Source organism: Erinaceus europaeus, chromosome 1 (assembly GCF_950295315.1).
Source record: "Erinaceus europaeus chromosome 1, mEriEur2.1, whole genome shotgun sequence".
In the NCBI taxonomy this organism is placed as follows: domain Eukaryota; kingdom Metazoa; phylum Chordata; class Mammalia; order Eulipotyphla; family Erinaceidae; genus Erinaceus; species Erinaceus europaeus.
This window is the reverse complement of record NC_080162.1, coordinates 57,549,793-57,621,881: the sequence shown is the minus strand read 5'-3', so window position 1 is coordinate 57,621,881 and position 72,089 is coordinate 57,549,793.

Below are 72,089 nucleotides of genomic sequence, written 5' to 3'. Positions count from 1 at the left end.
AAAATAGAAATTGACATCAATATTTATAAAATTGGAAGAAAGTTAAAATGAACACTTTGATTTCTTTTTGTAGAATTTTTTTCTATATTGATATAGTTAATCACTTTTATTTGCTATTATCATAAAATGAGAGTGATTTTATAACACAGTTTAGGGAATTTTTCTATTACGTGATTTATCTTCTTATGGTACATGAATGACTGATGTGATATATCAGAAGGAAATGAGAAATATCTATGAATGGTTTTTTAAATAATCTGATATAAATAGCCCTTGTAATAGCCAGTAACATAGAAGTCCCTCATTGCATCCTAAGAGCAACCAACCTCCTGACATTTATAATAATGATTTCCTACTTATATATTCTTCAACTGCAGCTTATTTTTCCTGGTTTTGAAGCTTATGTACATAAAAACATAGTATATCTACTCCTTTCCAAGTTTTTTTCAGGTTATTGAATACAGATAATTTATCTTTAACACTTTATAATAGTCCATTGAATGAATGATATAAAATATATTTTCTACTTTTGGTAAAAATGTATGATACTTACAGGTTAAGTGCTATATCATGCTATTATGAATAATTTTAGAAATAACTCTTTAAGAATATGTGGAATTTTTCCCCAACATGACTATCTATGAAAAGAATTGCTAGGGCATAGATGTTTTTTTTCTGTCTGTCAGTCTTCTTTTCCTCATCATTTTTTTTTTTTTAGGAAGTTAATAGATTACAGTACAGTTGTTAGCACATGGGTACAATTTCTCATCTCACCATGATAGGTGTCTGCTAAACACTCTCACCCCCAAATTAAGGCCATTTCCATCATCATGTGCCAGGACCTAACCCCCCCCCAAAAAAAAAAAAAAAAACTACAGGCACCCCCTCTCTCCCTGTCCTCCTTCCCCAGAGTTCTTTGTTTTGGTGTAATACCCAAAACCACTCCCAGGTTTTACTTTCTATTTCCCCCCTCTGTCCTTGTTTCTTAAAGTCTATGGATGTGTAATATCATCCCATATCCATCCTTCTCTTTCTGGCTTATCTCACTTAACATAATTTCTTCAAGCCCCATCCAAGATGAAATGAAGTAGATAATTTCATCATTCTTAATAGCTGAGTAGTATTCCATTGGATATATACCAGGGCTTTCTTAGCCACTCCTGTGTTCTGAACATCTAGATTTCATCCCAGTTTGTGCTATTACAAATTCTGTCACTATTAACATAGTTATACACACATCTCTTTGGATGGGAATGCTTATTTTCTTAAGATATCTCTTAGAGAAGAAAAGCCTAGTTATAGGTTAGTTCTATTTCAAGTTTTCAGCAAGTTCTTCAGGCTGCTCTCTACAGAGGTACATCCCTACCAGCAATGTAAAAATATTCCTCTACCCCTGAAATTTCTCCAGCATTTGTTGTTACTGTCATTTCTGATATCTGATATTCTTACTGGAGTGGACTGGAATGTCATTGTTGTCTTTATTTGCATTTCTCTGATAATCAGTGACTGAACATTTTCTTCATGTCTGTGTGCTCTTTGGATCTCTTCTTTGGTAAATGTTCTGTCCATATCTTCTCCCCATTTTTGTATTTTTTTCCTCTTTTTGCTGAATTTGGTGAGCTCTTTGTATATTTTTGTTATTAACCTTATGTCTGGCTTATGGCATAAAAAGTTCTTTTCCTACTCCATAAGGAGGCTTTCTATTTGGGTGGTGGTTTTTCTTGCTGTATAGAAGATTTTTAGTTTGATAGTCCATTGGCTAATTTTTATTTTTTAACTATATTTTTATTTTACTTATTAATTTTAATGAAAAATAGTTACACAGAGAGAAACAGAGGCCAGAGCACTGCTCAGATCTTTATGGTGGTGCTGGAGATTGAATCTAGGATTTCAGAGCCTCAGGCTTGAAAGTCTGTTTCATAACCATTATGCTGTTTCCCCAACCACCCATTGCTTTGATTTTCTTTTCCTTGTGAAAGAATTTGAGTCACTGAAGACACTTATAAAGCTTAGATGGAAAATAGTTATACTAATTGTTTTATCTAAATATTTGATGCTTTCTAGTTTAACATCTAAATCCTTGAAACACTTGAAGTTTACTTTTGTGCATGGTGAGATGACGCGGTTCAGTTTCATTATTCTGCACATTTCAACTCAATAGTCCCATAATCATTTGTTGAATGGGCTTTCCTTTTCCCATTTGATACTCTGGGCATCCTTGTTAAAATTTACTTGATCATAAGTGTGGAGCCTTATGTCTGGGCTCTTAATTTTATTCCACTAGTAACTGTCTATTTTTGTTCCAATGCCAGGAAGTTTTGATTACATTTGCTCTGTAATGTAATTTGAGGACATGAAGTTCTTCTTCTAGCGTTTGCCCTTCTTCCGTAGCCAGTCAACAGTGTCAAGTTGAGCCTGATGTAAAGTTTCGAGACCTCCTTTGAATCTGGAGAGGTGGCAGTCGTTGACTATGTGGGTCATAGTCTGTCTGTAGCCGCAGGGGCAGTTCAGGTCGTCTCTGACTCCCAGCGATGGAACATAGCTGCGCACCGGCCATGGCCTGTTCGATAGCGATTGAGGAGGGCCCAATCATAACGTGCTAGGTCAAAGCCAGGTTGACACTTGCAGGGGTCTGTGATGAGGTGTTTGTTCTTTACCTCAGCTGACTGCCAACTCTGTTTCCAAGAGTCTGGAACAGAGAAGTTCAGTGTAGGCGTAGGGGACCAGATTGGATGACGAGATGTCAAGTGTTGGACAGGGTGGGCGAAGATATCCACGTATATTGGACATGAAGTACGATATCTCCAGTCTTACTACTTTTCTCAAGATTGTTTTGGCAATTCTAGGTATTTTCTGATTCCAAATAAATCTCCAAAGTCAATGGGTAGAATAATCATTTTGATAATGTTACTGCTTCCTAAAAACATAGGATATCTTTCCATTTTATTTTATTGCTATTCCCTTCTTTCTTTATTAAATATTTATTCATTTATTTATTCCCTTTTGTTGCCCTTGTTTTTTTATTGTTGTAGTTATTATTGTTGTTGATATTGATGTCATCGTTGTTGGATAGGACAGAGAGAAATGGAGAGAGAAGGCAGAGACAGAGAGGGAGAGAAAGATAGACACCTGCAGACCTGCTTCACCACCTATGAAGTGATTCCCTTGCAGTTGGAGAGCCGGGCTCGAACTGGTATTCTTACACCGGTCCTTGCGCTTAGTGCCACGTGTGCTTAACCCACTGCGCTATCGCCCAACTCCCTATACCCTTCTTTCTTTATCTCTCTCATTCCACTATAGCTACTGTGATTAATTTCAACTATAACTTAGATGTTTAAGTGTAGGATGGACTCTATAGTAAATAATTCATTGGTGATGTTCAAGCATATAGCTACTTAGTTAAAAGATAAGGTCCCTTGAATTATTGTTATTCTTTTTTAAGTTCTCCAGCTTTAAATGTGTACCTAAAACATATTATATATGGTCAACCCATATCTGTGACCTTAAGCGAATTATGGTGGCTACACTTCAAGGGATATAGGGGTACAGAACTTTGGTAGTTGAAGTGGTGTGGAATTATACCCCTATTATCTTATAATTTTGTAAATCACTATTAAATCACTAATAAAATGTACAGAGTAAAATAAAATGATGATCGCATGTCCTTATTTATATTTTAAGACAAGAGTCTTCTATTCACAAAGATCTCTTTTACAAAAAAAAAAAAAAAAAGATATCTAGCAAATTCAGAATAGAACAGCATACTGTCTCTGTCTTTTTTTTTTTTTAACCTTTGGGACATGAATCATAAGTGGAACTTAAGAAATAAGGAGAGAAAGAAAAACACATAGTAAAACTTGGACTGGATTTGGTATATTTGTGCCAAAACAATATACCAAAGATGGGGAAGGATGGAGTTTGGGGAAGTGGGCTTTGGGATGCTAGTGCATGATGGTAGAAAATAAACAAAGTTAAGGTTCCCCTGGGTTCTTGCTCCAAGTATCACAAGCAGTAATGAAACTCTGGTTGTACAGAAGAAAATAATACTAATACTAATACTAATACTACTAATAATAATAAGCAGGTCAAAAGCGGCATTAAAACCAGAACTATGTATATAGAACATAGAATCCTAGTCCATTCTTCTTCTTCTAGCGTTTGCCCTTCTTCCGTAGCCAGTCAACAGCGTCAGGTTGAAAGCTGTCAGGAGCTGCTTGTTGCTGGCTTTGAAAGTGACTGGGATCCATGTGGATTCAGTTGGCTAGGAAGGATCGTCAGTTTCCCCAATAAATGGGTACTCACGGGATGCACCACGAGAAGGTCGATCCAATGCATCCCATACTAGTCCATTATTCATTGAATCTGGAGATAGTTCTAGAAGTGGATGATCACACTACAAATGCACTTAATGTCACTGATCTGTGTGCTTAAAATAATTTAGGAGTACTCATAAAAAAAATAGTTTTGTGTTGCGTCTACTTCAGCTTAAAAAAGTAGGGGGGGCAGGGTGGGGAGGATGAATAACTATGGCTAAACTTGACTCCCTTAGCTGAAGATAATTATTCCCAAAGTGTGGTTCCTGAATCAGCATCACCATCTGGAAACTTAGTAGAGTAGAAGTCTAGCTTTTGGGGTGATAACCCAAACGAGCTGAAGGAGGCATTCTGTGGACTGGGCTGTCTGTGTTGAAATACATGTTCAAAATTTGAGATATATTGAATTAGGGAATCAGGCTGTACCTAAATTTAGGTAGTAAGAGTCTAGCATCCAAAAAAATTAATTAATTAAAGTAGACTAGATTCCAAATATATTGCTTTTGATTCCCTTTTGTTCTGAAGATATGGGTGGTTTTCCTAAGCCCAAATGAAGTTAGTGAAAACAACATCCACATGTGCTGGCCTTTATAAAAGAGGGGTTATTAATAGTAACAAAGATAATGATGGCAATAACAACATTTATTAGCACTTAGAGTTGTCACTCTATGTAAGCATGGTGGTCTTAAACAGTTTACATGAATCCTCACAGAAATACCACAGTGTTGACATTTTCATTCTCTCCATTTGCTAGATTAAGGAGAAGAACCTAAGTGAAGTGAAATAACTTTAACCAATTCCAAATGTAATCAAGAATTAAATATCCTAATAGGCTGGTGATAGAGTGTGTGCTCTTTAAAGTTTTTCTGTTCCTTATATATAGGCAAGCCAATTACAGTTTATCCCCAGTTCTATATGTTACAAATATAAAAATACACCAATGATAGTAAGAATAAGGGTCTGTACTTGGGGAAAGATGTGTATTTTATTTGAAATCTTATACATTTATTTCAATTACTTGGATTTTCATCTAATTTTCTTTCTTGAGTTAAAGTTCTGTTCCCTGGTCACATTAGAGACAACCATAGATCACAAGGGTACTCAAATGTACCTGTCATTTCAGGGCATTGTATAATTAATATGACATAGCTTTTATAAATGTTTATTTATAAAATGGAAATTTTGATAAGAATGTAAGATAGGAGGGGTACAATTCCACACAATTTCTGCCCCAAGAACTCCGTATCCAACCCCCTCCCTTGATAGCTTCCCTATTCTTTATCCTTCTATGAGTATGGACCCAAGATCATTGTGGGGTGCAGAAGGTGGAAGATCTTAACTCTTTTTCAGCCACCAGGTTCAAGATGATACCATTATGCCAACCTGACTTCCCTGGGCAGAGGATCCCACCATGTGTCCTGGAGCAGCGCCTACCCTGAGCCCTTCCCCAGTAGGGAAAGAGGGAGACATGCTGGGAGTTTGAATTGCCCTGCTAATGCCCATGTTCAGTGGTGAAGCAATTACAGAATCCAGAACTTCCACCTTCTGTACCCCACAATGATTCTGGGTCCATACTCCCAGAGGGATAAAGAATAGGGAAGCTATCAAGGGAGGGGATTGGATATGAAGCTCTGGGGTTGGGCATTGTGTGGAAATGTACCCCTGTTGCCTATAGTATTGTCAATATTTTCATTTTATGAATACTTTTTTTAAAGATATAAAGCAGAAAAAAATTGTTGACTAATCATGACCCTAAGGACAAGAATATTGCATATGAAGATTTGGGGTCTCATTTTGGAAAAAGCTAGTAGGTTTATTTTAGGTATATTCCAAGGGGCCTATGACTTTACTAGTTTTTACCTGAACCTGACAGCTAATATCCAGGTGGATCCAGGTTATTTATTATCTGGGAAGATGATGTTATAGTTGGAAAAAGGACTAACAAGCTGGATCAGGGAAGAGAGGAGCTCCCAAATATGGGGAAAGTGTATAAATATTGATAACTGTAAACCCCATCGATTTGGTCTGGGGCCTATATTCAGCACAAGAGCCAAAGAACCTATGTAACTTCTGCATCCCTGTAGGTCTGAGGTCACATTCTGTGGTCATAGCTAGGAACATTCCAGGCTGCACTAATTTCTGGACCCATCTTCCTCAGGTAGTAGGTAGAATATGTTGTCCAACCTCCTTTCAGAGAATGGAACATTCCCTATTATTGTTGATCCACATTGAGGGCAAGGTCCTATAGGGGCTCACAAAGGGGTTCATTATGTTGTTCTTGATGGAGATGACCAGTGACAGTGGCGAGAGGGATGTTAGAGATCTAGGTCCATCACTGACATAGTTTTGTTTGTTTGTTTGCTTCTAGGGTTACTGCTGGGGCTCCTTGCCTGCTTTACCACTTGTGACACGACCCCCCTGCTGGTGGGGAGCTGGGGGCTTGAACTGGGATCCTTACACTGGTCCTTCTGCTTCACACCATGTGTGCTTAATTTGCTGCGCTACCACCCCAACCCCCTTGACATAGCTTTTAAGGAGTACTATATGTTAAGAAAAGAAAAACAAGAATCACATACTAGGAAATGTGTGTTAAGAGTTGGATAAAAAAAAAAATAGTTATCATAAAGTTGAGTTGTATGTAGAGCACTGTAAGAACTTTTAGAATGTATATTAACTTAGTATGAGTGTTAGAGAGATAAAGAGACAAGGATATTTTTCAGAGAGTATTGTGAAAGATAAAGAGTAATTTGGCGTGTGAAAAAGTGGGATATTTTACCTCAGTGTTCTGTGTAAGGACACCAGGCCCTGAGAGAGGTTGACATATTAAGTGAGGACAGGAGAACAGAAGCTGAACTAAAAGAATGATCCAACCCCTTCGAGAGAGAGAGAGAGAGAGAGATGGAAGGATGGAAGTTCAGACTCTATGTAAACGCAGATAATAAATTTTCTTTAGACTCTGAAGTCAGAATGTAAAATTCAAACAATCTTCCAGTATCCAAATGAGTTACCATAACTCATGAATGTCAACAAGACTGAGATGAAGAGCGGCTACAATGACTAGTCCTGAGTCACTAATTAGTAAGATTTTATATTGAAAATAAGAATTCTTTTTTTTAATGCACACATATTAGCCACAGTACTTTTTCCCCTGGAAAGCATATGAACAATTTAGATGCCTTTAGAAGATAAGAATTGTCATCAACAAGATGTTATATGCCTGTTTCTGCTTATTTCATAGATTTCCTAGGTTGTGTATTCATGTGAATTTTTCTTTAAATAATTATACTAGTCTATTTATTATTGTTTCCTTTATAATACACCAACCTTTTTTGGTTATTCAAGGAAATATATTCAACTCTATTAGTTTTTTATGATGTTCTAAATTATGATAGCAAAAATAATTTAGTTTTAAGAAAATACACCAATAACTATCTTGAATTGCAAAACATAAAAATGAGAGTTTTAATTGAGCAATTTGAGTTTTTAATTGAAATATTTGTGCACAAAAGCCCATGATGTCACCACTAATGGCTAATTTATTTGTTTGTCTGACTCATAATGAATATGGGAGAATTGTCTTAATAGAGATGAATTACCTTTAATAAGGGCTAAAATCCCTTTAATTCAGCTTAATAGAAACTGCTGGGTTGGCAACTTCTCTGGAAGAAATGCAAGAGTTGTTTCTTTCAGAAGTTCTAGGCCAGATTTCAACACTTTGCATGGAAAACAGAACAGTATTGTTAGCATGCTCCATTTCGTTTGGAACAGTTGTAACTTTTGGTAGTCAGCTCAATAAATGGAATTGACTGCTTTTAACCTGCAATAGTAACATTGCACTAGGATATGCTACTGGCTAAGTTGTCACTTTTTTCTTTTTTATATTAGAAGGAAGTGGTGAAAATTTTCAGTGTAAGTTACCATTTTTATCTTTCTCTATGAGTTTGCTTTTTCACTCTGCACCATCACTGAATTAATTCACAGAACAAACTGACTACCCAGGCATTGTCACTGTTCTTCTGCATGAAATGAAGAAGTAATTCTGATATGAACACCAGAAAAAGGACAAATCAATGTAGATCATATGTCCTCCTAGATCCCAAAAGTGGTGACATAAATTTTCACATTTACTTAATATGATTTTGTAGAGTATCAACTACATGTTCTAAACTACACTTGCTTTAAAGCTCCTGTGGTGATACATATGTTATGTATAACTTTATGCACATTAGATGAAATAACACAAAAGGCATGTTGGGCAGAGATATGATTGGAATATTCATGCAATTATAGCTGAAAATAATAGAAATTCGATTTATGATAGTAGCTAAGTAACTGAAGAAATAGATAAATATCTAGGATTAATATGGCTATATGATAAACTGAATTGAGGGATGAGAGATTAGGTGAAAGGAGAACCATCAACAGTATTTACTTTTATGATACTTAATCTACTACTAGACTCACAGGAAGAGGTTGTTTTTATTTGTAAGAGTGAAGATTATTAATTAAGTCTAGATGATATAGAGTCAAAAATGCTTTCAAAAACAACACTAAGCTAGAGATGTCCTTTCAAAACTAGAAATATTAATTTGGACAAAAAGAGGTTAAATTCTCCATTCGAAAGTCATCATCATTTGAACTTGATGTCTAGCCAGAGAGATTATCATCCATTTAAAAAAGAGGCTGGGGGGCCATGTGTATTTTACGGTGCTCAGAGATCTGGGCTTGAGTCCCCAGTCCCCATCTGCAGAGGGAGAGCTTCACAAGTGGAGAAGCAGAGCTACAAGTGTCTCTCTGTCTCTCTCCCTCTCTATCTCCCCCCTCCCTCTTCTGGCTGTCTCTATCCAATAAACAAATAAAGATAATTTTAAAAAATTAAAAGAGAGGCTGCATCATATCCTGTTTCATGGTTAAGAGATTAAATGGATGAGGTACATGGAGATGCAAAACATGAGCCAGCAGAAACAGTATAACAAAGGCTTGAAGACAGGAAATTTTAGGACAATGAATGCAGAGTGTGTGTGTGTGTGTGTGTGTGTGTGTGTGTGTGTGTGTGTGTAGTGAAAATAGAATCTAGCCTGTGAAAAATGAAAAGTGAAACTGAATAAAATACAAATATTAGAAATATTTACTTAGGGTAGTTGGGCGGTAGTGCAGCAGGTTAAGTGCACATGGCGCAAAGTGCAAGGACCAGCCTAAGGATCCTAGTTTGAGCCACCAGCTCCCCACCTGCAGGGGAGTCCCTTCACAGGTGGTAAAGCAGGTCTGCAGGTGTCTATATTTCTCTCCCCCTCTCTGTCTTCCCCTCCTCTCTCCATTTCTCGCTGTCCTATCCAACACAATGACATCGATAACTACAATAAAAAACAAGGGCAACAAAAGGGAATAAATAAATAAATATTTTTAAAATGCTCCTATATATCCTGAGGGTAAACTTCCCTTTAAAAAAAAGAAATATTAACTTAGGTTTCACCATTAAACAAAATGTCAGAATTCTTGTTATGCAGCTAGGAATGTGCAGTTGACACTGAATAGCAGGAATAGGCTAGGTTTTCCTTCTTTAGAGGTATATGTGGGCTGGAAAAAAATTGAGAAAAATACATTATGGAGATGATATATGAGTAGAAAATACCATAAAGGAAAGAAAAAACTGGGAAGTTGAAGGCACACTTGAGAAATAAAATTATCTTTCTCATCTTCTTTGGAGAACAGTTGTAATCTTAGAAAAATAGATTATTTTAAGAGCTTGGAATTCTATCTAGAATATAGTAAGCATTTATTTTATCTGTTAGTCACTATATGCAAACTACTATACACAACTACATAATTTTAATAAGTTATCATAACAGTGTTTATCTTGCTTTCAAATAATGTATGCACTCAACTTGGTGCACCACTATTTGACCCTACAGTCTATTTTCAAGTGATAATTTACTGTAGATTGCCATGTGCTCTGTGCTATCATTTAAGTGCCCTGGGTCTTTCCAGCTGGTGCTCTTACATCCTCCATGGTCTTTGAACAGTTCAGTAGATGTTCTATATCCAGCTGTCAGATAAGGAAAGAATAAAACTGTAGATGAACATGTGGAAGAGTAAGTTAAAGCTTGGAAGTAAGAAAAGAAACTATTATTATTATTATTATTATTATTATTATTATTATTATTATTATTATTTTATTAGGAGGTTAAACGTTTATAGTAGTTGTTGATACATGGGTACAGTTTCTCATCTCACTAGGATGGTTGTCTGCAAAATACTCTCAACCCCAGCTTGGGTCCTGCTCTGTCATAATAACACCAGAATCCCAAAGCCTCCCCCACAGATACCTCCCTACCCTCCACCCCCAGAGTCCTTTGCTTTGGTTCAATGCACCAAACTCAGACCAAGTTTTACTGTATGCTTTTTTTAAAATTTATTTTTCTTCTCCATTTCATATTTTATTAGTGAGCTAATACTGAGTTGCAAAATTATGATATAACAGGGGTATCATTTCACACCATTTCTACCACCAGAGTTGTATATATCCATTCCCTCCATTGGAAATTGCACTAGTACTCCTAAGGTCACAGATATGAGTAGACTATTATTTTTATAACTATCAATATTTTTATATATATATTCTCATTTTATATGTTTCTGCCTTCTTTTCTTTTTTTTAATTTTTAAACATTTATTTATTCCCTTTTGTTGTCCTTGTTGTAGTCATTATTGTTGTCATTGTTGGATAGGACAGATAAAAATGGAAAGAGGAGGGAGAAGACAGAGAGGGGGAGAGAAAGACAGACACCTGCAGACCAGCTTCACCACTTGTGAAGCGATTCCCCTGCAGGTGGGGAGCCAAGGGCTTGAACCAGGATCCTTATGCTGGTCCTTGCACTTTGTGCCTCCTGTGCTTAACCCGCTGTGCTACCACCAGACTCCCCTTCTCTTCTTTTCTAAGTCATAGCTACACCTATTACTATTTCAGAATATCTTTCCTTTTCTCTTCTTCTCTCTCTGGGTCCTGTTGAAGTTCAGAGTCCTCTAGTCATATTTCCCTAACATTTCTCTTCCTCTGGGAGTATGGACCAAAAATTCATTATGGTGTGCAGAAGTTAGGAGTTATGACTTCTGTAATTGCGTCTCCACTGGACATGGGTGTTGGCAGGTCAATCCATATCCCCAGCCTGTTTCTATATTTTCCTAGGCAGTTAGAACTCTGGAGAGGCAAAGTTCCAAGACACATTGCTAAGGTCATTTACCCTATAGACCCTAGATATAGGCTAGGGCCTACGTAATTGGAGATATATATATATACATGTTAGGAGCAACTATGTACCTCAAAGTAAAAGTGGTTAATAGTACAATGTGATTATGATTAGACTTAGACCTAATGAACTTGGCCAGCAAGTAGAAAGGCCCAAAGAAGGCACCTAAGTAGTAAATCAAGTATTTACTACTTAGGCCTAGAGACTCTTCTCTCAGATGTCCTACTTCACTTCCGTCAATTACTCTATCTACTTAACTAGCTAAACGAAAGAAAGTAAGATATATCTTCTGATCTCTTATGATGACAGCATCAGCATTATTGTCACTCTTGATAATCTTTAGAAGAAACACTGTATACAATTGTTCAAGAGATATACTGTATATATATACTAAAGGACAATTATTTTCCCTATAACAACCTTAATTAGAATCATCAAGGAAGTAAACTCAGTAAAAATATTAACATAAAGCCCACTAAAATCTCTGGGTGTATTTCCTCCCTAACTTGAGGCCAGAACCCATAAAACCAATACCAGTTTGGAAAAAACAAATGGCACTTAACATTCTAACAGCTGAGAGAAATTCTAACCTCACCAGATAAAGAAAGGACTACAAAAGTTGGATAATGGCAAAAGGCAGGTTCAGTAATGATAGCCTTTTTAAGACTGTGTGTGTGTGTGTGTGTGTGTGTGTGTGTGTGTGTGTGTGTGTGTGTGTGTGTGTGTGTCCTGTTCTTGTTTCTTGACTTCTAGCTATGAGTGAGAGCATTCACTATATACCTTCCTCTCTCTCTCTCTCTCTCTCTCTCTCTCTCTGTCTCTCTCTCTCTTTCTGTCTCTCTATCTGCCTATCTCACTTAACATAATTCCTTCAATCTCCATCCAAGATGATGTAGAAGAGAAGTCTTCATTATTATTTTTTTAATTTTTTAAATTATGTCATCCTGAAAATGGAAGCAAGAATTTGGAGAACATTGAATTCCTAAGCTTAAACTTCTTATACATCCAGACCTGCCTTGCATTTTTAGCTTATATAGTCAACAGCTACTTCATCTTCTACTGCATAACTATAAGTATTTCAAACTTAACTAAATCTAATCTGAACTCCTCACCTCATCAGGTTTTCTCTCCCTGGAGTATTTAAGAAGTTTCCAATATTGGAGCCAGGGGGTGATGCACCTGGTTAAGTGCTCACATTACAGTGCACAAGGAACCAGGTTCAAGTCCCAGGTCCTCACTTGCTGAGGGGAAAGCTTCACAAGTGATGAACAAGTCTGCAGGTGTCTCTCTCCCTCTCCTCTCTCAATTTCTCTCTGTCTCTATCAATAATAGATAAAAAAATATTTTAAAACCTTTTCCAATATTCAAATCACAGGACTTTTCTTATACAGGTCCCAAAGGCAGTCAATCAGGACATAGTATTGACTCAGTTATTAAAGTTGTTTCATTTGACACAATGCTTTGCTCTGTCCACACTGCTACCATGATGTTCTAAGCTGTTATCATCTCTCATCACTGACATCCTCTCGTTCTGATTCATCAAATCCTACAGCATTTTTCATTCTTACACAACCTATTATGTTTCTATATTTCATGTCTAATTTTGCCTTACAATTACACACTGGAACTTTAAAATACCACAAAGTCTTTGCTCTTTTATTTAATGATAAGAGTTTAAGCTAATAGAACAGCGTCAGGAAATACCTGAGACAGCAAATACTTATTAAATTGAAGTCTGAGTTAATATACATATTAATTAGTTAATTATTAATTAGGTTTACCATGAGTTCTCATACCACCCACATTGCCTGGCAAATAGCAATTTTCTTCTATACTTTGTAAATGAAATCTTGTAATAGTGGCCTGGGCCTCAGACTTCAGGCCAACTAAACTGTAATTTGACACATTGGTAAGGAAGAAATTACTTTTTTTATCAGCTAAAAATTTATTTTCTCTAGTTTGACAGTGTAAATAGTCTCTGTGTTTCAAATTTCATCTGAAAACTTACAAGCCAGCCAATGGTTGGAAATGGAGAGCATGCATCACTTACAGATTTTCTATCTCTGACTCATCTGAAAAAGCCTTAATTGAGTATTTATTCTTATGCTGTAAATTCCAGAAATCTTAACTGCCATTAAGCTGTCTACAGAAGCAAAACAAAATGGAGAATTAAGGCAATTATCAGGATGATATGAATCATAGAAAACATGTTTGCTTCAATCTAGATGTTTCTGAAGAACTTATTTTTTACCTAAATTATCTGAGCAATTTTCTCTTCAGTTTTCATTTTATTTTGCACAGATAGATAGTAATTTAGTGTGTAGAGGGAATAGCCAATAATACAGTGAGTCAGTGTGAGACAAAACTCACCATTCAGAGTGTATATGACATATCTTCTATTTTCAGTAAATTTTGTTATTAGAAGCAATTGAATTGGAAAAAACCTTTACAAGTAATATTTTAAACTCACTGACTGATTTCCTAAAGATGTACTTGACCTCTGTCTACTTTTTGCTCTTAACTAAAGAAACTATCACTTATTTCCTTTAGCTTCTATCTAGACTGTAACTTTAAATTCATCACTAAAAGTCAGGGTAGGTACTACAAGACATTAATCATCATACATTTATTACAATGAAAATTCAGATACAATTCATAGAAATGTTATATTATTCTGGTTTTCATGTGATCCAACTGCTTTGGGTATCTAAATTAAGTATTAATAAGAAATATGCAGATCTGTCTACCCATTTCTCTTGTGTGTCTTGATTTTAAATATATATTTACTTTAATATTTTTATTTATTTTGGATAAATGCATCTACTCAAATTGAGAGGAAAAGGGGGAGATAGAGAAGGAAAGATAAAGAGAGCTATCTGAAGCACTGTTTGACCACTCATGAAACTTCCTCCCTACAAGAGGGAACCAGGGATTTGAAGCCAGGTCACTGTGAATTGTAACATTTACACTCTACTAGAGTGTCATCTCCCAGTCCCCTATATACCTTTTATTGTTATTAATTATTATTATATCATTTTATTATTAGTGATGTAGTATTGATATACAAAATTATAAGATAATTCCATGCCATTCCCACCACCAGTGTTCTGTGTCCTCATCCTCTCCATTTGAAATTTCAGTAGTTCTCCCATGGTCAACAAGAAATGACTTTATATCTGTCTGTATGTATTTTTTCCATGGTCCTGCCTCCACTTCCTTTCTAAGCCATACCTACACCTAATACTACTTCTGAGTGTTCTTCCATTTTCCTCTTCTCTCTCAGATGAGAGAAACTGTGTATAAATTCCTCTGATGTTTTCCTGATTGAACTTTTTTTTTCCAGTGGTAGTATTAAAATCAAGATTCTAGGAAAGTCTGATTGGCATCATGCTAGCATCTGGAACCTTGCAGACTTTCCTGGACAGACAATCCCACCAATGTGTCCTAGAGCTCGGCTGCCCCAGAACCCCACCCTACTAGGGAAAGAGAGGCAGCTTGGGACTATGGATAGACTTGTCAATGCCCATGTTCAGTGGGGAAGCAATTACAGAAGCCAGACCTTCCACCTTCTGCATCTCACAATGACCTTGCATCCATACTCCCAGAGGGTTAAAGAATAGGAAAGCTGTCAGGGGAGGGGATGTGATATGGTGTTCTGGTGATGGGAATTATATGGCGTTATATCCCTCTTATCCTATGGTTTTGTCAATGTTTTCTTTCTATTAATTAATTAATTATTTAATTAATTATTTCTGGTGACAAATATTTCAGGTCTTAGAAGAAATGTGGTTCAGAGCCCTCTGGTCATCTTCCTCTATAATTTACCCTTCCAGGAGTTTGGACCAAAATTCTTTTTGAGGTGCGGAAGGTGAAAGTTTTAGCTTCTGTAGTTGCTTCTTCACTGAACATGGCCATTGGCAGGTCAATCCATACTCCCAGTCTGTTTCTTTCTTTCCCTAATAAGGTTGAGCGCTGGAAAGGTGAGGTTCCAGGACACACTGATGAGGTCATTTGACCAGATAGGTTGGGAGTCATATCAACATCTGCAACTTGGTGACTGAGGCTATAGTGCTTCTGCAGATGTCTCAGTTGCAGCTTGGTGAGGTTTTTTTAGTTTGATAGTTGATGATCTTTGTTGTTTTGGGGCAGAGTCTGTGCTCTCCACTATTACTCCATAGCCACCCACTCATCTCAGAAGTCTCCCTGTATACCTTATTAAGTGCTTTGTCATGTCAATTGTGTTCGTTTGATATTTTCACTCTCTTAATTGAAAGAAATATTTCTCCAAAGAACTATTTGCTAACTTTAATAAATGTCCAAACTATATCCTGTGATCACTGCCATCAGAATCAATGGTGAATGAAAGAATACCTGTGCAAAACTAGTGAAATGCTTCATTTGCTGAGAAATTAGCTCCTCTGTGGCTAACCAGATCTGCTTCTCCCCAACATAATGGCACCTCAGTAGGGAAAATGGCAGAATTCCACAAGGATCTCAGCTGCTGTCAGTTACACACAGGTGCTTCAGTTAATCACTCACTTAAATGGTATTTCTTGTCTTCCATTTGACTATAGAATTATTGGAAAAAGTTAAAAGCAAGTAGAAAGATTATAAAATAGTCAGGTCTTGGTGGACAAATGACAAATTAACATGGAGGAGGCAGAGTCTATTTTGATGGGAAAAAAAAAACCTGTCAAAATGAAAAATAAGTCCTTCATCTATAGGTTTCAGCTGTTAAAAATCTTAAGTGTTCATTTTTGACTACTAAAGTCCCATTTTATTTTGTCCTTATCTATCTTCCTTTGTACACGTGTATTTACTCGCTATTCATTCAGTCGGTCTTATTAAAATATAATTAACAAATAGATTCACATAAGTCTGGATCAGGCAGTAGTACAGCAGGTTAAGTGCACATGGCAGCAAAGTATAATGACCATCATAAAGGATCCAGGTTTGAGCCCCTGATCCCCTCCTGCAGGGGGTCCGAGTCACGAGTGGTGAAGCAGGTCTTAAGGTATCTTTCTGTCCCCATCTCTGTCTTCCCCTCCTCTCTCAATTTCTTCCTGTCCCATCCAACAACAAGGATATCAATAAAAACAATAATAATAACCACAACAATGATTTTAAAAAAATCAAGGGCAACAAAAAGGAAAAAAAAAAAGAAAAAAAAAGCATTATGTAAGCCTATGGTGTGGAACCTGTTTATTTAACATACCTCCTCCACCTTGGCACATACTACCTTTTCTTTTTTTTTTTTTTGTAATATGGATATTTAAGACACATTCTCTCAGAAAAATTTAAGTATATAGTACAGTACTATTAATTACACTACCCACATTGTATTATACTCCAGAATTCCGTCATCTTATTTCTGGAAGTTTGGACTTTTGACTATTTTCTCCTCATCCTCAGACTGATCTCCTGGTAACCACATTACAATTGTTGTCTTTTTTTATTTTTTTTCCCTGATTGAAGAAATCCTTTGATCTCATAAGGCCAATCTTGTGATGATATCCTTCAACATTGCCTATCTGGAAACCCTTTTATTCCCTCTTCAATTTTGAAGGACAACTTCATTAGGTTAACACTGTCAGTATCTTTTTTAAAATTATTTTCTTTTATTTTTTAAAGGAAATGGGAAGATAGTCCTTTTTTAATTATCTTTATTTATTGGATAGAGACAGCCTGAAATCAAGAGGGAAAGGGGTGATAGAGAGGGAGAGAGACAGAGAGACACCTGCAGCCCTGCTTCACCACTTACATGGCTTTCCCCCCTGCAGGTGGGGACCGGAGGCTAGAACCTGGGTCCTTGTGCACTGTAATATGTGCGATCAACCAGGTGTACCACCTCCCGGCCCCTATTTTATTGAGGGGCTAATGGTTTACAGTACAGTTGTTGACATATGGTTGCAGTTTATCTCCATAACACTCCCATCCCCAACTTGGGTCCTTTTCCACCATCATACACCAAGACTCCAAATACTCCCCGAAGTTCTCTCCCTGCCTTATTCCTCATAATCCTTTGCTTTGCTGCAAATATGCCAAACCCAGTCTAAGTTTTATTTTGTGCTTTCCCTTTGTTTCTTGATTCTTAAGTTCCAGCTATGAGACCATTCAGTATTCATCTTTCTCTTTTTGGCATACTTTGTATCCTTTAATGATGTTTAGTATGCTTGTCTTTCAGTACATGAAAGCATGTCTCTGTTGTTTGGCCAGCAAAATGTCTTTCTAAATTTTCAGAAAGATTCTCATGTATTTAATTATTTGACTTGTCTTACTGCTTTTAAGATTATCATTATGTTTTAGTCTTTCACTTTGGCAATTTAATTATAATGTATTTCAGTGCAGGAGTCTTTGGGCTCATCCTGTTCAATACTTGCTGGCTTTCCTAGATATAGTTGTCTTATATAGTCTTTTTGAAGACAACTTGATAAGTGATTATTCAAACTGCGTTCCTTGTGGCTTTCATAGTGGCTCCTATTAATGGAGAATGCGCCAAGATACATTAGTATCCCAAAAGGGAAGATCAAAGCATTGAGATGCAGACTGGTTAGAAGTCAGATTCTCTGGGAGATGGGCAGTAGGGCAGCAGGTTAAGCACACATGGTACAAAGCGCAAGGACTGGTGTAAGGATCCCGGTTCGAGCCCCGGCTCCCCACCTGCAGGATAGTTGCTTCACAAGCAGTGAAGCAGGTCTGCAGGTGTCTATCTTTCTCTCCCCTTCTGGGTCTTCCCCTCCTCTCTCGATTTCTCTCTGTCCTATCCAACAACGACATCAATAACAACAATAATAACTACAACAATAAAACAACAAGGGCAACAAAAGGGAATAAATAATACATAAATCTAAAAAAAATAAAGTCAGATCCTCAAGCAGAAGATGGACAAATCTGTAATAATACCCTCTTCCAGCATGAAACTATGAATTGAGCATTTTTGTTTATTTCTTATTCTGATATATAGCTGTGATCCAGTACTCCTGAGTCATTTAAAAAAATCTTATTTGTGGTAGAACCTGAACTGGACTTGACGTATTGCACCAAAGTAAAAGACTCTGGGGTGGGTGGGTGGGTGGGTGGGCGGTAGAATACAGGCCCAAAACGGATCACAGAGGACCTAGTGGGGGTTGTATTATTATATGGAAAACTGGGAAATGTTGTGCATGTACAAACTATTGTATTTAGTGTCGAACATAAAACATTAACTCCCCATTAAAGAAATTTTTAAAAATCTTATTTGTGAGCCAGTGAAATAGTTGACTGGATAGTGTGCTTCTTTGCTATGTGCATGACCCCCAGTTCAAGTCTGCTCTCCACTGCATTGAAGAAAGCTTTGCTGATATGGTCTCTTTCATTCTCTCTTCCTATCTCCATCTAAAAACCAAAACTATGTTGTTTTCTCTGGGCTGGCTTCACGGGCAGGTAACAGATGACCAGAAACTCGTGGCTGAGCTGAGAATGCAGCTTTATTCACAAGTGGGTAAACAACTTAATCACCACACCATGTGCTCCTCCATCTTTTTCCTCCGGAGGCAGAGTGGAACTCAGGAAGTACGTAGGGTAGGGGGTGGGGAGAAAGAAGAAGCGTGAAACTAGCAAGGGCTAAACCAAATCTCCCAGAGATAGGGGGAGTGAGACCAAACCAATGTAACAGAAAAGACCATGTAAATAGACCACAATGTCAAGCAATGTAACAGAAGCAGAACTAGATCCCAGAAGCAGAACTAGAAGCATACCACAATTCCCCCTTTTCTTTTTAACTAATTGACCATAGTATCAGGAGTGTGGGATGAACAGACACCTATATCGTACAGGCATTTTCAAAAAAGAAACTGGCACAAACATGGAGGAACAAGTAAGCGAGCAACAAGAACCAGTGTGCAGCCAAGGGAAGGCCTGAGGGGGGCATTTCTTGCCTCTGTGGGCAAGGCTTTATCAGCTAAAGAACATTTCCTGTCTCTGTGGGCTTCTCTTGCTTCTGGGGGGCGTTTCTTGCCTCGACGGGCATTTCTTGCCTCTGTGGATATTACCTAGCATGGGGGGGTATGCCCTATAGAGTCCCATGGCAGCTGGCTGCAGTCAATCTTTGAGAAACCCAGCAGTGTAAAGGGAAGCTGCTAGTTTTGTGCAGTGTCCAAGAGGTGTACCAATGAGTCCGATAGAAATGCCAGTCCAAAGCAGATGTCCACGGAAGAATGCCAGGGGATGGAATGTTGTATGAGGAAGGTCAGCTGCTGGAATTCCGCTTTTCTGTAGAGAACTTGACAGCTGCAATTCACTTACTTATGAAACAAAACTTGTAGCAGGTTAGTAGTTTGCCACAATAGATAACTCAATGATTATAATTGGTTTAAGTATCTTTATAAATTTGGAAGGTCTTTTTTGTTTCATTTTAAGGCTCCTAACCAATCTAAGCTCAATAAAATGTGGTAAGTCAAAGAACCACTTCTAGATCCTCAGGCATGAGAATCATTAGCATAACCATTGTGCAATCTACTGGTCCTGATTAAGAAGGTATTTGAGAGCTTTACATAGTAACAACATCTTATTTAACCTTTCGTTACACCCATTCAAGATGGAGACACACCCTAGGTGTGCACAGGTTTTTTAGACCAACTTAGTTAAAATATATTGATTTTTAACTAATTTTTTACCTCATACTTTAATTGTAAGTTAATTTTACCTTTATGAGAACTATGTTGTAAACCTTTTTCATTTAACTTTGCCTGGTAAGAATGTAGCCTTAAAGTTACATTTCTAACCTTAAAGTTAATGTTTACCAAACTTTAAACACACACATAAACATAGTCTTCAATACACAAGGAGAAAAACTTTTGTTACAAAGACATGTCATTTTAAACATGAATTTAGATCTGTACTGTATAGTTGTTTGGGGGTGTGTTGTCCAGCGGTGGCTTCTTGCGCAACTTCAGTTCCAGGAATTGTAGGTTGTGATCTCTGCAGGGATCTCTGCATATTCTAGCTCCTCTGCCTTCAGAGCCGAGGTGGGGATCTCGGCCAGGGGGTCCAGTCCTGGCAGGAAGCCCATGGTCTCCAGGTGGTCCAGGATCTGCCCAGACTTCATAGTAGGAGGGCGCGTGGGCTGGCCATGCAGAAGGCATGGCTGAGGTGCCCCGGGGCGGCAGCAGCCAGGATGGGCTGCAGCCCTGCCCACCATGTCTACTGCCCAGCTCCTGGAGGCCGAGCAGTGTGGAGGGAGCCCACGCCCAATGCCTTGCGCCATGAGGCAGTGAGCCGGCACCTGCGGGTGGGCAGCGGGCAGTAAGCAGAGTATGGCCCAGAGCAAAATGTTCCAGAAACAGAGAAACAGTCCCATGAATAAAGGACAGAGGCCTTTGGAAACCTCTTCACAAGCAGAAAAGCAGCCCATAGTAGATAGGTAGCCAAATTAAGTTCACTTATCTGAAAGATGCGCAGGTCAAGCCCCACGTTGTAGTGCCATATGTTGTTTTCTCTGGGCTGGCTTCACGGGCAGGTAACAGATGACCAGAAACTCGTGACTGAGCTGAGAACGCAGTTTAATCTTTATTCACTAATTACCACACCATGTGCTCCTCCATCTTTTTCCTCAGGTGGCAGAGTGGAACTCAGGAAGTACGTAGGGTAGGGGGCGGGGAGAAGGAAGAAGCACGAAACTAGCAAGGGCTAAACCAAATCTCCTGGAGATGGGGGAAGTGAGACCAAACCAATGTAACAGAAAAGACCATGTAAATAGACCATAATGTCAAGCAATGTAACAGAAGCAGAACTAGATCCCAGAAGAACTAGAAGCATACCAACAAAACTAAAACTGACTAAAAAGTCTAATTTGGCTGCTACAGTACTAACTGCAAACTTCATTGGCTATCAGAGCCAGGCAACTCACTAAAGCATAGATCCTAGGAAAAAGTATGTATTTCTTCCAAGGAGATGCCGGTGACTTGGAGGGGTGAGGGGTGGGAGGAAAGAAATAAATGTATCACTATGCTCACTTGATATACCATCCACCTTAAATGTTTGCAATATTAGGAGGCAGATTTTGAAGTTTGCAAATAGGCCATGTTAAGGGAAGGAAAATGTGACTTTCTACCTGCTCCCAGAGAGCATATCCTGTTAAGAAATACTTCTTTGTTTATATAGACCTTTGAGACTCATGAACGAAGCCCCATTAGCTATCTGTGCCAGCAAATCTGGGGACCTATCCCTTGGGCATTAGCAGTAATATCTGGGATGCAGACTTATGTACAATCCCTAAAAGGTAGATACTGCTAACTTGGGTTAGCAGGAGTAGAGGAAAAGAAATATTTTTAGGGTTTCTTGGTCTCCAGGAAAGGATGGCCACCTGTCCTTGGATACATGCTAAATTAGATTCTTATCCTTTAGGCCACAGTTTTTTAACTATGAAAATAGGTAAGTAGTAGGAGACGGATATTTTTATCTGCTTCCTCTGCTTTTGAATCTTTAGATGACAGATAAAGCAAACGCTATGGCAAGTTAACAATTGTATCCTTTTTCTGTCATCTCCTGGGTCTATATTATGAACAAGATGCTTTAGGAACCTGGCATTCAGATAGGAATATTAAAATTTTGGATACCATTAGATCCATACCCTTAATCTTGGAACCCGTGATAGAGCCTTCCAGGCTAAAATTTAATAGTCAGTAGTCATGTGTAAGGATTCTTACTTAATCATTTACAATTAACATAGTTCCTTATATTCTCCTCAGAGCACCTATATGAAATTATATTGTCCCATTAATTTTATTTTTTAATATAATAATTTTATTGCTCCATTACCTAATATTGCCCATAAGAACTATCCTATTGGCAAGTAGTTCCATTCCTCAACATAAATCTCTTAAGATACATTCAAACTCTAGATTTGAAGGATCCACATGATGAACAAAATATTCTGTGGAAGCATCCTCTTGACCCAGAAGTTTTCACCAAACACTGATTGTGAATGGCAAAGAGGAAATTTTACACAATTGGGAGAAATGCTAACCTACCTTATCTAAATAGGAGCTTGTTTTAGTGGAGTCTGTCTATGTGTAAGTTTTTTTTTTTTTCAAATAAAATGTATGCTAAGTTTACTATGAAAACAACACATTATACCAGTGGGCATATTTTGCATTTTTTTCTTCTTCATTCTGCAAGAGAAAGAATGAAATCATGTCAAGGCACCCTGACTCTCCATGGTCCCTGGATTCTGGAATTATCTTTAGGGTGGGGTATAACTTGGGGATTTAGATTTAATCATCTAGATAATAATGTATATAGAGCTGTCTAATATTTGTATTAGCATGATAGAGGCAAATTAAAATTGCAAAATGCCTTCAGCATAATTCTTACCTTTTTGAGCTCCAAAGGTTACAGACTTTGGTTTCTGGGGACCTAAGAGCATTCCTAGCAAATATGGACTAGATACCAAAGGAAAATTGATTTGCTACTCTCCTTGAAAAAAAGAAAAATGAGTGTACCTTATCTTTATTGTAAAAATATTTGTTTTTTCTTTAATGTAATACTTTATTTTTAAATATTTTATTTATATATTTTAATTGAAAAGAAACAGACAGAGATGACCAGTGAACTTCTCATCTCTGGCTTATGGTGGTGCTAGGGACTGATCTTGGGGCTTTCTGAGTCTCAGGCATGAAAGTCTTTTGTATAACCATTATGATATCTTTTCAGCCCAACATAAGACTTCTTTATAGTAACTATAGAAATGATCTCTGTAGACACACCTTACTAGGGAAAGAGAGAGGCAGACTGGGAGTATGGACTGACCAGTCAACGCCCATGTTCAGCGGGGAAGCAATTACAGAAGCCAGACCTTCTACCTTCTGCAACCCTCAATGACCCTGGGTCCATGCTCCCAGAGGGATAGAGAATGGGAAAGCTATCAGGGGAGGGGGTGGGTTATGGAGATTGGGTGATGGGAATTGTGTGGAGTTGTACCCCTCCTACCTTATGTTTTTGTTCATTAATCCTTTCTTAAATAAAAAATTTAAAAAAAAAGAAATGATCTCTGAAAGTAAAGTGTTAAGACAGCTATCTGAATAATAAAATCAAATCATATTACATTAAAGATATTTTAGTATTTTTACCCAAGTAATATATATAGTCAGAGAAGAAATTCTGTAAGGTTGTTCTATAATGTTACAATATCCCCAGGGTCATTTGGAGAAATGGGACAGTTCTGCTGCCATGAAGACAAATATCTTTCTCTTTAACTATGATTTCCCCTGTGGGCAAAGAATTATATCAACCACAGCATCATGTCAGAAGCCCCAGACACATATGTCAGAAATGCACATATAGACTTCTTTTCCAGTGTGCACACTACAATTCTAGATCTTGAGTAGAATAATCAACTTCTCTATCAACATGTCTGATTTTGAAGATAGATTTTGCATTTAGTGATGCAACATGCCCATATTCATTCATGAGCAATGAATCATCAGTAGGTCTGAGATGGGGTCCAGAAATCCACATTCCTGGCAAGTTATGCAGGCATAGTTAAATGGCTGGATGAGGACCACTGAACATAATTAAAGGCACACACATCCATTTTTTAGTCTACCTGATATATTCGTGTGAAATATTTTCCAAATTTTTAAGATTTGACTAGCCCATCTACCAAATGAAAAGTCCTTTTTAAATTTTTAGATGATATGCATCATTTGGCAGAATATGAATTTAACAATGATGTTGTGTATTCATTATGAATTCACTTGTTTTACTTTTTCTTAACCTTCTATAATACTTACATCATTTAATTTTGAGTCTCAGAGTTTATCCCATCTTAAGTGGTTGAATAAGGCATCCCAAGGAAACAAGCTAGACTCTAAGAAATTTTTAGGCTGTGGTCCTAAAGCATCTGAGCATATGACTGCTGAATCATCAGAACTTCTCAGAGTGCATTTCAAAAGTGGGTTCACTTAACAGTATTAACTGTGTAGCACAAAGCACTGCTTTAAACTAGAGGGTGGGAAATCATGTGTGCGTAGGGAAAAACATGCACTACATGATTGAAGGGAATGATCATTTCAGAATTGAGATCAGAGTATGTGTTGTAGAAAGTTGTTAGTTTGGTAGATACTTTAAGTTGTAAAACTTTACACTGTTCTAAACTATCCTCACCATTGAGCCCTATTTACTTTTATCTAAAATATGTTCTACTTTCTTATTAATTTTCTTTAATGATTTGATTATTTATTTATTGGATAGAGATAGAGAAAATTTGGAAGAGGAGAGAGGATAGAGAAGGTGAGAGAGACACACCTGCAGCACTGCTTCACCATTTGTGAAGCTTTCCCCCTGTAGGTGGGGACCAGGAGCTTAAACCTGGCTTCGTGAATACTGTAATGTGTGCACTTAACCAGGCATGCCACTTCCTGGCCCCAGATTTCTTATTTCTTTTTTTTTAAGATGTATTTTTTAATTATTTATTTTCCCTTTTGTTGCCTTTTTTTAAATGTTATAGTTGTTTTTGATGTCGTCGTTGTTAGGACAGAGAAAAATGGAGAGAGGAAGGGAAGACAGAGAAGGGGAGAGAAAGACAGACACCTGCAGACCTGCTTCACCTACTGTGAAGCAACTCACCTGCAGGTGGGGAGCCAGGGGCTCGAACGGGGATCCAGTCCTTGAGCTTTTTGCCACCCGCGCTTAACCCGCTGCACTACTGCCCAACTCCCTCTTATTTCTTTATAAAGAATTCAGAAATCATCCAGGAAAAATTAGTTCTCTTTCTATGTTTCTTTTATACATGCTTTCAACCAGTGTTGTACAGTAACTGTTGACAAATCAGTTTCTCATTAACCTAAAAGATTTTTGATAATATAAGCACTCTACTTTTGTCTATGATTATCATGAATCCAACACAGCCAAGATAGGTGTGTTCAGGATGGTATGGCGGTACACACGCAATACTGAACCTATGAATATATGTGTTCAACACATGTCTGTTACATGAAATTCCTTCAGGTGTAAAGACATCTCCTGGTCCCTCTGTCAGCATGTCTTCCCAGAACTAGGTAGAATGTGTCACTAACAGTATCTGTAAATTAATACTTAGGAGATTAAACTGAGAGGACATAGCAAGAGACAGAAGCTAATATCATCCAGTTACAGATATGTGTAGAAAAAATAAATAAATCCTTATTCAAGTATAACCTTGTTCCCCAATGAATTACTTTGTAAACAAGCAGGTAAAACCATCTTTCTCCATTTCATATATAATAGATGGTAGCTGGAACTGGTAAGGAGCTGTCTTTTATATATATATATATACACATTTACATATATCTGTATCCATATATATATCACCTCAGTAATTTGCCACAATCTCTGCTCTTGATCAGCACCTTTTATGTTGTCCCTTGATAATTGTTGGTACTGGTTAAAACAACAACCTCACACTAACACCACAGGATGCACATTGTCAGCCCTAACACAAACCCTATCTCTGAAGAGGCACTTCTTTGGCAGAGTGAAAACGCAGAGTAACAAGATGCCATCTGCATCTCCTACTCCATAGCTCAATTAGTTGATTGATTTGTAACACTTTAAAAAACATTTTCTAGGCAAAGCAAATTAGGAGAGTGCTTTATAATGTATTCGGTTTAATTAAAACTGCACTAAGTGGAGTAAGTACTTTGCTTCTTGGTTTCAGAAAAAAAATATATAAGGAAATCATATACCATATTGATTTTAAGCTCCACCTCCCCCCGAAAAATAGCATTGTTAAAGGTTGCATTATTTAGAGCTATACAAGTGCACCTCTTGAAAAGGCTTTCTGTAATTTAAAAAAAAGTAAAAGATTGAGTGGCAAGATGTAGCATTTGAATAGTCATATGAGTGGACTGAGGAATAACTGGTAAAGCCTCAGACTTTCATACCTAAGTTTTTCAGTTTGATCCTGACCACCACGTGTTTCAGAGTGGTGCACTGGCTTAGCTTTCTCTCCTTCTCACTACCTCATGTGAAACACTCTCATGCATCATAAGTTTTTAAGATGAATATCCTCCTCCTTGAAATATAGTAGTGGGAGAGTATCCTAACTTTAATAGACAACCATAGCTTATCTTTACTGTACATATGTATACATATGCTTTTAAGGGGAAAAAATCTGTGAGGTATGCATGCAAATTATTACTTACAAGGGGAAAGCATAAAAACAAAACAAAACAAAACATAAAACTTCCTTCTATAAGACATTTTCAAATTTGGATAATTTTAGATGTAAATTTAGTTTTTTTTTTTTTTTAACCTCAGATTGTCCCTGCCACCACACTACTTTCTCTGTATTCTTGCTACCTGTCATGTTTGGGAGTAAGTGGGCTTCCAAATTGTTAGTCATCTGATTAAACCCTCAAATTATTGGAGACATTTGCATGGGTAATTATAATTTATTTAAAAGCACTTTTTGCAATGCTTTTGACTCAGTTTCCTCAACGTCAGTTACTGAGAAATTGATTGGATTGGTTTGATCTTTGAAATCATTTGCAACTTCAGAACATATCCCTCTGCATAATTATTTGTGGCGGGGGTGAGGGGGCAAGCGGTAGCACAGCAGGTTAAGCGCATAAGACACATTTATGTGATTCTGTTTTGAAGAGGGTTCTATAATCACCTTACCTTTTTAAAGATAAAGATACTAAAAGATGTCTCTGTGGGAACCCACAGATTTCATAAAGGATACTTTCATTAAGTATATAATGAATCCAACTCAAAAAAAAAAAAAAGAAAGAAAGAAAAGAAAACCAATATAGTACTTCCAATTTTAAACATTACTAATGGAACTGGAAGTAAAACTAATTGCTACTTAATTACAGAAATGTGTACACTGATGCCCAAATGCTTGATAGAAGATAATGACATTGGACACTGAAAATGTTCTATGGCTACAAGGAACATTTGATAATAATTTACATGTTTAATTGAGTTGCTTTGAAAGGCTCATTGTGCAATTACATGTTCACTTAGGTGCTCAAATAGATACTGAAAATACCCATGTTTCGCTTGTACCTATTGCCCAAACTGCTGCCACTGCTGCTGCAAAAAAAAAAAAAAAAAATGTTTTCATTTACTTGTGTGGACTCTACATATGATTGCACTTTACTGTGTTTTAAAATGCCTTCTGCCCATAGGTTTGATGGTTCAGTCTTACTCTGAGCACTGTTGCAATGCAGACTATTTATGGAACAATATTGCCCTCTGGCAGTGAGGCAGCCAGTGGTTTTAATAACTGTATTATGTCATTTTGACAGCTTTTAAACTAGTCACACCCAGCAGTTTAGGCCAGAAGGGAAACATCAGCAAATGCCTGCAGGAGTTTTATATTACGAAACCTCTATGTGTGTTTATATTAGGAAAATGCTGTAATTCTTGCTTTAAAGAAAAGCTGCCTTCCCCCAAGAGGGAGACAGATTTTTTTTTTTGGCCAGGTGAAGCTTAGGAGAGTGCAAATAATAACTATAATATTGTGCTCACAGTATTAGCAAAGAACAGAACCATTCTCCCTTCCTGAGATTTATGAGTTGGAGCACTGCAAAGAGCAGCACTGTGAGCTGATCACAAAGCTTCTTCCTGTATTGCATATTCAGACACTCAAGGGATCAAAGAAGGAACATTGGGTCATATATGATCCATTGGATTAAATCATCTTGAGTATCTGGAATTTATGAAAATGACCCAGAGCTGCTCATTGAAGCTACAGAAACCAAAGACTTGGCAGCAGCTGCCAATTCCTGGAGGGTATCTCAGCTGCTTCTCAGCCACTTACTCAAAGTGCATGTCTCAAAAGAGCCAGGTGGGTTTTACCAGCCAGGCTGGAATTACACAGAGCAGGCAGTCGGCTATGTTTAGAAGTGCAGCTTTGACAAACAGCTGAGAAAGGCACAGCTTCTTAAGCACTCTTCTTTCCAGTCCAGTAGTTACTGCTGAAAACATTTCCGGGATGGCAGAAGGCTACTCTAGCTCATCTCAGATATAGGAATAGGAAAACCAAGCCTTTTGAGAAGACCCCAAGAATTGCTGCTGCTCCTTTGAGCACTTTTCTTACTGTAGAATAGGGCATCCACCTATAGGGATCTGAGTATAGGGAAAGAGTCCAGGAGGACTCCTTTTTAGATGGAAGAACAGAAAAAAGTAGCAATTATACACACACCATCCTCAGAGACACTGGTGTGTGCACTCTCTAAATAAAAGCATAAATTGCTCCTTTTATTTTTGTCCCTGAGCAAAATGCCTAAAGGTACGCTGTACACTAATTTTCAGCTACTATTGGACACAGACACCACAGTTCAGAAGGGACTACTGTTGCAACTGCTACTCAATAATCATTAACATAGGTACTAAAATTAAGTTAATATAAGGTCTGAAAAGATAAACCAAGAAGGATTTATTTTTTATCATTTTATTGGGGCTTGATGATTTACAGTAAAGTTCGTGACACATGGATACAATTTCTTGTCTCCAAGAAGGATGATTTTTTATAAAAACAAAGATATAAAATAAAGGTGCTAATTTTGAAACAGTTGCAATGCAACCTACACATGAATTTCGAAATCTGCCTACAGAAATGAGAGGGCAAATTATATTAATTAAGTGTACTACATGTAATCACCTAGTTAATTTTTATTTTTTTCTAAGTTGCTCTTTTTTTAAAGTTAGTTGTTTTTTCATTCAATTATAATCATAGAGATGGAAAAGAGATGGATCTAGGGAATTAAACAATTATTTTCACAGTGCAAGAAATAAAGGTACCTTTGATTATGTGTTTAATTGAGAAAAATGGTCTGTTTGGTTCTATGCTAGCTCACTCAAGAATACATGCTACAGACATATATATATATATATATATATATATATATATATATATATATATCTGAGGGTTAAAATGACAGAATATTAGGATTGTTATAGAATGTGAAACAAAGCAAATAACTAGGTGGTGAGGAGTACTGACTTCCTTTCTCTTCCCTCTTTCCTTCCTCCCTTCTTTGATCTTTCCTCACCTTTTCCTCCCCTTTCTCCCTTCCTTCCTTCATTCCTTCTTTTTGAAGTCTAATTTCCTAGCAGATCCAAGCCAGAAAAAGCTCCACCACAACAGGCACCAGCCCTGGGCCAACCATTCAATCACTGTCATTCCAAGCAATCTATTTCTCAGCTGACTTCAAAGCAAACTAATGATTCTCAATCCAAAGTAACTAGTTTCTCTTAACAGATGACTGCAGGAAGAGCTTTGTATTCCCTATTAGCAATTTTCCTTCTAAAGCTTTCTTCCTGATTCTTTACATAGACCATCTCACTTCACAGATGTTTAGATATTTTGTGGGCCAGAAATAATGTCGATAAATATAGTCTAAACATTTTTTTTTCATTTTATCCTTTTTGTATGAATCAAAGTACCTAATTCTTATTGGAGAGTATACTTTGAAAATATATTGACAGAATAAAAGTTCCAACAAGTTCTAGGTTTAAATAATAGTAAAGAAATTACTGGGTAGTGGTTCAGCCTTAAAACACACAATGTGAGGGGACCAGAGTTTGATCTTCTGCAACATATATACCAGAGCATCAATCTTTTCCAGTCTCTTCTCTCACAAAAATAAATAAATAAATAAATAAATGCATCTTAAAGAATCACAGTGAAATTAATAGTAATAACAATGATAGTTTAAACAGTGATATTAAGTGTTCTTATTAGAAGACTATTGTGAACTACTGACTATTTGTAGTTGATGTATTTTAATAATCATGGACTTTTTCTGAGATATGATACTTACATTTTACTTTTATTAAAACTAAGTACAAGAGATGTTGTATTGAAGGCTCAAGTAGAAGATTTAGTAAATACCTTCCCACAGATCTATGCGTTTCCCTATAAATCCGTGTTTTTATGATGATGTGTAACTTCATTTTCCAACAGTAGCGAATGAATGATAGATGACCTTACTGACTAAAAGGACAGAGTTTGTTTTCACACTTCAATCTTTTGATCCTGGACTTTACTATTTGACTTACTCTGGCTAACAGAATGAGGCAGATGTGACAGAAGACTATTAGTTCTTTGCCCAGGCCTCATACCTGTTCTCTTGCACCTTGTCATGACTGTGAGAACACACCTCAGATAGCTTTTTGGTCCCAGAAGGAATGCAAGAGACGAGTGGAACAGAAATGCACTAATTGACTTGCTAGGAAGCCTCAGATGATCCTGATATGCATGAATATTACACGGAACATTACTGGTCTGAGTTTTAAAGGTTTTAAAAAAATAATGACTGTGCAGTAGATATTTCCCATACAGCATATTTTATATAGTAGTGTCTGCCTAAACAAATCTGTGTGTGCACATATATACATGCATGCCTAATTGAGTATAAATCTTGGTGATTTCCATACAAATAAACATTTTGTGCAAATAGTTCTGTTATTATCAAAGTAGACGGATTTTTATTATCTTTATGTATTTATTTGATAGAGACAGCGAGAAATCAAGAGAGAAGGGGATGATAGAGAAGGAAAGAGACAGAGACACCTGCAACACTGCTTCACTGCTCACAAATGTTTCCCCATGCTGGTGGGGACTGGGGGTTCAGACCCAAGTCCTTGCACATTGTAACATGTGTGCTCAACCAGGTGTGCCACCACCCGGCCCCAGGAGAGGTAGTTTTAGTATGTTTCTCCATTAAAAAAGTATATTAATCCCACTTATTTTTGCCCCTCCCCTTTTAAACTAAATATATGTTTATTTGATTGCTTTTTTGCTTTCTAAAATGATGTTTTTAGAAAGAAAGTTTAGCTGTTTAGCATTGACTTTAGTCTTTAATAAATTTTACCTAATAAATGGCAATTGACTGGACACTCCCATAGGGCAGTGATAGATAGTTCAAACTCCACTGAGGAATTCTATCCTGAGTGTTCTCAGCATAGCACTAACCAAAGTGGTTCTGACATTAAATGAGATCAGCAATGACAAACATGAATTGGAAAGGAATGTGGCAACTTCAAAGTCTGCCAGCAAGTGGTCTTATGTAATTTTATGATATAAAAGAGCATTCAAAGACTAAATGCAAAAGGAAAAGAAAGTGTTCATAGTATGCATTCACACACACTGTTCACAAGATATTTGAACTTATTCTCATATTGTGACTAAGTCAAAAAGCCCTTTGAACCTCTGACTTTGCTATACTGACTGACCTACTTTGTACTTTAAATGAATAACTGCATTTTTACACTCTAAGTATATAAAATAAAATGGTAGAATTTTGACAGAAATCTGCTTCAAATAATTCCTAAGAAAAAAAAACATTTCCTGAGATTTTATTATGGTTCATATTAATCCCACTGGAAAAAAAATGGATTTGGGTTAATCATTGCAAAAAAGAATTCCAGCTGATATATTTAAATTCAGTGTAGCTTAATGCCCAGTTGACTCATTTTAAGCTATTTTTGCTTTTATAATTTATGAGTTTAAAATGTGCATGTATGCGGATTAAAAAAACTATTAAAACATGCCCACATTCTAACATCAGTCTGGAAAATAGACATTTAATTTAATTTGGGCTAGATTCTTAGTAAGATATATTTAACTTCAATAACATTAAATACTCATGTTTGTAAATGGGAGAATTTCAGAGTTTTGAAAAGAGAATGCAAATTTTGCCTTAATGGTTGAAAAGGAAACGTGTGAGAGAAGTTAACTATGTTAAATTTGCAACTCAGTCACTCAGTCTACTATCTGTGCTCCCTTTTGAGGTTATTCTGTGTCCTCTGTTCTTTTTTTTAATCACTAATACTAATGCAATTAAGGCAAGTACTACTAATACATGGAATCATAGCAAATCTTGATTTAGTGAACTATTACAAAGAATCTTTATTGTGTTTCGTTTACTTACTACCATGTTGAAACTCATAGTCCTCTACATGAGTGTCTAAAAGGCACTTTAAAACTGATTAGAACACCTTTTTCATCAAACTTGTTTTATTACAAACACACACACACACGCACACACACATCATAATATGAATGGCCTCACCATTCACCAAATTAATTCAATCTTAAGGGTTATTCTTGTTTACTCTCCTGCCTTCACACCCTATCTCCATCCAGCCTTTATGGGTCAGTGCTATGAGTTCTATCTTCAAAATAAATTGTATCCTTTTTGAATATGGGATGATCTCACTCTCAGGCAGAAGTTGAAAAACAAGATCAGAAGAGAAAACACAAGTAGAAACTGAACTGGAACTGACATATTGCACCGAAGTAGAAGACTCTGGGGTGGGTGGGAGGGAGACTCCGGGGTGGATGGGGGTTGGGGATACAGGTCCAAAAAGGATGACAGAGAACCTAGTGGAGGTTGTATTGTTGTATGGAAAACTGGGAAATGTTATGCATATACAAACTATTGCATTTACTGTCGAATGTAAAACATGAATTCCCCAATAAAGAAATATTAAAAAAGAAAAAATAAATAAATTATATCGTTTTATAAGATTCATATTCATTTATAAGATTCACCATATCATCGTCCCAATTTCACTCTGTCTCCCTATATCCACCTCTAACAAATGTACAGCAATTTTCTAAACAAAACAGATCATATCAGTTCTTTGTCAGTGGTTTCCTAACAGTTTCTCAATAAAATTTGAATCTGTTTCAGCCAGTGACCTTTACAATTTAGTCTCTGTTAATCCTCAGTGTTTTTGCTTTCTGCCCTGATTATGCTATTTAAGCTAGCCTTCCAGCTATTTCTAACACTTAGTTCTCCCATAAGAGCCCTTCATTCCACTTCTTATTTCTTTTATTATGTTTTATTAGTTGCTTAATAATGGTTTACAAGATTATAAGGTTTCAGGAGTATAGTGCAACTCAGGCATCAAAGTTCGACATCCTCGAGGAAACACTCATGAAAGACATGTCTCTGATATCTGATTACTGTAAAAAATGGCGACTAATCCCTAGCACTGCAAAAACGGTATCATCTGTTTTCCATCTACACCATGCCTCAGCCTCGCGTGAGCTTAATGTGCAGCTTGGCAATACGAGAATCCAGCATGAAGCCCAGCCAGTCTATCTTGGCGTTACTCTCGATCGCACTCTGTCATTTCACGAACATCTCATAAAAACTGCAGCAAAGGTGGGCGCGAGGAATAACATCATTGCAAGACTGGCCAGCTCCTCATGGGGCGCAAGCGCTTCCACACTACGATCATCATCTCTGGCATTCTGCTATTCCACTGCAGAATACTGTGCCCCAGTATGGTTCCGTAGCCCCCATGTCCACTTGGTCAATTCCAAATTATATTCCTCCATGAGGATCATTTCTGGAACCATCCGTTCCACCCCTGGTCCCATGGCTGCCAGTTCTTAGCAACATCGCCCCGCCAGATATTCGTCAGGATGTGGCATCATCTAAGTTCATTTCCCACGTCTACGCTCGACCGGACCTGCCAATACACGCGGATATCTTCACCCACCCTGTCCAACGTTTGACGTCTCGTCACCCAATCTGGTCCCCTACGCCTACACTGAACTTCTCTGTTCCAGTCTCTTGGAAACAGAGTTGGCAGTCAGCTGAGGTAAAGAACAAACACCTCATCACAGACACCTGCAAGCGTCAACCCGGCTTTGACCTAGCACGTTATGACTGGGCCCTTCTCAATCGCTATCGAACAGGCCATGGCCGGTGCGCCGCTATGTTCCATCGCTGGGGAGCCAGAGACGACCCGAACTGCCCCTGCGGCTACAGACAGACTATGACCCACATAGTCAATGACTGCCACCTCTCCAGATTCAAAGGAGGTCTCGAAACTTTACATCAGGCTCAACCTGACGCTGTTGACTGGCTATGGAAGAAGGGCAAACGCTAGAAGAAGAAGGGGTATAGTTACTTCATATTTCCTCTGCTTAAAATTTAACCTCCCAGATTTTCACTGGATGTTCTCTTGCTTCTTTCAGTTCTTTTCTCAAATGTCATAGCCACAAATAGATCTTCCCCAGCTATTCTGTCTATCATAATCCTTCACTTCCTATAGCTTTTCCATCTTGACTTTCACTGCAATGTAACCTGTTGTGTATTGACTACTTGCCGCTAAGAAGATAATTCTAGCAATTATTATTTTTAATGATCATAAACTATTTTAAATGCAGATAAATGAATGTTAGTTCAAACATCAAGCTCAGAACATTTCTTTTTTTCAAATTTATAATTCTTCTATTATTCTTTTTGAATCCTCCTGCATATCAACAATGTATGGGTCAATGGAACTTTTGCATTACACTGATGACTCTGTTTGCCAAAAGTGTATGCTCTGATTCCCATGATAGAAACACTCAATCACTATAGAAGTTTTTGATACATAGACAATGGTACACACATGGAAGGATACCTATAAATCGACTATATTATAAATGATTATTTTGATTTTTCTTATTACACATTCTACATTTTACTACTCTTCATATATTGTTTCATATAATTATGTACTTCTTTTTTTAACATTTTTATTTATTTATTTTTCCCTTCTGTTGCCCTTGTTTTTCATTGTTGTAGTAGTTATTATTGTTGTTATTGTTGTTGTTAGATAGGACAGAGAGAAATGGAGAGAGGAGAGGAAGATCTAGAGGGGAAGAGAAAGACACCTGCAGACCTGTTTCACCGCCTGTGAAGTGACACCCCTGCAGGTGGGGAGCCTGGGCCTCAAACCGGAACCTTTAAGCCGGTCCTTGCGCTTTGCGCCATGTGTGCGCTTTGCGCCATGTGTGCTTAACCCGCTGCACCGCCTAATTCCCATAATTATGTACTTCCTATGTTAAGACAGAAGAACAAAAGTTACTGGGTGATGTTAGCTGGCATTGACTCTGTCCCTCTCATTGAGCTACTCTCAGTACATATTTTGACCCTACTCAGATAACATGATGGCCTCGAGTTATTCTCTGAGAAATCTAATAAACATATATGTCTTCGAAAACTGCAGCATGTTCATTTTTTAAACCAAATCCACAGCCAGTCTCTACACATTTAGAGTTAAAACTTTCAAGCACCTTCTTAATCTGTTTCACTGGGAGTAAATCTAAAGGACTGTTTTCCTAGTAAAGTGCAGATACCAATTATTTATTGTAGAAATCTTTTCTAGAAGTTCTTTAGGGTGTTGAGAAAGCTTAAAAACATGTTGGTCTGAATTTTCTGACAGAGTTACAAACACAGACATAAATACATGTACAAATTCCAACTTAAACCAAGCTTTTTATGATTTATTTTTTTTATTGCTACTAGGGTTATCATTGGGGCTTAGTTCTTCTTCTAGCGTTTGCCCTTCTTCCGTAGCCAGTCAACAGCATCAGGTTGAGCCTGATGTAAAGTTTCGAGACCTCCTTTGAATCTGGAGAGGTGGCAGTCGCTGACTATGTGGGTCATAGTCTGTCTGTAGCCGCAGGGGCAGTTCGGGAGCCAGAGATGGGGCTTAGTGTGGCCCTACAAATCCACTGCTCATGGTAACCAATTTTCTTTTATTTTTCTTCTTTCTATTTTATTGATAGGGTAGAGAGAAATTGATGGGGGGCAGAGGGGGAGAGAGAGAGAGAGAGCCCTGCTTATGAAGCCCCCCACCCCAACCCCTACCTGGGTCCTTGCACATGTGTGTTCTCAACTGGGTGTACCACCCACCAACTGACTCATTATGAAACTTTTTTTTTAATTAAAAATAGAACAAGACTTATGAAACATTTTTAAGGTTAGTGAAGGGAAACACAAATCTCCTGACTTTCCTTCACCTCTCCGGAATGATGAGAGAGAGAGAGAGTTTTGAGAAGCATTTCCCAGCAGGGCCAGGGCTAGTGCCCAGTGTCAGAGTTTTTGGTTGAAACCCAAAGCTCCGGGATTTCATAGTGTGAGAGAGTAGGGGAACTTTTAAACACTGGTATACATATATATTATGCTATGAACTTTTTTTCTTGGTTTCCTCTTTTCATTTTTTAATTAATTAGTTTTTATTAGTTAATTACTAAATTATTAGACAACAGGCTTATAATTCCACACTGTTCCCACCACCAGAGTTCTGTGTCCCCATTCCTTCCATTACCCTACTGCAGTAGTTCTCTCAAGGTCACTAATATGGGCTATTATTTTTATAATTATATATTTTTTATATTTGCTCCTTCCCCCCTTTTTTCCTATGGCCCTGCCTTCTTTTCCTTTTTTTTTTTTTTTTTTTGCCTCCAGGGTTATCTCTGGAGCTCAGTGCCTGCATCACAAATCCCCTGCTCCTGGAGGCCATTTTTCCCCATTTTTGTTGCCCTTGTTGTTGTTATTATTGTGATTGTTGCTATTGTTGTTAGATAGGACAGAGAGAAATCAAGAGAGGAAGGAAAGACAGATTGATACCTTCAGACCTGTCTCATCATCTGGCCTGTGAGGCAAGCCCCCTGCAGGTGGGGAGCCAGGGGCTCCAACCAGGATCCTTGCACTTTGTGCCATGTGTGCTTAACCCTCTGCGCCACACACCCCAGCCCCCACCCCACTGGTCCCCCCCCCTTCCTTTCCTTTCTAAGTCACACCTACACCTACTGTTACTGCCAAATGTCCTTCTTCTTTTTTTTTTTTTTCCTTTTCTCTCTCCAGGTCTTGGGGTCTTGATGAAATTGGATTTCAGAACCCTCTGGTCATCTTCCCCTAATATTGATCCCTCTTTGTAGGTATGAAACATCAGTCTTTTTGGGGTGCAGAAAGTGGGAGTTCTGGCTTCTATAATTACTTCTCCACTGAATGTGCATATTAGTAATTTGATCTATACTCCCAGCCTGTTTCTGTCTTCCCCTAGTAGGGTAGTGCTCTGGAAAGGTGAAGTTCTAGGACACATGAGTGAGGTTGTTTTCCCAATAAAGTCAGGATGGAATCATAGCAGTATCTGCAATTTGGTGGTATTTGGTTTGCCAGGCTGGGCTAGCTTCACGGGCGGTAGAGAGATGATCAGGGACTCATGGCTGAGCTGGGAAGCAGCATCTCATTTATTAATCAGATGCATCACCTTTTATGCATCTCTTCACCGGAAGTGGCAAGGGAAGGGAAATGACTAGGAGAGGGGGCGGAGCAAAAAAAGAGTGCAAACAAAATATAGAAAGCTTCCATTTAACCAGTGGGGATTAAACCAATACCCTGCAGGCAGGGCGGGACCCAGGTAAAACAGTGATTATGTAAATAGACCACATAGTAAATTATACAAGCGAACCTAATGTGATGATCAAAACAGAAGGTCTTATAAGCAGAATTTAGAAGCATACCAATATTGATTCTCTTTTTAGCAACCTTTTGCCAAATTATAAGAGGGTTATAATTTTTCACCATGGTTTCTCTTTGTCCCCTCTTCTGTAACTTTTCTACTACTGGCTTGGAAATCTGTTTCCATTTAGAAATGTCATGATCTCTACACCATGGACTTAAAAAACGAATGCTTAATTATACTGTGCATATTTGAAAACAAATTTAGTGCAACTATCCTCACATGTAGTGCAAAAAAATTTCTTTTTTTTTTTTCTTCTTCTTCTTCAAGTTTTTGGGTCAAGAGTACATTTGAAGGATTATTTTCCCAGTAAAAGTCCAGTGGAATTCAAAGTGGAAGCATCTTCTAAAAATTTCTGTCAGGCAAGGGATAAAAGTAATTGGTTAGTGTGAGTAAAAGAGTCACCGAAACAATGGGCTGGTAGTAAATTACTAACATCTCTGTCTCAAACTATGGCAAAGTGTAGTGAAGAGAAGGACCACTTTCAGAGATTTTGTTCATCTGTCAGAGAACATTAAGGGAAGACAAAAAGCATCCACTGGCATAGTCAAAGATGTAGCCTGTTGGCAAAAATTTTGCTTGGCAAATGTGAGGTATCAGTATCAAAACCCTAAGGAAAGAAGAGAAACTTTTAACATTGCAAACATTGTAAACACATGTACAAATTACATAGTGAAAGTTGTAAACTAGTTCATAGCCACTGAACATACTTTAAAAACAAGTCTATTACAAATCTCTTTTCAATTTCTCTAGTCTATTGATTTGAAAGTAAGTAGAGAGAGAAAATGCAACATTATTGCAAGACTATTTTTGCAATAAAATTCCAGATACAATTAATTTCTGTGGAAATATTTCCCATAGAATTTAATAGTGTTGAGCAATTTATAAAACTGACTTGTCAGTGTGCTGTGAGGGGATATTTTACTAATATAACATCTTGATAACAAACTAGACAGTTTTCTCTCATATGCCAGAGAACATTGGGGAAAGAGAATAAGTGCTCCTCAGCAAAGGAAGAGAAACTTTTAGCATTGTAAACATTTTAAACACATGTATATATTACATAGTAAAATTTGTAAAGTAACTCATAACCATATTGTGCATATTTTAAAAGAAAATGCACTGCATATCTGCCTTTAGTGTTGAAACTTTTAAGCAATTTCTCTAGTCTATTGATTTGAGAGTGAGTGGGGGATCCGAGTGTGAAGTTGCAAGACTAGGTTTGTAGTAAAAATCCAAATACAATTAAATGAAAGTGGAAATATCTCCCTAAAGTACTTGAGGGTCTTCAGCAACTTGTAAACTGACTGGTCAGTGAGTTGTGAATATATGAGTTAGAGTTACTGGTAAAATGTCTTGATAGCAACCCAGACTCAGCTTTCTCTCAACCTTTGCTAAGTGTAGTGAAGAGTAACACCAAATTCAGAACTGTGTTTCATCTGTCAGAAAACATTAGGGGAATAGAAACAAGCAAGCAAAAGGACCTCTCACCTGTAGAGCAAGGGCTATAAGCTAGTGGTGAATCTTTTACTTGTGTTAGTAGGGACATGAATCAAACTCTTTATCTCTAATAGTGAGTAAAGGTAGTGATTGAGTACCATCTTCCTAGATTTACAGCTTTCTCTCATTTCTTTTTTTTTTAATTTTTTAAATTTTATTTTCCCTTTTGTTGCCCTTGTTGTCTTTTTATTGTTGTTGTAGTCATTATTGTTGTTGTTATTGATATTGTTGTTGTTAGGACAGAGATAAATGGAGAGAGATGGGGAAGACAGAGGGGGAGAGAAAGATAGACACCTGCAGACCAGCTTCACCATTTGTGAAGCGACTCCCCTGCAGGTGGGGAGCCTGGGGCTCGAACTGGGATCCTTAAGCCTCGAACTGAGATCCTTACGCCGGTCCTTGCGCTTTGTGCCACGTGCACTTAACCCACTGTGCTACAGCCCGACTCCCAACTTTTTCTCATTTCTAAGAGACCATTGGGAGAAGAGAAGTACTCACCAACAAAGTCAGGATAGTAACTCAATGGTAGAACTCTGGGTTGCAGAGATGGGACTACAAGATCAAATCCCTTATTCTCCATTCTTCTTCTTCTAGCGTTTGCCCTTCTTCCATAGCCAGTCAACAGCATCAGGTTGAGCCTGATGTAAAGTTTCGAGACCTCCTTTGAATCTGGAGAGGTGGCAGTCGTTGACTATGTGGGTCATAGTCTGTCTGTAGCCGCAGGGGCAGTTCGGGTCATCTCTGTTCCCACGATGGAACATAGCGGCGCACTGGCCATGGCCTGTTCCATAGTGATTGAGGAGGGCCCAATCATAACGTGCTAGGTCAAAGCCGGGTTGACGCTTGCAGGGGTCTGTGATGAGGTGTTTGTTCTTTACCTCAGCTGACTGCCAACTCTCCATTCTGATGAGGATCAAGTCTGTGCAGAACTATCAAGCAGAAGGAATACTAGGGAGCAGAGGGGGCATAGAGAGGAGTAGAGGGGGATTAAACCTCAAACCTTAGAGCCTCAGGCATAAAAGTCTTTTGCATAACTATTAGGCTGTCTTCCCAGTCTTTTCAGGTAGCTTTTAATTTTTCATATTTTTATTAATGACTGTCTCATATTCTGTAAAATTTAATATTTGTGTGTTGGGGGTTGGAATTTGAAATTGGGTATTAGGCCTATCTTAAAAACTCAGAAATTGTTATTTTAATTTATGTTTGTTTAAATCCTTTGAGAAAAATGGGAAGGTATTTTATAGTCTTGAAGTGAGTAACCTTAGTTTTCCAAAGCTATGAAAGAATTCAGATGGTTTAAAGAGCAGTAAATTGTAACTAAGAGAAGTAAATGCTAACTATGCACCATGAATTAGCATGATCATTCCAGACAGCAGGGGTGAAACAGAAAGCCCCTACACTCACTTCCTCCCATAGAGATATCAAATCTACAACATGGTACTGTATTACAAGGATTGATATTTTGGTAGATGAATAAATTCTAATATGTAAATTGTGATTATAACTATTGATGTGGTATCATATAATTGAAATGGATTAAGAGAGCAGAACCTGAAAGTTCTCACCAAGAACACACAAATATAAAGTTACATGAGTGGATGAGTATATTAATTAGATGTAGATGGTTGGGATTTTTTTTTTTATTATTTATTCCCTCCTGTTGCCTTTGTTTTTTTTTATTGTTGTAATTATTATTGTTGTTATTGATGTCCTTGTTGTTGGATAGAACAGAGAGAAATGGAGAGAGGAGGGGAAAACAGAGAGGGAGAGAGAAAGACACCTGCAGACCTGCTTCACCGGTGAGCCTTTGAAGTGACTCCCCTGCAGGTGGGGAGCCAGGATCCCTATGACAGTCCCTGAGTTTCATGCCATGTGTGCTTTACCTGCTGAGCTACCACCCAGCCCCCTATATTAATTATTTTTAAAACCCAAAATTCGTGTCAGAGTTTTAACCTTTTGGGAGAGGAAATGCAAAGGGCAATGGATTCAGTAGGTGTTGATTTTATTTTCTTGTACATTCAAATCATACTTTTTCATTTTTTAGTCATACCTTTAAAATGGCTTTTCTTCACTGCATAATATTTATCTTTTGTCCTTTTGCCATTCAGATAGAGCTATTTTTTTCCCTTTTGTTGCCCTTGTTGTGGTTATTATTGTGTGGATGTCGTTTGTTGTTGGATAGGACAGAGAGAAATCAAGAGAGGAGGGGAAGACAGAGGGGGAGAGAAAGATAGACACCTACAGACCTGCTTCACAGCTTGTGAAGTGACTCCCCTGCAGGTGGGGAGCCGGGGCTCAAACCGGGATCCTTATGCTGGTCCTTGCGGTTTGCACCACCTGCGCTTAGCCTGCTGCACTACCGCCCAACTCCTGATGGTTGGGATTTTTTAAAAATATATGAATATATAAGATATTTACGTATCTTAGAGTTGTAGTTGTCCACTGTACTTCAGTGTTTTTTCTGGAGATGAGTATCTTGTCTGGGCATGGTGATATTTCTCCCCCAACTATCTACTGTACTAAAAATATATTAGTTACATCTAAGGAAAATATATAGGTGGAGATGATAGGAATCTTTCTTTGCAAAGACAGAAGTTTTGAGCTAAATGATCCCAGGAAAATTTACCTATTAATAATTTCTGACTCTTCCATGCCAAGAGTGCTACATAGTTTGCACAGAGCATTTTGCCACTAACCTTGATTTAATTCTCTGAATAATTATTATTTCTATTATATAGATGAGAAAAGTGGAGCTCTGAAATTTTGCATGATTTGTGCAATATCATTGAATTAAGATTAATATCAGAAGTAAATTTCTAGATTATTTAATAGTTTCCTAGATGATAAAGTGGTTAGATCAACACAAATATACCAAGCCATTTTGACTGTTGTTGTGACTTAATTCTAAGATTTAGTTGTGGTGAATTAGTATTTTTAAAATGTTTAAAGGTTTTATATTCTTTTGTTGACAGAACTGAAAAACCCTACAAAATAATCATGATGTTGATACTACCTCTCAATATTTTTTATTACATCAACTTTTCTGTCTTTGAACTTTATTTCTGTTCAATAATTAATGAATATCTGGTCTAGATAATAATTGTTAGTGTGTGTGTGTGTGGTTTCGCTCAACCCCCAATAACATGATTTTGTTTTAGAAGGTTACAGATGTGATGAACCAGGGAATGCCATTTAAAAACATTTCAGTGACTCAGAATTTAGGTTATATTCCTAAAAAAGAGGAAGAGACATGGATGCTTCTGAAAATCAGCTATGACACCTCATTTTTACGCACTAAATTATCTAAGAAAGGATGATTGCGAAAGCACTGGAAATGCATCAGAAAGACACAGTTTTAGTCCATGTTCATATTATGGATTAGTTAATCAGTTCAATTTCCTGTTATTCTAGCAGACCAATCAGTATTCCAGGACCAAGTATATTACAGTAATTTTTTTCATATATATTAGAACCATAAAATATTTCAACTGCTGATTGATAATCTAAGCATTATTAAATTCAAATGGTATGTTTTCCTGAAAACTGTTAAAGAAAGATACTTTAGATATCACTGATTTATCCCCTAAATTATGAATATGCAGACATGTAGATATATGCTATGTATAGTTTTACCCTAGAGAGGAGCTGTGATTAATTCCAAAGCAAAGTTTATAAAATTAGAATGAAAAAAAAGATAAAGGAGAAGTATACAGTTTCCATTGAATTTTAGTCCCCAGAATTTTGCTGTTATTTTGTTTTACTGTATTCCTTGGAGCCATGAGTCAAATATCCTGCATCAAAGGAAAGTAGTAGTAATATACATTTCAACATAGTAAAATCTATGTGATTTCATGTCTACTAGAAAGGAAAATATTTTCTTTCTTTCTTTCTTAGTATATTTCTTTAGTGTAATAAAATATATTCACTTGGAGACCAAACATTCTGCCAGGTCTTTTTCTGCACTCTAAGGCAGGGATTAAGCATACATGGTGCGAAACGCAAGGACTGGCATAAGGATCCCGGTTTGAGCCCCTGGCTCACCACCTGCAGGGGAGTCACTTCACAAGCGGTGAAACAGGTCTGTAGGTGTCTATCTTTCTCTCCCCCTCTCTGTTTTCCCCTCCTCTCTCCATTTCTCTCTGTCCTATCCAACAATGATGACATCAATAACTAAAACAACAATAAAAAACAAGGGCAACAAAAGGGATAATAAATATAATTAATTTTTTTAAATAATGGGGCCTAAAGGGGTGCAAAACTTATCTATATATCAAAGTAGTGAAGTTACAGAGGAGAGGCTATATAAAGACTGTAAGCAATTTAAGAAAGATATGTTAATTGTTGCTTCAAATGCTCTTATCCCTTGTCATCAGAGCCTTAGGCTTCCTGAGCTCATCCTTGCAGTGACACCATTTCCTTGCCTCTCCTCTCTGTACCAATGTACTTTAGACTCTTCCGGTCTCATCCTCCATTGAAATCTCAAAGGTTGTCTTTTGGAGGATCCAGTGAATATTTCAGAATGCTTTGTGGGCTTCTGAGGTATATGATTTTTCCTGGGAGCCAGTACAGATAGGTACTACTTCTCTCAGTCTGAGTCATGAAGGAAGGAAGAAGGCTTTTGTTTCAGAGCAACAAAGTGTAAATTTGAGGATAGCAGATCAGAGAGAGAGAGAGGACAGTATAGTGGACTGCCTTATCCAATCATTTAATTAGCACCCACTGAGAAAAACTATGAAGGAAACAAGGTTTAGAGAAAAGAAAGGACGCCAGCTGAAGTATCTGAGCAAGGATTGGGGTTCAATTCAAAGCCTCCCCACTTGCAGAGGAAACGCTTCACAAGCCTGCAGGTGTCTATGTTTCTCTTTTCCTGTCCCTTTCCTCTCTCAATTTCTCTCTGTCCTATCTAATGAAATGGAGAAAACAGTCACTAGGAACAATGGATTCATAGTGCATGCAGGGAGCCCCAGCAATATCCCTGAAGGCAGAGAGAGAGAGAAAGAAAGAGAGAAAATAAGAGGAGAGGAGGGGAGGGGAGGGGAGGGGAGGGGAGGGGAGGGGAGGAGAGGAGAGGAGAGGAGAGGAGAGGAGAGGAGAGGAGAGGAGAGGAGAGGAGAGGAGAGGAGAGGAGAGGAGAGGAGAGGAGAGGAGAGGAGAGGAGAGGAGGGGAGAGGAAGAAGAAGGAGGAGGAGAAGGAGAAGGAGAAGGAGGAGGAAAGAGTGTTTTGCCTGGGGATGGTAATATTTCTCCTCCAACTATCTACTGAAGTAAAAAATACATTAACTACATCCAAGAAAATTATGTCTGTATAAATATGAGCAATTTAAGCTGTTGTTGAATTTTACCTTATTTTCATACACACTGAAATTTTGTTTTCTTGTAGAGTAACCTAAGTTATTACTAAGTTATTTAAAAACATGTGCAAAATGTTTAGCAGATGAAAGAGGAAGGCTTAATGAGGTGTGGGGCTGTTCCCAAAATGCCTAGCGGAGATCTGACTGTTTAAAAGAGCACTCCCTGAATGGACTGCACTACTTATGAACTAAAGAAGTCTTTCTGATATCCCAAACTAAGAATAAAGTTGATGTCCTCTACAAGGACAATATGATAATCAATGTCTCCTATATATAAATGAAATAATTTTATCAAGGCTGGAAAAAACTTGTTCATAGTGTTTCATTGAGACTGAGTAAAATGTATAGGCATTAACCCCATGAGTATTGAATTCCAAGCCTGATATCTCAGACTTGAAACTCTAGAGCTTTGCATCATTTGCAATGTAGATATTTATTCAAATTTGATTCCATTTTTCACAATTTTAAAAACCAAATGAACATATTAACATTTAACAATTAAGTACTTTACTTGTAACTCATGTTTATGGGGGGCTGGGCAGTAGCACAGTAGGTTAAGTGCACATGCCTTAAAGCGCAAGGACTGGTGTAAGAATCAGGCTAGAGCGCAGGCTCCCCACCCTCTCTGTGTGTGTGTGTGTGTGTGTGTGTGTGTGTGTGTGTGTGTGTGTGTGTGTGTTCGCTTCACAAGTGGTGAAGCAGGTCTGCAGGTGTCTACCTTTCTTTCCCCCTCTGTCTTCTCCTCCTCTCTCAATTTTTGTCTGTCCTATCCAACAGCAACAACAGTAATGACAACAATCAACAATCACAATAATAGTAACAACAAGGCCAACAAAAATGGGGGGGTGGCCTCTGGGAGCAATAGATTCATAGTGCAGGCACTGAATCCCAGAGATAACTCTGGAGGCAAAATAATAATAATAATTCATATATTTGGATTTTCTTGTAAGTCCTAATTGTACATATCCAAGAACTAAGTGGACAGTATGAGGATTAGGGTTAGAAACCATTGTGCTGTTCAATATATGCAAATACCATTTCAATCTAAAGAAACATAGTTAGTAATAGTCTATATGTTACCATAAATGTTAATGAACCATGCTACAGATATCTTTTCCTCTTTCTCCCTCTTTATTTCCCTATTTCTCTCTGACTATATCAGAAAAGAAAGACAAGTAAAGAGAGAGAGATGCCAGTCACCATGAATGGTGGATTGATCATGAATTTAGTCTGATGATAATAAGCCTGGTGGAAGGGGGGTGGGTGCAGAGAGAAATGGAGTTTTGTTTGTTTGTTTGTTTTGTTTTGTTTCTTGCCTCCAGGGTTACTGTTGTTGGCTCAGTGCCTGCACTATGAATCCTGCTCCTGGAGGCAATTTTTTTTTGTTATTGTTGCCCTTGTTATTATTATTGTTGTTATTGCTGCCCTTATTGTTGGATAGGACAGAGAGAAATGGAGAGAGGAGGGGAAGACAGAGGGGGAAAGAAAGATAGACACCTACAGACCTGCTTCACCACTTCCGAAGCGACCCCTTTGCAGGTGGGGAGTCAAGGCGACCCCCTTGCAGGTGGGGAGCCCGGGGCTAGAGCTGGGATCCTTGTGCTGATCCTTGCCCTCTGCGCCATGTGCACTTACCCCCTGCTCTACCACCGGCCTCCAGAGATTTTTCTAAACTAAATGGCATGAGCATCCTTTTAAAAATACAATCTTCTCAGACCAATCAAAAACAGCATATTCACTCTAAAAATAAATTTCTATTTTACAGGAGGTGAAGAGTAAAACTAACTTTCATGTCTTGATTACTCAACAAGAGAGTGTATTGATGATACAAGTTGTCCTGAGCTAGGTAGTGATTATATTTAAGTGCCATAGAAGATTTTCTTGGAAGAGATTGCAATCACTGTAAGTACTTAGCATTGCATTGCTTACATGAAAGAAATGCTGCTGTTGAAAAGAAACCTTCTTAGTATAGATTAGTTTGTCTATTGTCCATTAACTATGAATGAAAGTTGAAATTCAGCATATTGAGATTCAGTGCTAGAGTCTATCAAAACAGCAGTTTTTATTTGAGGTATTGCTGGAATATATATGAGCTCTTTTAGCTGGAGTGGTTAACTATGAAAGTTATACAAATTTAGAGACATTTTCTCCTTGCTACTAGTGTAAACATACTTGAAATATACATATATATATATGTCTGTACACACATACACATAATAGGCATTTGTCTATTATCTGTTTCTGAGGCTCACCTACTTAACCCAATTAGCAGTATTTGTTTTTTATAGTAGAAATTCATGTACAATTGTATTTGAAGAGAAAATTCTTGCTAGTGTTGATAAACAACAGTTAGAAAAAGTCTAATGTCCAACTTCGTTGTTTTTTAATACGAAGAAATGATACTAAGAGACATTATGAGACTTTAACAGCAAACACTGCTTAGTGATAGAGGCTAATTTAGAACACAAGGTTAAAAAACCCTAATCTTTTATTGACTAATATTCAGTGTTTGTCATAAGTAGACAATCTACTAGGCATAAATGACCTCAGTTAAACTTCATGAAGCTTCACTATGTTAAAGATGAAGCTAAAAACACTCTGGGAATCTGAATAATTTGGCCAAGATCATATAGCTAGAAAGTGCAGAGTCAGAACTGAAATCTTATCAATCCATTTAAAAGTTAATAAATGTTATCATAACCACTTTTCTCTTCTATCTTTACTTAATCTTTTTGTTAACTTTATTTTTTTTGGATAGAGACAGACAGAAATTGAGAGGGACAAATGAGATAGAGAGGAGAGAGACAAAGAGAGAATTACAGCACTGCACCACTGGCAAAGTTTTCCTCTCACAGAATGGGATGGGAGGTGGGGTGGGGGTGAACCTGGGTTCTTGTTCATTGTAACATGTGCATTCAACCAGGTATGCCACCTCACAGACCTCCTCCTGTCTTTATTACCATTTCAAAGAACATTTCATTTATTTTCTATGTGTTTTATATCCCTACTTAAAATTAAAAGCATAGTTAATTATGACATTTTAATTGCTGAGTAGTGTTCTGAAAGGTATTCTTGAGGTGTTGTTAAACTTGAATTTAGAACTTGTGAAACTAGAGCTAGGTATTCTATAGGTAACTATATAGACTAATACCTGTTGATCTGAGGAAGAAGTAGAAAGCATCTCACTGTCATTTTAGTGTTATAAGACAATACAAAGTAATGATATTGGTCCCCGACTTTCTATTTTTTTTTTATGCATGCAAAGGTTTATTTTATTTCTTTCTCTTTTTTCTTAGCTATTACAAAAGAGGATTGGCTTCAAAAATGCACATTGCTTAAATGCCCAATTTGCTTTCATTATTATAAGAAATGTGCATATTAACTAATTTTGCAGGTGGGTTCATTGCACCTGATTTTTTTTTAATTTTTTATTTAAGAAAGGATTAGTAAACAAAAACATAAGGTAGGAGGGGTACAACTCCACACTATTCCCAACACCCAGTCCCCATAACCCACCCCCTCCCATGGTAGCTTTCCCATTCTCTAGCCCTCTGGGAGCATGGACCCAGGGTCGTTGAGGGTTGCAGAAGGTAGAAGGTCTGGCTTCTATAATTGCTTCCCCGCTGAACATGGGCGTTGACTGGTTGGTCCATACTCCCAGTCTGCCTCTCTCTTTCCCTAGTAAGGTGTGTCTCTGGGGAAGCTGAGCTCCAGGACATATTGGTGGGGTCTTCAATCCAGGGAAGCCTAGCCAGGATCCTGGTGTCATCTGGAACCTGGTGATTGAAAAGAGAGTTAACATATGAAGCCAAACAATTTGTTGAGCAATCATGGATCCCAAGCTTGGAATAGTGGAGAGGAAGTATTAGGGAGGTACTCACTGCAAACTCTAGTGTACTTCTGCTTTCAGGTATATATTTTGCAGTAGTTTACGGATACGTGTGCACATAAGCTCTCTCTCACAGAAACTGGTGTATATCTAGATTATGGGACTTTGTTAGGAAGTGAACTACCTGAGATGAAATTAGAGTGTACTATAAAAGGAAAGGTCTCACCCAAGTAATGAAGTTGAAGGGTTGTCATTCCACACGTGATTTCTCTGGATACAGTCTGAGGTGAAGCATGTTGAGGTGGCAATCGTTGCTTTGGTTAGGTTGTGATCGGCGGATGCAATATTATTTGGTTTGGATTGGGAGATGCATATGGGAAAGTGGGCCCTATCCAAGGGTTCCAGGACTGGGGGAAGTAGGGGCTCTATAGTGAAGATGTGAGGTTCCTGCTGTCTTAGGGTTCAAAAAGACAATTGATAGTTAATATTATCATCACATTATTTATTAATTGGCTTAACTTTGAAAAGTCCCTTTGTTATGGTTTGCTGTACAGTACCCAGTATCTTGTATATAGCTGTGCTATTGGATGCTTCTAATCTACTTGGTCTAGGCTTTTGAGAGAGTCCACATATCAAATACATAGCCTATATATTAAAAAGATTCAGTTTGTGTTTTGAGAAACTTTGAGACAATTGATTTCCCCCTCTCATTAATTAACTACTGATTTATATGTCTACATTTTGCTAGGAGTGTACATAAACACCATTCCCACCACCAAAGGACTGTGACCCATCCCTCCCGCCCACTCCCACCCCACACTGGCCCAGGAAGCTACATGTCTGCCCCTCACCACTGGGTTTTTACTTTGGTGCCCTACTTAAAATTTGATCAGGTCCTGCTTTTAGTTTCCCTTTCAGATCTTCTTAGTCAGCTTCTGTTGATGATTGGGATCATCCCATACTCGTCTTTATCTTTCTGACTTAGTTCACTTAACATAATTCCTTCTAGCTCTGTCCAAGATGGGTCAGAGAAGGTGGGTTCATTGTTCTTGATAGCTGCATAGTATTCCATTGTGTATATATACCACAGCTTTCTCAGCCACTCATCTGGTGTTGGGCACCTGGGTTGCTTCCAGGTTTTAGCTATTATGAATTGTGCTGCTATGAACATAGGAGTACACACCTCTTTTTGGTTGGGTGTTATGGAGTCCTTGGGGTATAACCCCAGGAGAGGAATTATTGGATCATATGGAAGGTCCATGTCTAGCCTTCTAGAGTTTTCCAGACTGCTCTCCACAGAGGCTGTACCAATTTACATTCCCACCAGCAATGTAAAAGGGTTCCTCTGTCCCCACATCCTCTCCAGCATTTGTTGCTGCTGTCCTTTTTGATGTATGCTATTCTTACAGGAGTGAGGTGGTATCTTAGTGTTGTCTTAATTTGCATCTCTCTGACAATCAGTGACCTAGAGCACTTTTTCATATGTTTGTTAGCCTTTTGGATCTCCTCTGTGATGAATGTTTTGTTCATTTCCTCTGCCCATTTTTGGATGGGGTCATTTGCTTTTTTGTGGCTAAGTTTGCTGAGCTCTTTATATATTTTGGTGATTAGTTTCTTGTCTGATGTCTGGCACTATTATTGTACTACTATTGATGTATTTTTGAAATTCTTTCAGTAGATGCTTAATGTATTTAGATGGTCCCTCGTTGGGTGTATAGATGTTAATAATTGTTAAGTCTTCTTGGCTGATTGATCCTCTAATCATTATTTAATGTCCTTGCCTATCTTTTATTACTTTATTTAATTTAAAATCTATCGTGTCTGAGATGAGAATGGCTGTTCCTGCCCTTTTTTGTGGTCCGTTAGCCTGTATGATAGTTTTTCATCGTTTCACTTTAAGTCTGTGTTTATCTTGTTGTGACAGATGGGATTCTTGTAAGCAGCATATGGTTGGGTTATGTTTTCTGATCCATCCCCCCACCCTGTGCCTTTTGATGGGTGAGTTTAAGCCATTGACATTTATTGATATTATGGATTTAATGTATTGTAGTGCCATTGTTCTAAAAAACAATTTGTTTACTCTGATATATTGCAAGTATTATAGTGATGTTCTTGTTTATAAGAGGTCTTTTAGTACCTCTTTCAGGGCCGGCTTGGTGATGGTTGCCTCCTTTAACTGTTGTTTGTCTAAGAAGGTTTTGATCCCTCCATCTAGCTTGAATGAAAGTCTAGCAGGATATATTATCCTTGGTTGAAACCCTTTTTCATTCAGAGCTCGATAGATATCTTGCCACTCCCTTCTGGCTTTTAGAGTTTGAGTGGAGAAGTCTGCAGATAATCTTATGGGTTTTCCCCTGTATGTGACTTTTTGTTTCTCTCTTGCAGCCTTTAGGATACTTCCTTTATCCTTACTTCTTCTCATTGTGACTATGATGTGTCTTGGTGTCTTCAGGTCTGGGTTGATTCTGTTTGGTACTCTCTGGGCCTCTTGAACCTTGATATCCTTTCTGTTATTCAGGTCTGGGAAGTTTTCTTGTATTATTTCCTCTAGAATGTTTGCTTCCCCTTCCTCTCTTTCTTCCTCTGGCAGGCCAATTATACGAATGTTACTTCTTTTGAGATCATCCCATATGTCTCTGTTGTTGTTTTCAGTGTCTCTCAATCTCTTTTTAAGCTCTTTCACCTCTTTCTTAGTTTTCTCTAACTCATCCTCTGTCTGACTAATTCTGTTATCTGCTTCTGTTAGTCTGCTTTCCCTTGCCTCAGCTTCTTTCTTCATTACAGCTATTTCAGCATTCAGTTCTCTAATTGCCTCAAGATAATCAGTATTTTCCTTGGGGGTCTCAACTGTTGTTTCCCTAATACTGCCAATCCTTTCCTCCAATGTTGTTTTCATTTCTGTGATTAATAAGTTTATTATTGCTTGCATACTTTTCTTATCTATGGTTACTTCTGACTGATTTGTAGTTTCTTCTGGGCTCTTGTCTTCATTCATTGGGGTAGCAGTTTTATTTGTTTTTAATCTACCCATTTTTTTTTAATTTATGTGTTTCTCTCTCTCTTTTTTTTTATGCTCTGTTGTTCCTCAGTTGTTGTGTCTTGAGTACAAGTAACACTGTACTAAATACCTTTATGACAATTGCACTCACCAACCTCCGGAATTACAGTAGCAACTGAAGTAAGTATTGAAGTAGTTTAATCGTTACCAGTTAGCCAAACAATTTCTCCAATCCGTGAAAAAATAGTAACCAAATCCCAGTGAAGAAAGAGAAAAGAGAGGATAGCAAGAATAGACAGTTATGCAAATCTACTATCCACTGTATATTCTAGGGGTAACAAGAGGGGAAAAGGAACTAGAGCAGAGATACACACATAGAGAGTCCACTCTGAGTCAGATTTCTTCCCCAAAGTAATTCACAAATTCAGAAAGGCAAAGAAGAAAGAAGTGTATGACAAGAAAAAAAAAAGAGAGAGATAAGAGAGAGAAAAGGGAGAAGATAAGAAGAAGAGTTGTAATTAAAGAGCAGTGCAAGGAACTTCCCAAATGTGTATCAGTGAATTCAAAAACAAAAAAAAAAACACCCTGTTTGGTGGTATGGGGTATCCTGCTAGGAGCTGGTCCCCGGGACTGCTTATGGGGGGTGGGGGGGGAGCGGGAAGGATGTATGCTTGAAAATTAAAAGGAAGAAAAAATTATTTTTTTCCCTACTCTAATTCTTAACCTAAATTAAGTTATAGTCACCTCCTTGGTGTCTAAGGACACCTTATTGGCTGGCCTGCTAAAGGCAGAAAATCCTATTGTCTCCAGCGGAGTGTGTTCGGTGCTCAGAGGCTAGCACCTTCTCCGTCCACCATCTTCCAGGAAACCCCCACTCCAGACTTTTTTAAAGGATTTCTCAAAAATTAAAACTAGCTCCAAGTCCTTTGATCCAATGAGAGCTATACTCAAGAAGTCTTTGGATCCGCCCTCAGGGTCGCGGTGGACCCTGGAGACTCCCAAGAGAAAGCCCCTGAGCTAAAGTGCTCTCTCCGGGTCCTCTGCCCGCCGCGCTCTGCAACCGGTGGAGGAGCCGCCTTCCCGGGCGGAGGACAATGCCCGGCGCACTCGCCTTGCCCGGCACCACCTGGGAAGTCTGGAGGCCCGCTAGTCCGTGTCACCTTTACTCTAATTCTTAACCCAAATTAAATTATAATCACCTCTTTGGTGTCACCCCTTATTGACTGGCCTGCTAAAGGCAGAAAACCTACCGTTGCCTACAATGCGATCAGAGCACTCGCTGTTAGCAGCTTCTCAGTCTGCCATCTTCCTCCTCCCCCCGGTCCCCGACTTTCTAATGCCTAGTGTTGTAGTCATCAAGACATCACAGCCATCACAATGCCATAGCATCTCACACCAGCAGCAGTTTGTGTTCACACATACTGCATTTACCCAATCTCTTGGACGTATTGTTTTCCCTTGTGCTTGGTTTAATATTATGTTATTTTAATCATTATAATCTAACATACAAATTTTATTGCTAGTGATTCCAGTAAGGGTTTATGTTAGTGAGCGAAACTACATAGGCATTTCTTTTTTAAGTATCACACAGCTAGGTTGCAAAGTATCTTGCCTCCTACTTTAGTTTTAATTGTTATCTTTTTCATAGAACTGATCTTCTGTGCCTCTGGCAAAATAGTTTCATATGAAAATCTGGCTATGTCTATTCTTTTGTTCTCTGGTTCTGAATCAGGTTGAGGAAAAGTACAAAGTTCTTCACATGTCCTAAAAGGCCCTCATGATTTCCACCTCTCCAATCTCTTCTCTTACCATCCCATTCTGTGGTTTTAATGATTCAGCCACATTACATTTCTTAGAGATCCCAGAATATATTATGTTGACTTGTACTTCTGAGCTGTCTCACAGGTAATTTGCATATGCCTTAATTTCTAAAATCATGGCCATAGTTACCTGGAATACTTGTCTTCTTTCATCCAAACTAGTCTTGATGCCTTTTTTCATAACTATTATACATACAGCTGAGCAGCTGTTCCCATGTTTTACCTTGATATCTTGTAGAAACTTTTATGGAAGCATATGTGATGTTCTACTATATGCCACTAGAAAGAACAAGCAATAGAAATTAATTTTGATTGCCAGACTAATGATCTTAGAAAAAAATTTCCCTCTATCTTTTTTCTCCAACAGTTAATATTTTGACTTGATTGCATATAATTAAATAAAGTTTGATGAATAAATAAATGGATGAATTATGCTATGCCCTTTAATATAGATAATATTTTCTACCTTCACATGATATGAGATGAATGAAATCTTTGTCAGAATGATATGGCTAAACTTTACAGATAATGAAAGACTCTGAGAAGTTCAGTAACTTGTCAAAGGTATATAACAACTGAATATTCAATCTCTCAGTAAATTTCATCCATGTGTGTGCAAACAAGAGTTACTTGGCCAGTTGGTGTTTTATTTTCCCCATGTGTAAAATAAGACAAAACATACCTCTCATGAGCATGGTGAACAAAAAAGTAATGTCCACTAAGCACATAGGACAGTTGTCAGACATAGAAGCTCTAAGATATTTGCCATTAGTATTACTAACATTACTTTCATTGGAGACTAGAATTACAAGATAGGTTTTCTTTCTTTTTTTTTATATAGAGAAGTTTTTATATTTTATTTTTATTTATTTTTTATTGTTGTAATTATTGTTGTTCTTGTTATTGATGTCATTGTTATTGATAGGACAGAGAGAAATGGAGAGAGGAGGGGAAGACAGAGAAGGAGAGAGAAAGATAGACACCTGCAGACCTGTTTCACCGCTTGTGAAGCGACTCCCCTGCAGGTGGGGAACTAGGGCCTTGAACCAGGGGCTGGAACCTGGATCTTTATGCCAGTGTTTAGCGCTTTGTGCCACGTGCGCTTAACCCACTGTGCTACTGCCCAGCTCCCATAGGATGGGTTTTCTTGCTGCCATTCAATATGTTTTATCTCAAAGTCAGATGATGTGTTGTCCAGATTTGTTTCCTTCATCAACTACTAATGACAGCTCAGAGGCTTTGGAAGCCTAAATAAAGTAGAAAAAAAATGTACATGTTGGGGAGTTAGGAAGATGGTGGACTGAGAAGTCGCTAACAGTGAGTGCTCTGATCGCATCGTCGGCAACGGTAGGATTTTCTGCCTTTAGCAGGCCAGTCAATAAGGGGGGACACCAAAGAAGTGATTACAATTTAATTTGGGTTAAGAATTAGAGTAAAGGTGACACGGACTAGCGGGGCTCCAGAATACCCAGGCGGCGCCGGGCAAGGCGAGTGCGCCGGGCATTGTCCTCCGCCAGCCCAGGAAGGCGGCTCCTCCGCCAGTTGCAGAGCGCGGCGGGCAGAGGACCCGAAGAGAGCACTTTAGCTCGGGGGCTTGCTCTTGGGAGTCTCCAGGGTCCACCGCGACCCTGAGGGCGGATCCAAAGACTTCTTGAGTATAGCTCTCATTGGATCAAAGGACTTGGAGCTAGTTTTAATTTTTGAGAAATCCTTTAAAAAAGTCTGGAGGGGGGGGGTTTCCTGGAAGATGGCGGACTGAGAAGGGGCTAGCCTTTGAGCTCCGGACACATCTCGTGTAAACAATAGGATTTTCTGCCTTTAGCAGGCCAGCCAATAAGGGGCCATAGCGGTGACACCAAGGAGGTGTCTATAACTTAATTTGGGTTAAGAATTAGAGTAGGGGAAAAAAATTCTTTTTTCTTCCTTTTAATTTTCAAGCATACATCCTTCCCGCCCCCCCCCCCCACAAACAGTGCCTGGGACCAGCTACTAGCAGGATACCCCATACCACCAAACAGGGTGTTTTTTTGTTTGTTTGTTTTTTAAATTCACTGATACACATTTGGGAAGTTCCTCGCACTGCTCTTTAATTACAACTCTTCTTATCTTCTCCCTTTTCTCTCTCTTATCTCTCTCTATCTCTCTTTTTTTTTTAATCTTGTCATACACTTCTTTCTTCTTTGCCTTTCTGAATTTGTGAATTACTTTGGGGAAGAAATCTGACTCAGAGTGGACTCTCTATGTGTGTATCTCTGCTCTAGTTCCCTTTCCCCTCTTGTTACCCCTAGAATATACAGTGGATAGTAGATTTGCATAACTGTCTATTCTTGCTATCCTCTCTTTCTTTTCTCTTTCTTCACTGGGATTTGGTTACTATTTTTTCACGGACTGGAGAAATTGTTTGGCTAACTGGTAACGATTAAACTACTTCAATACTTACTTCAGTTGCTACTGTAATTCTGGAGGTTGGTGAGTGCAATTGTCATAAAGGTATTTAGTACAGTGTTACTTGTACTCAAGACACAACAACTGAGGAACAACAGAGCATAAAAAAAAAGAGAGAGAAACACATAAATTAAAAAATAATGGGTAGATTAAAAACAAATAAAACTGCTACCCCAATGAATGAAGACAAGAGCCCAGAAGAAACCACAAATCAGTCAGAAGTAACCATAGATAAGAAAAGTATGCAAGCAATAATAAACTTATTAATCACAGAAATGAAAACAACATTGGAGGAAAAGAATGGCAGTATTAGGGAAACAACAGTTGAGACCCCCAAGGAAAATACTGATTATCTTGAGACAATTAGAGAACTGAAAGCTGAAATAGCTGTAATGAAGAAAGAAGCTGAGGCAAGGGAAAGCAGACTAACAGAAGCAGAAAACAGAATTAGTCAGACAGAGGATGAGTTAGAGAAAACTAAGAAAGAGGTGAAAGAGCTTAAAAAGAGATTGAGAGACACTGAAAACAACAACAGAGACATATGGGATGATCTCAAAAGAAGTAACATTCGTATAATTGGCCTGCCAGAGGAAGAAAGAGAGGAAGGGGAAGCAAACATTCTAGAGGAAATAATACAAGAAAACTTCCCAGACCTGAATAACAGAAAGGATATCAAGGTTCAAGAGGCCCAGAGAGTACCAAACAGAATCAACCCAGACCTGAAGACACCAAGACACATCATAGTCACAATGAGAAGAAGTAAGGATAAAGGAAGTATCCTAAAGGCTGCAAGAGAGAAACAAAAAATCACATACAGGGGAAAACCCATAAGACTATCTGCAGATTTCTCCACTCAAACTCTAAAAGCCAGAAGGGAGTGGCAAGATATCTATCGAGCTCTGAATGAAAAAGGGTTTCAACCAAGGATAATATATCCTGCTAGACTTTCATTCAAGCTAGATGGAGGGATCAAAACCTTCTTAGACAAACAACAGTTAAAGGAGGCAACTATCACCAAGCCGGCCCTGAAAGAGGTACTAAAAGACCTCTTATAAACAAGAACATCACTATAATACTTGCAATATATCAGAGTAAACAAATTGTTTTTTAGAACAATGGCACTACAATACATTAAATCCATAATATCAATAAATGTCAATGGCTTAAACTCACCCATCAAAAGGCACAGGGTGGGGGGATGGATCAGAAAACATAACCCAACCATATGCTGCTTGCAAGAATCCCATCTGTCACAACAAGATAAACACAGACTTAAAGTGAAAGGATGGAAAACTATCATACAGGCTAACGGACCACAAAAAAGGGCAGGAACAGCCATTCTCATCTCAGACACGATAGATTTTAAATTAAATAAAGTAATAAAAGATAGGCAAGGACATTACATAATGATTAGAGGATCAATCAGCCAAAAAGACTTAACAATTATTAACATCTATACACCCAACGAGGGAGCATCTAAATACATTAAGCATCTACTGAAAGAATTTCAAAAATACATCAATAGTAATACAATAATAGTGGGAGACTTCAATACCCCACTCTCACACTTAGACAGATCAACAAAGCAGAGAACCAATACAGATACAAGAGAATTGAATGAAGAGATTGACAGACTAGACCTCTTGGACATTTTCAGACTCCTCCACCCCAAAAAACTGGAATACACCTTCTTTTCAAATCCACATAACACATACTCAAGGATAGACCACATGTTAGGCCACAAAGACAGCATCAATAAATTCAAGAGCATTGAAATCATCCCAAGTATCTTCTCAGACCACAGTGGAGTAAAACTAACTTTTAACAACAAACGGAAAATTATTAAAAGACATAGAATTTGGAAACTAAACAACATGCTCCTTAAGAACCACTGGGTCAGAGACTCACTCAAACAGGAAATTCAAATGTTCCTGGAAACTAATGAAAATGAAGACACAACCTATCAAAATATTTGGGACACAACGAAAGCAGTACTGAGAGGGAAACTTATAGCCATACAATCACATATTAAACACCAAGAAGAAGCCCAAATGAACGACCTTACTACACACCTCAAGGACTTAGAGGAAGAGGAACAAAGGAACCCTAAAGCAACCAGGAGGACAGAAATCACTAAAGTTAGAGCAGAAATAAACAACATCGAAAATAAAAGAACCATACAAAAGATCAATGAAGCCAAATGTTGGTTCTTTGAAAGATTAAACAAAATTGACAAACCCCTAGCCATACTCACCAAACAAAAAAGAGAGAAGACTCAAATTAATAGAATTGTAAACGATGCAGGAGATATCACAACTGACACCACAGAAATCCAGAGAATTCTGCGAAACTTCTATAAAGAACTATATGCCACCAAGCTAGAGAATCTGGAAGAAATGGAACAATTCCTAGAAACATATGCACTTCCAAAACTGAACCAAGAAGAACTACAAAATCTAAATGCACCAATCACAGACAAAGAAATTGAAACCGTTATTAAGAATCTCCCCAACAACAAAAGTCCTGCACCAGATGGCTTCACAAACGAATTCTACAAAACTTTCAGGAAACAGTTAATACCCATACTTCTTAAGCTATTCCATAAGATTGAAGAAACAGGAATACTCCCTTCCACCTTTTATGAAGCCAACATCACCCTGATACCAAAAGCTGATAGGGACAGAACAAAAAATGAAAACTACAGACCAATATCTCTGATGAACATAGATGCCAAAATATTAAATAAGATCTTGGCCAACCAGATACAGCAACACATCAAAAAGATTGTTCATCATGACCAAGTGGGATTCATCCCAGGAATGCAAGGCTGGTTCAACATCCGTAAATCAATCAGTGTCATTCATCACATCAATAAAAGCAAAGCCAAAAACCACATGATTATCTCAAAAAAAATGTACATGTTATCATGACAATTCCCAACATTTCCATATTTCCCTCCTTTCTTTTTCTTTCTTTCTTTCTTTTTCTTTCTTTCTTTCTTTCTTTCTTTCTTTCTTTCTTTCTTTCTTCCTTCCTTCCTTCCTTCCTCTCTTTCTTTCTTTCTTTTCCTTTCTTTCTATCACAGTTATGGCTGAGGCTTGGTGCCTGCTAAAGGAATCCACAATTCCTAATGACCACTTTTTTAAACTTGTTGTTTCTTTATTTAATAGGACAGAGAGAAATTGAGAAGGGAAGTGGAGATAGGGAAAGAGACAGAAAAACATCTTCAGTACTTTGTTCATAACTTGTGATGCTTCCTCCCTGCAGGTGGGGAGTGGGGCTGGAATTTTTGCACATGATAATGTGTGAGCTGAAATAGGGGCACCACTGCCTACCCACCCCCATTACCACTTTATTTATAAGTAGGAAAGTCATAGGAAAAAACAATGCACCAATGTCCAAAGACAAGAAATATAGCTGTTTAATCCTAAGTGTTCGCCTGTTTCAAGTATTACAGTTTCCAGTAACTTCTAGAAAATATCATCTGATAAAATACAATTTTAAATACATACCCAATATATTTTTTCCATGGTGACTGGAAGTACTGACATGTTTTTAGTATGGTCTTCACTGAAGAAATCATTCAGTAAATAAAATGGGGGAAAAAAAAAGATAGTTATAGTTTTTAGAAAAGAACCTTTATTCTCTGGACTAGTATGAAAGTTCTCTGTCCTGACAGTTCTGTGCAATGTAATCAAACAAAGATAAGAGGTTATGAATAAAGTAAATATATAAGAAAAACGAGTTGAGGACTAGAGTGGAAAAAAAATAAGCAAGTAGAAATAACAAGAATGAGCAGTGATGATTCCATTTAAGCTGATCCTTTAACAGCCATATCCCACAGGGACTCTGAGAGCTACCTAGAGACTTGGCATTATTATTCAGAGAACATTTAGAATTAACACCATCTTTACTGTTGAAATTCTTGCTGGAGTTGTTTGCATACACCTTGAGATTGATGCTCTAAAAAGCTTTTATAATCGTGTATATACTAGATTGCAGAACTGCTAAATTTTGATGCTCTTGAAATTTGATTCAGTTAATTAGGGTGTGTGTGTGTATGTGTGTGTGTGTGTGTGTATTCAGTACTGTATTTTAAGCATGACTGCAGTGATTCTTCTGGAAGTTCTGATACCTGGCTAAAGAGATGCATGAGTTGTCCATGCTTTCCTTATTTATTTATCCATTTATTTATTGGCTAGAGACAGAGACAAATTGAGAGGAAGGGGAAGAGTGAGAGAGAAAGAGACACACCTGCAGCACTGCTTCACCACTTGTGAAACTTAACAGCTACATGTGGAGACCAGGGGTTTGAACCTGTATCCTTGAACACAATATTGTAACATGTACTCTCAACCTGGCCCACTGACTCAAGCTTTCCTTAAATGCAGTGTAGTACTGAAATTTCAACTAGTAACAGTTTAAGATAATTTCCATGTATTCAGGTGGCAATTAGCTGGGTGGGGCTGACAGCATAATAGTTAAGCAAAAAGACTTCCCTGCACCACCATTAACCAGAGCTGAGCAGTGCTCTTATTAAAAAAGAGAGAGAAAGCCAGTTAGCATTAGAAACAATGTTCTCTGCAGCCAGTACCACTTAGATGCTGAGTTGGGGGTGGGGGTGGGGTGAGGCTGCAGCAGTGTTAATTGTCATGCAAATGAATTTCTTGCCAGAGGCTCTGATAACCCAGATCCAATCCCCAGCACCACCACAAACCAGAGCAGAAAAACACTGGTAAAACAAACAACAAAAACACTGAATTGGCTGATCAAGTAAAAAAACAATAATGGCCACACAAAGAATTTGACTTTTCTTTCCTTCTACAGCTGGTAGACCTAATGATTTTGAAAAGCAGGAAGAAATTATAGCCCCTGTCACTTCTTCCCATGAGACACTCCACTAGATAAAGAAATGGACTTGTATGGCTCTTATTAGAGGAGAAAATACAGCCAAAGTTGTAGCAGTAGAGACAGCATAAAAACCACTCCTGTTGTTCCATATTGTAAACAGTGAGAATTTTGATCAAGGTTCAACCCCCTTCTTCTTCTAGCATTTGCCCTTCTTCCATAGCCAGTCAACAGCATCAGGTTGAGCCTGATGTAAAGTTTCGAGACCTCCTTTGAATCTGGAGAGGTGGCAGTCGTTGACTATGTGGGTCATAGTCTGTCTGTAGCCGCAGGGGCAGTTCGGGTCGTCTCTGGCTCCCCAGCGATGGAACATAGCGGCGCACCAGCCATGGCCTGTTCGAAAGCGATTGAGGAGGGCCCAATCATAACGTGCTAGGTCAAAGCCGGGTTGACGCTTGCTTGTTGCTGCTTGTTGCTGGCTTTGAAAGTGACTGGGATCCATGTGGATTCAGTCGGCTAGGAAGGATCATCAGTTTCCCCAATGAATGGGTACTCACGGGATGCACCACGGGAAGGTCGATCCAATGCATCCCAATGGGATGCATAGATTCAACCCCCTAGTACTCACCTACAGGGGGGGAGGCTTCATGAGCAATGAAGGTAACATCCTTCTCTCTCCTCTATCTCCCCTTTCCATTTGAATTTCTTCCTGTCTACCAAAATAAGGGGGGAAAGAAAAAAAAATGTGGCCAGCCCCAGTGGCAAAAACAACAACAACAACAACAACAAAAAAACACTAGTAGATTACTAACACAAAAGATTCATTATTTCTTTTTATTATATGTGTTGAAAGGGTTCTTTTGAATAGTTCTTCTGTTCTGGCTACTATGAGCATAGTCACTTATATGGCTACATTCAACTTGAACTGGGATTAGGTTATAATTATAAGAGCAAGCTTCTTTCTTGAAAGTCTCTCATGATTCAGTGGTCTATCCTGTGCAACATGGAAACTGAACTCCAAGAGGGAAAAGGTAGAAGTGGCCCAGATATGCAAAGTCTTAGGTCCATATTTAAATTCTGTCTTTTTGTTAAAGTTAGCCACAAGACCGTCAAATAATTCAGAGTAAGGAAGTACAGAACATTCCTGATATGAGGAGTCAAGTGAGATGGAATGGATTATTGGTGAACATATTCAGAGACGCTGTAACACATTTACTAAATTTCATGTCCAGTCCCCACTGCATTTGGGCAGGCTTCCTGCTGTGGCGTCTTTTCCTTTCCCTCCCTCTCAAAGCAATGAAGCCCCGGTGACAACAAAATACAATATAAAACATTTATCAAGCTTAAAACTCTAGAAGAAGTACAAGGGATCTAGTAAAAAGTTTTAATGTTGTGAAGCAGAAGAGTCATGTTAAGTGAGATAAGTCAGAAACAAAAGGATGACTATGGGAAGACAGAAGTTGAAAAACAAGAACAGAAGGGAAAACACAGAACAGAACTGAGACTGAAGTTAGTGTACTGCACCAAAGTAAAAGACACTGAGGTGGGGGGAGGGTTCAGGTTCTGGAACATGATGGCAGAGGATGACCTAGTGGGGGTTGAATTGTTCTGTGGAAAACTGGGAAGTGTTATACACTTACAAACTACTGTGTTTTGCTGTCAACTGTAAACCATTAATCCCCCACTAAAGAAATTAAATAAAAGAGGGGGGCTGGGCAGTAGCACAGTGGGTTAAGCATGCACAGTGCAAAACACAAGGACCAGCTTAAGATTCTGGCTCAAGCACCCAGCTCTCCACCTGCAGCTCTCCATCTGCACCACTTCAGAAGTCCTGAAGCAGGTCTACAGGTGTCTGTCTTTCTCTTCCCCTCTGTCTAACCCCTCCTCTCTTTATTTCTCTCTGTTCTATCCAAGAACAACAACGATAAACAGCAAGGGAAACAAAAAAGAAAAAATAGTTTCCAGGATTTATAGTGTAGGCACCAAGCCCCAGGGATAACCCTGGAGACAAAAAAAAAAAAAAAAAAAAAAAAAAACAGTCAGGATAAATGGGTGGGAGAGATGGTTTTGCAAATGACTTTCCTGCCTGAGGCCCTAGACCTCCCAAATTCAGTTCCCTGCACCCTATAAACCACAGCTGAGCAGTGCTCTGTTAATAAATACATATATCCCATTTAAAAAGGAAGTTAAATGATAATTTGAACTAAATAAGTTAAAATAAAATGATAGAGAATAGGGAGACAATTCTGATACGTAATATACAAAAATCACATAGTCAAATAATTCTGAATTACATTATAAGAAAATTATCAAAAGATATATATATACATATATATATGACAGATGATGCTCAGAAAAAGTGGAAAAATACTGTTTACAAATAAGATGCAAAAATATGAGTTGCAAAGAAAACCTTAATTGGAAAGATGAAAATTATACTCTTGGATAATGTGCCACTTTGCTTCGTATGTGAACCAGGTTCGAGCCCTGCCTCCACTGCATTAAAGGAAACTTCATTTGTATAGTAACATTCATTCTCTCTGTACCTTAATCTTGCTGTCTCTATACAATATGAAGGTTATTTCAGGAAGAAAATTATGAAATTGATCAATAGAAAAGCATTATAGTATTAAAAAATTGAGCTACCAAAAAACTCTAAGAGAAAAATATCACATGGGGGGGGGGGATAATGAGGCTCTTGATGTTTTGTTTGATGCCAGAAAATATTTGGTCAAAATTTACAAAAATGTGTTGGAAAAAGATAACGCTTCTTTTTTCCCTTTGAATAAAAATATCAAAGAACAGATTAGTGTCTCAAGTTTTCAGTAACTGAGAAAATAGTGTTATCATGTCATTTAGAACACAAAACTCAGTCAACCTGATTGGTAACATAGCTCACCTGGCTAGTATGCCCAGATAGTCTACAATGCAGGTTTAAACCCAGTAGCTACTGCACTAGAAGAAGTTTGGTGTTATGGTGTCTTTCCTTCTATCCATCTGTTTCTGTCTTTCACTTTCTATTTAAAAAGAAGAAACAAAGTTGGCCTCAATCAGGGAAGCCTCTCAATGATGACAAAATTCAACCAACCAATCAAATTTAAATCTTAAAAAAAAAAATAATGTAAAATATCAGTGTCAGTCAAAAGAAACACTTAGTTTAGAAAGGAGAAATTTCAACTTTTAAAAGTGAAAAGTAATAATATAACAAAATTAAGTAATAAGGTTGGAAAATATAAGTCTATAATTCACAGGAATAGAAAGTATTTTCTAACATTCTAAAGTATAATTTTTAAATAGTTCATCATAGTCTTATCTTTTAATGATATTAACAGTATTAGATTTTTTTAAGTTTAACAACATAACACAAACTATGTATATATTATATCATGTATACAGAATCTTTAGGGCTAACTTTTTCATCGCTTGGGTTTAAGTTAAATCTGGTTAATAAGTCTAGAAAATTATATGAAATATTGTTTACAATTGATGGCGATGGTTATTTTATGTTACTGAGATTACTGCTAAAAACTAGTTATTACTTTTAAAAACCATAATCATTTCATTTAAGAAATGTGATTACAGGAGCAGGTGGTAGCATACTTGGTTGTATGCACATCTTACCAGGAACAAGTATCCAGACTCAGGGCCACCCTTCCCACCTCCGGGGAGGATAATTTACTAGTAGTGAAGTAATGCTGCAGTAGTCATTTTTCTTTCCATCTCTATCCAACCCCCATCCCCTCAATTTCTCTCTGTCCCATCAAATATAATTGAAAGACAGAAAAAATGAAAAAGAAAAAGTGCCCACCAGGAACGGGGGAGTAGTGCATTCACTGTGCAGACACTGAACTCTGGCAATAACCCTTCTGGCAATAAAAAAAAGCTGTAGAAAATAACTGGAAATCATATTAGAAATACCATGTATTGTTGGAAGTGCTACATTTTGTTTGTTTGTTTGTTTGTTTGTTTTTTGGTTTTGGTAGGGGGTTGTTTGTTGGTAAGGTTTATTTTGTTGGTTTATTTGGTTCATTGGTTGATTAGTTTTTTTTGATTTGTTTATTTGCCACCAGGGTTATTGAAGAGCCTCAGTGCCTTCACTATTCTGTAACTCCTGGTGGTCATTCATTTGTTAATATAAGTGAGAGAAGAGCTAGATAGGGAGAAGGGAGACATACTGCTGCATGAATCATAAAGCTTAATCCTTGCAGAGGCTCGGACCTGGTGTCTTGGAGCTGGAACCCATATCCTTTGCTTAATATCAGGTTAATTGTACTAAGTGAACTGCCTGCCAGCCCCGTTTGTTAGTTTCAATAATGAATTAAAATGCACACAACCACAAATGTTGCTTTTGATGTGAAGAGGATGCTGAATTACTGTTTCCTGTGATGAAGAGTCCATGTTTAAAGTTTGATTCAAAATGTTTGTAAATGGAGTTACATTTTCATATGATGACCTTCTCACCAATATACTTGTGTAATTTTGATGTTAGTGGTTTCATTCTGTGTTGTTAAGGTGGAAAAATGTGTTCCTGGGAGGTAATTACTGCAAAGCTATTTAATTATTGATTTCCCCAACATAGCAGGGTTGACATTTTAGCAGAATAATGAAGGAAAAGATATGCATTAGCAAAATGAGAATGGAATAAATGCACATTTTAAAGGGAGACATGATTCATTTTAATAGATAGACAGTAATTATCCAGGAAGTGACTACTTTCTTCATAAATGACATTAACTATTCAAGTTAAATGACAGAACTATAGTATGTAAGGATGTTATGAGGGTGTTTAGAATCCCAGCATCCATTAAAAGATACATAAAAACTTCACATTTGCTAGTGTCTCTCTCTCTCATTTTTTTTTGTAGTTTGTCTGTTACTCTTTATCAAAAACACACTCTCTTCTGAAGTACTTATCTTGACTTGTGCTTCACTCTTCATTTAGGAAAGCAGATTTTGTGCTTTACATATTTATCTAATAGCTATAAATAAATGCAGCTACTTCCTCTCTATGAAAGAGCAAATTTGCATTTTAGAGTGGACTGAAAAGATCAGCTCAGGACAACCACAGAGCTCCCAGCCTTGCTGAGTCCTCATTTCTCATTTGTGGTTTATCTGCCTTTCTGATTTCTTGCCACAATGAACATGCATCTGATGACATGATAATGAGCCCTTAAAATGACAAAAAGAAGTGCTTACACATCCAAAGAAGTGTTAACTTCTGAAGAATGAAAACATGTTTTGAACTCTACTTTGCATTGGCTTCAGCATGAGTGAATAAGACCCACAGGGAAAGAATGCCTCATTTGATCACAGAAGCACATGATTTCTAACACATGACGCAGCCGGTCAGCCATCATATCAGGCAAGCTTTGTTTGAAATAATATGCAAACTCTTTCCATACATTATAGCATGAACTCAAAGAAGGAAGATTTGTCCCTCTTTAAATAATTCAGAAGAAACTAATGCAGATTCTATTCTAAATAGAGTTCTCAAAGTGAGCTTCACAAATATCCTGGATCATGAAAGACTATTTACTATCTAAAAAAAAAAAGAGTTTGATACAATGTAACTCATATAAATCTATAAAATACAGATTAGGAGATAATAAAGATAAAAATCAAAATAATGAAATAGAAAATGAAAGAATGTTTACATTGATAGCTTTAAACACTTTTTTGGAAACACAATATAAAAAAGGGAAAACTCAAAATTTAAAATGTCAGAGTAAAAATAAATTTTATTGGAAAACTCTAAAATAAGCAGTTTAAAATTACTTTTTTTTTTGGAGGGGGAATACAAAAGTTAACAAAAGTGACCCAAGAGAAGAGGTAAAGTTGAAAAATGTGGTAAATATAAGAAATATAAGTCATTAAAATCTATAATAGGGGCAAAGTGGTGGCATACCTGGTTTAGCACATTTTTTACAATGTGCAAGGACCCAGGTTCAAGCCTTTACGCCTTACCTACAGAAGATGACTGTGCAAACAGTAAAACAGCTCTACAAATGTCTCTTTCTCTCCTCCTCCTTTCTCTCTCTCCCTTTCTTCTCAATTTCTCTCTCTACCCAATAAATAATTAAATGCTTTCTAATAAATAAAAACTCTACAGCTAAACCATTTTTCTAGTTTTAAATGGTTATCTAAGAAGGATCCTTTTATATTTAAAAGTAATTTACTTTGTAAATTATTTAATTTGTATAAACAGAAAGAATGCATTTTGGGACCAGGCAGTAGCGCAGCAGAGAATTAAATGCACATGGCTTGAAGCACAAGGACCAGCATCCAGATCAGGCGCAAATGCAGGGGAGTGGCTTCACAAGCTGTGAAGCTGGTCTATCTTTCTCTCTTCCTCTCTGGCTTCCCCTCCTCTCCTAACTTCTCTCTGTCCTATTCAACAAGAATAAATAACGACAATGACAAGGGCAACAAAATGGGGAAAATGGCCTCCAGGAACAGTGGATTCATAGTGCAGGCACCAAGCCCCAGCAATAAGCCTGGAGGCAAAAAAATATATATTCTTCCATATTCATTTTATAAAGACAATCAAATATTTAAGTAGAAATATGACTGAGTTGACAGTGTACAATAACCTAAGTTTTACAGCTTCATTTCATACAATCTTGTTAATCTTAGGACAAAATACCAAATGCCTGAGAGCAAAATATTGTTAAACTTTAAAATATATATCATAGCAAGATATGTAACTCTCAAATAAACATCCACATAAGGTTTACTGGTAAAGCATTAGAACCTTTATTTTCATAGCAAGAATAAAATAATGATGCCTACTCTCCCACCTCTGAATATTGTCCTAGAAATAGCACATGCAATTTGACATGAGAAATAATAATTAGAGGTGTAAACATTGGTAATGAGTCAAAGTTTATCATGAGTTATTGCTTCAAAATTTTATTCCTAGTAAATTCAATAGAATCAACTAATATTATGAAACAATAAAATTAACATGAAAATCATTAAAAAATAATCAGCTTTGGCTCTTCATTTTGATCAGTTTCTTAATAAATGGTTTTATGACTATGACTTTTGAAGTATTTGTCTTGACTTGTACTTTATTCTTCATTTAGGAAAATAGCTTCTTGCTTTGCATATTAATCTAATAGCTATAAGTAAATGCAGCTACTTTGCTCCATGAAAGACATAACTGTGTTTTAGACTGCATGGAAGAGATCAGTTCATGATGATCATAATGTTCCCAGCCTTGCTGAGTTTATATTTTTAGATGGATTTTATAAAATATTGCTTTATCCTTAATTTCCCTCATCTGTTACTGCCTCATTATAATTATGGTTAAGTGGTAGTGTTCTTGTTTGTTTACTTTTATCATACTTTATTCTGTGAAGTTTAGTTTTTTTAGATTTACTAATCAGTCTTATACCCTCCCTTTTTTTTTTTTCATTTCCTTCTGTGGCACTGAAGAATGAACTGAGGGCCTCACATATATGACACTACCCAGTAACCTCCTTGACTCGATATTTTAATATGTACTGGGAGGAGTGTGTGTGTGTGTGTGTGTGTGTGTGTGTGTGTGTGTGTGTGTGTGTGTGTGTGTAGATGGCAAATGGCTTGAGAAACAGAATGGAAAAGAAACAGAAAAAAGGAAACACAAAAGTACTATCCTGTGATCCACTCCTTTAAAAATGATTTTGCCATAATACTGTTGATTTCTTTAGATGTATTCTAAGTTCTTCACTGAAATAGCACTGGTGACAGGAAATTACTGAAGGGTAATTTTTGAAAACTTCTTTAGAATTAATATTTTATTTGAGGCAATTATCTAAATACTGTACCTATCACGCTGTTTTCATAGAATATTATAAGAAAGTGGTTGAATCTATCTAAACACAGCATAGGTGACAAAAATGCTAAGGATAGGAGAACATGTCAAAAAAATATGTCCTAGAGCTCCACTTTCCCAGCTTTGCTTTTCCCACTAGGGAAAGAGAGAGGTAGGCTGGGAGTATGGATCAACCTGTCAACACCCATGTTCAGCGGGGAAGCAATTACAGATGCCAGGCCTTTCGCCTTCTGCATCCCACAATGACCTTGGGTCCACACTCTTAGAGGGTTAAAGATTAGGAAAGCTATCAGGGGAGGGGATGGGATATAGAGTTCTGGTGGTGGGAACTGTGTGGAGTTGTACCCCTCTTATTCTATGGTTTAGTCAATGTTTCCTTTTTATAAATAAAAAATTTTTTAAAAAAAGGTGTAAGGTAGAACAAAAGAAAAAGATTATGTATCCCACAAAGCAATTAGAACATTGTTTCTTGTGGAATATTTTCAAAATAATAATATTTTCAAAACATTGTCTAAACAGAACTTTTATTCATGAGCAGAGTTAGGTCTTTTTAGTAGTTAATATGTGTGTGTGTGTGTGTGTTTTCCTTGTCACCAAGACTTTATTGGGTGTTCATACCAACATTGTTACATTGCTCCCAAAGGACTTTTCTTTCTTTCTTTTCTTTTTGCTTTTTTTCAGATAGGAGGTGAAAGGCAAAGAGGAAGAGAGAGAGAGAGAAAAGTAGGTGAGGCACCTCAGCATTTCGCACCACTCACAAAGCTTTCCCTTTGTGTGGGAATGTGATAGCCACTATACTATAGAAAGGAAGCTTCCCCTTTGTGTGATGCTTACCTGTTATGTCCTAGGCTCAAATCTAAGTCTTTATAAATGGTGAGGTGCACACTTTTCTGGATAAACCATCTTCCAGACCCAGTGTGTTGTTTTTAAGAATTTATAGTATTGAGGTGTAGGAGAAGTCATTCTGTACCTCTCTGGATACCTCAGAGTATGTATGAATTATCAAACATCAGAAAAAGCAATAATATGAGAAGTAAGGGTTAATAAAATAGTGCATTGTAGGGCATCTGGCAGTAGCACAGTGTATTAATCACAGGTGGTGCAAAGCGCAAGGACCAGCGTAAGGATCCCAGTTCGAAACCCTAACTCCCACCCTACAGAAGAGTCGCTTCACAAGCGGTGAAGCTGGTCTGCAGGTATCTATCTTTCTCTCCCCCTCTCTGTCTTCCCCTCCTCTATCCATTTCTCTCTGTCCTATCCAACTACAACATCATCAATAACAAGAACAGTAATAACTACAACAACAATAAAATAATAAGGGCAATAAAAGGGAATAAATAAATATTTTTTAAAAAGTCAAAAAATAGTTTATAGTATACTATTGTATATACAGGTGAAATCGAGACATGCTAAATAACTCACTAGGTGGTCATAGATAGGCATCTTTAAATAGCTTAGATGCAAACGACATTGGGAAATAAAAGATACTGTAAATCAAGAGTATGCGGATTTATGTTCAGCTTTCTCCTGGAATCCCCACTTAAGGTAGGTGTTTATACATACACACACACACACGTACACACACACCTTTCAAAAGAAACCTTTGTCTTGAATTAAAATTAACCTTTTTATCAAAGATATATTTTGGACTGAAAGACTGTTGCTCACTTCCAGTATCATGTATCAAAAGCATTGTGTTTACTATATTGTTATAGAGAATAATGTAAAATAATTAGATATGTAGAGCCAAAAAGTTAGGAAATCTACCAAGAGATAGAAATCACTGGGAGTCGGGCTGTAGCACAGCGGGTTAAGCGCAGGTGGCGCAAAGCACAAGGACCGGCATAAGGATCCCGGTTCAAACCCCGGCTCCCCACCTGCAGGGGAGTCGCTTCACAGGCGGTGAAGCAGGTCTGCAGGTGTCTATCTTTCTCTCCCCCTCTCTGTCTTCCCCTCCTCTCTCCATTTCTCTCTGTCCTATCCAACAACGACAACAACAATAATAACTACAACAATAAAACAACAAGGGCAACAAAAGGGAATAAATAAATAAAATAAATATTTAAAAAAAAGAAATCACTTACAAAAGTAGCCAAAAAGGGGGTTATATACCAACCTGCCAATGGCCCTGTTCAGCAGAGAAGCAACTACTAAAGCCACAACTCCCTTCTTCTTCACTCTGAAAAGTATTTTGGTCCATATTCCCAGAGGGATAAATAGGGAAGTTTTCAAGGGAGGGGATGGGACACAGAACTCTGGTGGTGTATGGAATTATATTCCCATTACAGTTATACCCCTTATAATCTTGTAAATCAATATTAAATCACTAATAAAAGTAAATAATTTTTTAAAATATAGCCAAAAGTAAAATATTTAGTAGTTAAGTTATCTGTAAATATGATTGACTTAATAAAACATGTGGATCTCTAATGTTATATAAAAGAATATGCTAATAAAATTAGAGGTGATTATATTCTTTTATAAGAAAACACAATATTGTACATGAACAAAGCTCCACTTATTAAACTACAAATTTAGTTTATTAACATTTCACCCAAACTTATTTGTCTTAGTAATATGACACAGAGTTCACTATGAAAAACGAATTAAAAATGCCATGACATTTTTCAGAAAGAAGAATTAATGTGGTAAAGTAACCCTACACAGTATAAAAGGGTGTAATGAAGCTGTACTCATTAAAATACTTAAATACAGAGTGCCACTAGATTATCAGATAAAATTCCTAAAAAAAAAAAAAAAAAAAATCTCAGTCTCAGAGTTAATGATGACACTGAAATCATTAGAAAAAGAGAGTTTACTTATCAAGCAATGTTGGGACCAACCATATGACAAATCAAAAACTGGAATTTAGTCCTGATCTTAGACCAAAATAAATCAGGGGAAATAAAAACTAACTCTAATGGCTGAAGGAAACATGCTTGAATTCATTTAGGATATTTGAAAAGTGAAAGATCTCTCTAGAAAGCTTATAAACACAAATCTAAAACAAGTAAGCTAACAAAAAGAATCTTTATTTTTTGTTTTAACTGTGGTCTGAGAGGTGGCACAGTAGATAAAGTGTTGGACTCTCAAGGATAAAGTCCCACATTTGACCTCCAACAGCATACCAGAGTGATATCTGGTTCTCTTTTTGTTTTTGGAAAACTAAAAGCAGGATTTGACTAAATTTGGAGTAGGGCACCAAAGTAAGAACCCTGGGTTGAGGGTGAGGGTGGATGTTCATTTTCACAGGGTGGGGTGCAGGGGGTGGGGTGGGACTCAGTCTTTTGGTGGTGGGAATGGTGTCACTTTCTAAACAGATCTGTAAGAGAAAATTTGGAAGGAACTACAAAATAAATGTGGTTTAAAACTTAAAGCAACAAGTACCTGGTATGTATAATGCAGCTACTTTTGTAACACCTGTGCATGTGTGTGATCACATATATGTGGAAAGGCTTGAAAATATGATTAATTGTCTTTATGTAGCAATCTCAACTTGTAGTATGTGTCAGAAAGATCTGGGGATATTGTTAATAAATTGATCCCTCATCCCCAGATATTCTGATTTGGTGGATATAGAGTAAGCCCTACAAATGTGTGTGTTTCTAACAATTTCCTAGGTGATATCAATGCTTC